Source organism: Pleurodeles waltl, chromosome 10 (genome assembly GCF_031143425.1).
Source record: "Pleurodeles waltl isolate 20211129_DDA chromosome 10, aPleWal1.hap1.20221129, whole genome shotgun sequence".
Taxonomy (NCBI): Eukaryota; Metazoa; Chordata; class Amphibia; order Caudata; family Salamandridae; genus Pleurodeles; species Pleurodeles waltl.
The window spans coordinates 364,181,690-364,253,778 of NC_090449.1; the positions used below are offsets into that span (position 1 = coordinate 364,181,690).

Consider the following 72,089-nt stretch of genomic DNA (forward strand, 5'->3'; position numbering starts at 1 on the left):
GATATACTCCTAGTTATAAAATCTTGTTAGTAAACGGCTACAACTTATGCCATAGGTTAAAGGCAGACTATGATAGGTTGCTCCCTCCTCGAGAGAGGCTGACACGTGTGTACAAACATAACACTCTCTTGGATCCATTGTGTCAACATACTCCTGCAAGAAGTGATAGAAAACATTAGAAGAAAGTTCTCCCGGTGTATTTTTCATCTAACCTAAACTTATCTATTCTTGAAAGCGTAGTAGTTGTTTCTATAGCTGAGGTATGGTTAGCTTCATTCTTGCCAAGAACAGATACACATACAATCAATATCAGGCATATTATCACACAGACAATCGCTAAACCAATACTCATGTTTTTACAGCACCTATTCTTTCCACCCTGCCGGTTAAGGTTGCTCATGATCTGTATAGAATCAGAAAGTAGAAGCAATAAAATGTATAGCTAGGCAGCAACAATCAAAGCAATCTTTAATCTTCTTCAGCAATTATGTATAGCTCTCAGTCTTACTTTCAGGATCCTTTTATCAAAAATCTGTAAAGTTGTCAAAATCAGTTTAGCAGCTTGTCAAATCAGGTTATCAAAGTATTTTCCAGTAAAATTTTCAACATTCTCTTTCTTTGCACTTTCTTAATTTACAGTCCAGTTCAGCAGTTCTCTTCATGTGCCAAAATATTGACCAGGAATGTCTCAATCAAACAAAAATTCAAAAATTCTTCTTGCCATTTGTTGATAGTTACATATGCCCAATCAGCACCTGAGTATCTTCGATTTACAATTCTCTTTCTTTTCAACTTTCGCTCTTCACTTAATTCACCACCACTTAGATCTTCTTTTCTGGTGGTGTCAACCTCTTACTGAAAGGAACCAAGACCTCACTGCCAACAACACATCACCTCCTGTGCAACCATGAGGAACTGATGCCTCACCTCCCCTGCCTAGTAGTAAGGAACCAATGCCTCACCTCTCTGGTAGCACTAAGGAACCAACACCGCACTAGTTCCAGTGACGCCTCACCTTCCCTACTGTGCAATGTCTTTGTTTCCTCGTTGTTTTCTAAGGTACTGTAACCGGGGTCTACGTGACTCCGTGGCCAGACACGCTCCCTTGAGGGTGGTGCTAGATTGTTGGAAGTGACTCCTTCAGGCCGTTTTGATACTCCCAGTTGGAACTATTGTGTTTCTAAGCACTATACTACATTTAATCTTAAAATATGTGTATGTTGGATTTTTGTAGTTTTGGTCTAGTTTTACTCAGATAAATATTAACTATTGTTCTAAAAAGGTGTTGTGTACGTTTGTGGTGTTTTCACTGTGTTAATGTGTCTGCATACAAATACTTTACACGTTGCCTCTGAGATAAGCCTAACTGCTTGAGCCAAGCTACAAAAGAGATGAGCAGAGGTTATCTTAGCTGTGTGACTCTTTTACCCTGACTAGAGTGGGTGCCCCTACTTGGACAGTGTGCAAGCCACTGCCAACTAGACACCCCATTTTTTATTTTTTGTTTACTCGTTCAGGTAGAAAGGTAGACAAAACATCTTACATCCACACGTTTCATAATAATCATTAGAATGATCACCGTAAATGGTAGAAACTCCCCACCTCCCCCTGATTCTTCCTTCCTATAATGTTGACCGTACTACATTTTGTGGGGGTTCATGTTCCCAGCTAGACTGATGTTTCTGTATTGCCCCACACTTCGAGCATAGTTTCTCTCTTAATTTAACCTTCCTTATTTTAAGCAACCAGGATTCAAACAAAAGTGCATCGTCTGATTCCTACTTTTGTAGAAGTAGTGACTTGGCCACTAGGGATGCTATAGAGACAAATTGTTACTGTCTGACTGATAGAGTCTGAGTTATAGAAATTATCAACAGCGCCCCATAGGGGTCTGGGGTTATAGCTACTTGGAGTTTCTTGCTGATTGATTTATTGAAACATTTTTAGCCAGACTTGTCCTATGGCGGGGCAGGTAAAATAGATATGCAGCCTCACCTGAAGCACTCCCAGGTAGTTAGCGGAGACCATTTATGTATACAGGCTGCTGTATAATAAAGCATCCAGTTGGAAAAGAAAGTCATTCTTCTAAAATTAGCTCTTCAAACAGCTATATGTGACAGAAGGTTATGAAAATGCCATGTTTGTGGTTCAAACTTGATAACCATAGCTGCTTCGGTTTTGGATAATGCAGCAGGGACCTGGGCTACCGAAAGTTGCTGCAGTAATATATGATACCAGTTGCAGATACTAGTTAATTTGCTTATAAAGTATGCTTGGGCAATATTGTCAGCCAAAACATTGCTTACTGGCTGCACACTTTTGATAAAATGTTTGATTTGTACTTACGAAAAAATGCATTGATAATGGGATCTCGGCATACACCCCCACCAACTGCTCCCAACTTTTCAGATTCCCTGCCTCTATAAAGTCACAAACTTGGTTGAATCCTGCTGTTTCCCATTTCTTAACAATCTTAGTTCCTAGTGCCTAACAGCCCAACCTCCCGCAATAACATGGAGGGGTGGAACTGAGGAAGGTGCTATTCCTCCTTGAGTTGGGAGTATCAGAAAGTTATCATATGGGGAAGCTTTTACCTTGTATGCTTCAGAAGTCTGGGAATCTTGAGGAAAGTGGAAAGTAGAACATTATCTTCTAGAAGCATTAACTTGAGATAGAAATAATGGGAAGATTCGGGACACGTAGCCTCTTGCATCAAGGTATCAAGAAATGCAGCCTGGTAATATTTTTTAACATAGAATAACGCTAATCCCCCATCTTGGACATTTGATTGTAAAATCGGTAATTTTGTATGTGCTCTCTTTCCTTGCCTTAGTAAACGGCTTAGTATTGATCTATTTCTTTAAAATATTTCTGGAGAGCTTTCTTGACGACAGTAACAAAGACAAAGAGAAATAGTGGGAGTATCATCATTTTAACTAGAACTATTCGCCCAATAATTGTAAGGGGTTGATCTTGCCTCTCATTAAGGAGCCCCTGTGCTTTATACAGAATATTTTCATAGTTAGCCTAATATATATCCAAAAGATTATGTGAAACAAATACAGCCCAGCATCTAATCACCCATGAAATGGAAAAATTAGTCAGCATAGCACTAGGGAGAACGAACACAGAGCTATTAAAGAGGAGCGCTTCTGATTTTGCATGATTAACTCTGTATCCCCCAAGTTTGATAAAGATTTGGATTACATCGAAAGCTCTAACAATGTTTTGCTCTTCTGCTAATAAATACAGTACAATATTGTCCACTAATAACTTGACCTTCAGGGCATTTTGTATAGGGGCTTTGATTTGAGAATCCTGATGCAAGGCGGCAGCCAATGATTCAATAAATAGGGCAAACATGACCGGTGACATAGGGCAGCCTTGAGGCGTGCCTCTGCTGATTGATTAACTTCCTGCCCTGTTCCCATTGACTACCATTTTAGGCACTGCTCTGAAGTATAGGTTCTCCAACAGGTAAACCAATTTCAAGGGGAAGATGAAACAAAGTTGAATTGTGAAATGAACTTCCCATTGGACCAGGTCGAACGCTTTTTCAGCGTCGAAGATAATTATGGCCTGGTTTCATTATTCAAGAAATAATCAATGGCCTGGGGTAAACAATTCATATTGGATGTAATACTGCTCCCCCGAAGGAAGCCAGACTGATCTGGATGGATCACTGTTTGTGCCAGGGGAATTAACCTAGAAGCTAAAATCTTTGTGAAAATGTTGTAATCGCTATTTAGTAGGCTGACAGGACGATAGGAAACTGGTCTGTCGGCTGGCTTATCTCTTTTCAGAAAGTTCACAGTCACTACTTTCCCTTGTAATAGCTTGGTGTAATCGTGCCTTCAAGTGTTAAATTAAAAAGTGTAGCTAAAAGATTTGGGATTGGGGCCATAAATACTTAGTAGATTCTTTCACTCATGCAGGCCTTTCTGTTAGGAGACGATTTAATCACATACTGTGCTTCTTCTAAGGTTATTGGTGCATTTGCTTTTGAATGAAGCGGTTTACTAACTGATGTAATCTTAGAGTTTAAATACTCTTTTACTTGTTCAGGTGGGGTCTGGCATAAGTAGTGTATAATTTGGTATAATGCTCAAGAAATATCCTGCTGATTTCCTTTGGTTGAGTCACCATCCAGATCCCCGCCTCATCATATATTGATTTAATTGATGCCTTGTTTCTACTTTTCTTAACAGACCAGGCTGAAATTCTCCTTATGTGCTCATTTTCCTTACAATACTTTTGGAAGCATGTATTACGATTTATAATTTCTTGAGACTTCTTTTAGCACCTGTCTCACTTGCAGGAGCCTGGCACCCGACTTCTGGGTGTGGAGTAACAACATATGGGCTGCAGCCTCATGGACTGCTTCCTGCTGCAAGGTGCCTATGTGTTCCCTTTCTGCTCTATAAATTTGGGCCTGGTACGCAATGGCTTCCCCCCAATGTAGGCCTTACATACTCCCCATATCCCAAATGTAGAGGTGGATCCACTAATCCTGTCAAAGAAATCCTCAAGAGCAGGGTGCATGATTGTCAACCAGCTGGGATCTACTAATAATGACTTGTTAAGTACTCATCGTACCCTATCCTGCTCTCTTTTTGTGACCATTATATCGAGTACATGGACAGAATGGTCAAAAAAGAAATTAGTCTGTATTAGTGGGTCTTCCCTTGACATTTGTGTAGATATGAGAAAAAAGTCGATCCGGGATGCCAATTTCAATCGGTTGGAGAAGCAAGTGAATTATCGCGCAAGTGGATGTTCTTGACACTATGGATCCATGAGTGCTAAGTCCCTTACAATTTTGGCTACGACGCTAGCTGCTCCGGGTTTACTCTGAGTCTTGGTTCTATGGGAGGAATCACTTTTGACATTGTGTAAACTGTTTTTTTTTAAACTGTCACAATGAAGCCCTGAAGTTTGAACAGAAGTTTATAAACTTCGCCAGGAGATGTTACACTGTCTTTGATTGGCCCATAAAAACTATCAAAATGAAAGAGTTGGTTTTCAATTCCTAGGCTGACTAGAATCCATCTCACTATGTTGTTGCGAATCACCTGTTGCACTTGACCCCCCACCCTATGCAAGATCAGAATGGTCACACCAGATATTGCTGCGTCAGCTGAGGCAAAGTATGCATGGGAAATTAAATTGGGTAGCTTAGGCTTTTTAGCTCGGACCTTGAGCTGTGTTTCCTGCAGCAGGAAAATTTGAGCGCCCAACTCCTTAAGCCACTGGATTGCTGATCTGAGCTTGATTTTATTATTCGCCTCATTAATATTGCAAGAAGCAATCTTTGTCTTTTTAGTACTCATCTTAGCAGAGGATTCCATTTATGTGAGGGCACCATGCCAAGGTCAGTTCTAGCTCTAATCCATGGTTTTAGCCTTGCTGCCAGAGGTTTCATTTTGCATCCAAAGCTTAGCTTTTCTACCTGATTTTTTATTTTTATTTGGCCTTCCTTACCCTCCCATGTCCCTTTACTCCCCCTGCTTGGGTGCCCCTGGAGACCCCCATCATTGGCTCTCTCCCCAACACCACTGCCCCTGTCTAGTGCCCCTGCCCACTCTCCCATACCCCCACACCCTTCCCCCCGAATAAGTGCCCTGACATGGTACTTAAGAACCTGCATTAGAAGAGCAGCATTATGCAAAACTACATCAACATAAACAGTCTGATGTCTGTGGAAGAGAAAAGAAAAAGGACAAAAACACACAAAAAGAGAAAAAACAGAAAGTCCCTCAGTGAACATTCCAGCCAACTTCTCTTAAACCTTTAAGTCAAAGTGTGGTGTTGCGAGATCGTGTTCGCTTTCATACGTCCTCCTTCATATTCTGAAGGAACCCCTTTGCTGTCCACTGAATGGAAGATGTGTGCTCTCCCTTTGTATAAAACCTTTAATTTCGATTGTTGGACTGGGCCGGCGGGTGCCCCCTGGCTTTTGAAGCAGTCGATCAGGCCGATTAAGTCTTTGCGACCGTCGTGCTGTGGCAACTGACATGTTTGAGAATATACAGGATGTGAAATTATCTGAGGTGGTAAACATTTTAGTTCTGATGGTTTGAGTTAAGATCTGTTCTTCGATCCTGTAATCCCCGAAGCTGACCAAGATAGTTTGTGGGTATCTTGCATTTGAAACTTTGGCAGGCGGGACACAATGCGTTCACATGATTGCCAAATCTGAGAGGGCTAAAGCTTGGTCAGGGAGGACATACTTATTTACCAGGTCAGTGATCAGTTTAATTAACATTCCTCCTACTTCCTGATCCTCAGGGATGCCCACAAATTAAATGTTTGTGAGGCAGGAGCTATTCTCTGCATCATTGAGCTTCATCTAAAGATTCTCTAGCTCCACTTAAATTTTAAAGGTTACTGAGCCCCGGTTACTCCTTGAGTCCTCCAGATCACTGACTCTTTGTTTGTCCTGGGAAACATGGGAGGCAAGCTGTTGGATATAAGTATTGATTTGCATCAGGTGGTCATTAGTTTTCCTATGAGCCTCTTCTTGTGATAGTTTCAAATCCTGCAACTCTTTTAGGATCTGATTAAGTATAGTTCTGATTGGTAGACTTGGTGGGGAGGCTTGAGGGATTAGCCCCTCCCAGCTTGCGTTAGGCTCATTCCTGCTTGACTAACTATCGATCGTATCCATACTTCCACTTGCTGTTAGAGTAGTTAAGATACACCCTGGGGAAATGAGGCCATAGGTTTGCTTTGCTGAGGCTTGAGGGCAAAGCTGTGTCTTGCTCTGTTGTGGATGTGAATGTATCCATCCCAGACCCCTTTAGTGGTTCTTTGGAGTTGTCCTTCTTGAACAATGGGTAAGTTGGCCTAGTTTGGGGCAGTCTTTGGAGCTGCATAGATTAGGAAGACATTCTGGCAAGTCCTCTTCTTGGGGTTCCTGTGTTATCATCAAGCTACCTCCCAGGAAGGGGGAGAGGGTACCTTCTCTCTCTTCCTCATTTGACTGTCCCCGGGGCCCAGACTGGTTGCATAATTACTATTATCTCTGGAGGTCTCTGCCCATTATTTGAGGGCACTCCTTGTCCTCCCCCTTCTATCCAGGAGCCCTGTGGTAGCTCCTTAACCACCTGGGCCTTAGACTTTAAGTTGCCAGCAACAGGTTGGCTCCGGCTCTTGCTAGGTCTAGCCATTTTGATTGGGACATGCATCTCTAGAGATCTGGTTCATCTGCTACCTGATGGATTTCTCGCTTCCTACCTTCTACTCTTGAACTCTTCCCTGTACTTAGGGGGATGCTGGAGCTTTCACAGCAGGGCTGCAGGCCACATTTGTGCTACATAAACTGCTTCCGCCACACCTCCTGATCCACCCCCCTGTACAGAGATCTAAAGTCCTCTCCTCAGGTTGCTTCAACCCCTTAAGATTTGCAAAAGGGCTATGGCAGGTTATGCCAATGTACAAGCTTGTTTTACATGGCTCAGTTTATGTGCTACATGAGAAGTCGTGTGATAGAGAATTTGATGTTGAAGATGTTAAAGTACTGAAGGCTTGCTTAACTATTTAATTAAATGATACATTCTGCCATTGTTGTCCAAGCAGGCTCCTCTAATTCAGCCACGCCCCTTATTCTTCTCCAAATGTCTGATGAACGTCTTACAAGTCTGCCAGAGGGCACCAAGAGCGAGGTGAAAAGAGAAGGGGTATGGGGAAATGTCAGTTAATAAAGGAAGCCTGGTAGCATGTAACTTCTGTTTATTTTAAGCTTCTCCAAGTATTGTCTATGTGGTGATATTTGAAGATTCTAAAGCTAGCAAAGCAGCAAATCGATAGATCAGCAATCTTCAGATTGGCAGGGCCAGGACCACTATGGCATGAGCATAGCAGGTGAGGTGTCAGTAGGGGACAGAGAACAGCGAGAAAACAGCATACAAGGTAAGGCAAGGCATTCTGGCTCCTTCCCCGTCAAGCCTTTAATGAGCCATTAATGAGCATGTGTACTGCTTACCATGTACCTAGCACCGCACTACAGTCAAAGGAAGCAGTACTGTTACCTGCCAGTCCATATTTAGTGTCCATGCTTCCTCGCAGCCTCTCTTCCAATGCGACAGGCGGTGTGTATGGGGGGGGGGGAACAAAACCATCAATGACCACCGCTGCACCTCTCTGTCAGGCGATCAGTACCCCGACATTGCCCCATCTTGAAGAGCTCATCCTCAGGCGTCAGGTTTCTAGCAGTTGGTTTTAGTTACTGCACGTAATCATTACAGTGTGGAGACTCAAACACCCAAAGTCGAATTTGTGCAGCTTAGTAAGCAAGTAGGTGTTACCAGTTTAAGTTAAACAAATTTGGTTTTGGCATCTACTTCTATGTTTCGTTTTCATTGTAAAATTGTTGATTGTTATACATTGAAACAATGTAATTTTTTTACCAAAGTAGTAGGAAGGGATACCTTTAATCACCATATTAAAAGTGACAGTTGTCCCGCCCCGGAAATGACGTCATATCCGGTGGCTGGGACTTCCGGTGTCCCAGAAAGCCCTCCCCGGAAGTGACGTGCATGGGGGTGTCACGTGGTTTGTGAACACGTGGTGTCCCGTGTTAGCCCTGTGTCTGGGTCCTAGCCCCTGGGTTTTGGCCTATGAGCTGTGTAAAAAAAAAAAAAGTATGACTTAGTGTTGTGCAAGTGGTTTCAGAGCCTGAGAGGGACAGGTCTGGACATGTCAGACATTCATGCCCAAGTGCCAGTTAGGGGGCCTCTGCACAGGGCTGCAAAGTGGGCGGTCTGGTCAAACCTCCACACTGTTGGCTAATCCAAAAAATAAATAAAGTGGGAATGGTCAAATGCTGCTTATGTTAGAGCCAGCCTATCAATGTAGAGAGGTAAATCTAAAACCGTGGTGGGTCTGCATTCTTTCATGGGTTCCCAGATGGTTTAAATTAGAAACTGACCCTGTAATTAAAAGTTTGAAACACCCCAGAGGTTGTTGTGGCATGGCTAATCTAAAACAGAGATGTGCCTGCATTCTTTCAGGGGGTCACAGATGGTTTAAATTAGAAAACTGACCATGTAATTAAAAGTTTGAAACACCCCAGAGTTTGTTGTGACATGGCTAATCTAAAACAGATATGTGCCTGCATTCTTTCAGGGGGTCCCAGAACTGACCCAGTAATTAAAAGTTTGAAACACAACAGAGGTTGAGGGGCATGGCTGATCTAAAACAGAGATGGGCCTACATTCTTTCCAGGGGTGACAGAGGTGGGGTTAAATTAGAAACTGACCCTGTAATTAAAAGTTTGAAACACAACAGTGGTTGTTGTGGCATGGCTAATCTAAAACAGATATGTGCCTGCATTCTTTCAGGGGTTCCCAGAACTGCCCCAGTAATTAAAAGTTTGAAACACCACAGAGGTTGTTGTGACATGGCTAATCTAAAACAGAGATGGGCCTACATTCTTTCCAGGGGTGACAGAGGTGGGGTTAAATTAGAAACTGACACGGTAATTAAAAGTTTGAAACACAACAGAGGTTGAGGGGCATGGCTGATTTAAAACAGAGATGGGCCTACATTCTTTCATGGGTTCCCAGAACTGACCCTGTAATTAAAAGTTTGAAACACAACAGAGGTTGTTGTGGCATGGCTAATCTAAAACAGAGATGGGCTTACATTCTTTCCAGGGGTGACAGAGGTGGGGTTAAATTAGAAAACAGACCCAGTAATTAAAAGTTGAAACACAACAAAGGCCAACTATTGCTAACGTATAACAGATGCCTATTTCCAGGTCCCACCAATCACAGAGCCCAGGCATAATTACCACTGTGATCCTAGTATAAGAACCCCCCAACTTCACAGGCCTCTTTTTTTTTCTGAACTACATACTGACATTTGTGGCAAGCAGGGACGCATCAGGACATAATGGCTGGAAACATGAAGGGCAGAGCTCAGACTGGTGATGCTGAACATCTTCTACTTAAGGTCTGTAACAGTGTGATGTGTGTATGTGTTTTACTAAAGTTTAACAATGACATTAGCGCCAATCTGTTTAACTATACATAGAGATGTAAAATGCCTCCTTTTAAAAAATAAATAAAAAATAAAAAATGTAAAAGCTGCTATTAGTGTATTTTTGAGATACTGTAATTACTTTGTGGGGTGATTTTGTTTAAATGGTACTAGTAGGGTCTTGTGCTATGTATTTGTCTGTATTTTTATGGGGGCGCAATTATTTTGGGGAGTGTATTGGTACTGCTTAACTTGTACCTGCTGGTTCTGGACCTGTGTATGGACATGTATTTTTGAAAATCTGCACTCATTTTGTGGGATGGTGTTCTTTTAATGTGTACTTGCTGATTCTGGGGCTGTGTATCTGTCGGTATTTTTTAAAGTCTGCACTTGTTTTGTGGGGCTGGGGTTGTTTAATTGGTACTTGTGGGTTAATGTGCAATGTATAGGCATGTATTTCAGGGCGAGTGCACTTACGATGTGGGGTGTATTTGGACTGCTTAATATGTACATATTGGTTCTGGGACTATGTAGGGGCCTGTATTTTTGTGGGGTTGCACTTATTTTGAGGGCAGTATGGTGGGCTTATTGTGTACGTCATGGTTCAGGGGTTGTGTAGCTAATGGTATTAGTGGTGGGGCTGTATTTAATTTGTACAGGAAATGTTATGGGGCTCTTTATGTATTTTTTTTTTATGTGTATTTTATGGTATGGGCCAGTATTATATGGCCGCAATAGTGTGTTTAAGTGGTGAGCTTTTGGGGGTGGCCTAGTTGTTAATTTTAGAGCTCAGCGCAATGAGTTCCGGGGTGCAGAGCTCTAAAATTAATAACTACGCTCCAAGGGGTCAACCATAGCTCTGGGGGGCCCAGGTTATGAACTTTTGGCGCGGCTCTCAAGAGACCGCGAGGCCTCTTGAGAGCCGCGCCAAAATGTTCATAGCAAGGGCCCCCCAGAGCAGGCCTGAGCTCTGGGGCCCTTGTGATTAACTTAGCAAAACTGGTCTCAGAGGCCACTAGGTCTCTGAAAGCTGCTTTGTTAAGTTAATCACTAGGTTCCCAGAGCCATACTGCGCTCTGGGGCTCGAGTAATTAACTCAGCAAAACTGCTCCCAGAGACCTGCAGGTCTCTGCAGGTCTCTGAAAGCAGCTTTGCTAGGTTAATAACTCGTGGTCCCCAGAGCCGGTCTGTGCTCTGGGGACCGGTGTTATTAACCTAGCACAACTGCTTTCAGAGACCTGCTGGTCTCTGAAAGCAGCTGTGCTAGGCTAATAACGCAGGTCCCCAAAGCCGTCCTGGGCTCTGGGGACCCGCGTTATTAACTTAACAAAACGGCTCCCAGAGACCAGTTTTGCTAAGTTAATAACGCCGGTCCCCAGAGCCGTCCTGGGCTCTGGGGACCCGCGTTATTAACTTAACAAAACGGCTCCCAGAGAACTGCAGGGCTCTGAAAGCCTCTTTGTTAAGTTAATAACGCGGGTCCCCAAAGCCGTCCTGGGCTCTGGGGACCCGCGTTATTAACTTAACAAAACGGCTCCCAGAGACCTGCAGGTCTCTGAAAGCCGCTTTGTTAAGTTAATAACGCGGGTCCCCAAAGCCGTCCTGGGCTCTGGGGACCCGCGTTATTAACTTAACAAAACTGTTCCCAGAGACCGGGCTGTCTCTGAAAGCAGCTCGGGTTAAGTTAATAGCGCGTGTCTCCAGAGGCTGTAAAAGCCCGGAGACAGCGTTATCAAGTTAGGAGATCTCTTCTCGGAGGTCGCGATGCCTCCGTGAAGAGATCTCCTAACTTGATAACGAGGTCTCCGAGCGTTTACAGCCTCGGAGACCTCTACCGGCAGTTTTTTTTTTTTTTAAATGGGTTTATTAACAACGCGGCTCTCAGAAGCCGCTGGGGAACACCCCTGCGGCTTCTGAGAGCCGCGTTGAAAGTTTAATTAGAGAGAATGCCGTGCGTGTTTCAGCGCGGTATTCTCTCTAATTAAACCATCCGATCGGATCCCCAAGACCTCGTGGGGTTCCCAAGGTCTCGGGGATCCGATCGCTTGCCGCCAGAGTGCGGCATTTGCTTGTTTAAAAAAAAAAATATATATAGTAATGGCGCGAGGCCCGGGTCTGTGGGGCCCTGACCTCGCGCGCTAGGGCCCTAGGGCCCATACAAATATAAAAAAAAAAGAAATAAAAATGAATAGCGTTTTGGGGGCCTTGGGATTGGGGCCCCCAAGGCCCCATAGGGCAGCATTTAAAAAAAAAAATACAAATACAAATATGAGGTCCCTGAGCACAGGGCTCAGAGACCCCCAGGCCGCCATGTGGCAGCCTTTTAAAAAAAAAATATATATATATATATATATATATTTATTTATTTATATATATATATATATATATATATATCTGTGTGTGTTTGTGTGGCAAGTGTGGACAGGGGTTTAGGGGCCTACAAGGTCGTTTTTTTTTAAAAGCATATAAATAAAAAAAAAAATTGAAATAAATTAAAATAATAATGATTAAAAAATAACTATCCCTGCTAAAAGCTTTTCAGACCCCTCAAGTACCCCACACCACTCACCGTAGTTCAGGATGGCTTTGGATCTGATTTTGTTGCCTTGAAAAAACCCAGGACCTCACACATGTTGCATCCACATCCGGCCATTTTCTTTTTCTTTTAAAACAAAGACTGTGTGGTGTTGGAATTGGCTCAGCTAGGAGTTTAGACTGAGCTCCGCCCCCACACATGGTTCACAGCCTTGTTCAGCTAGGGTGAAAACCAGGCCTGGATCCTAGGATCCACTTTCCAGTCTATGTCTTATAGAGACAGTCCTAGAGGTAGTATTATGCAAGAGCGCCACCATGTGGAATTTGTTTATTAAACCGTGTATAGTTTTTGAGAAAAGTTTTACAGTTGTCAATATGTATTTATACTTACAGAACATAGGGATTCAACAATTTGAATCTTGATAGATACATTTTTTTTTTAAAAAAAAAGTATTTTTTTTATTTATAATTTTTTTTTTTTATTTATTATTATTTTTTTTTATTTTTTTTTAAATTTATTTTTACATTTTTTTTTTTTTCTTTTTGTCCTACCCTTGTTGTGCTTTTATGAAGGGTTCGGACGTAGAAGATGAATTGTGGTATGTTTAAAGGTAAATCTGTCTCTCTTGTACACAGGACTGTCAAGAGTCTGGGGAACCCCCTGTGCAAATGGAGACCGTGCAGCAAGGTGAGTTACAGGACCTTGGTCGTTCTGAACGACGTTGTCAGGAATGTTATTTTTTTATTTTACTTCTAATGGGCACCCATGTGTTTGCATAGGTTATGATGCAGAACTCAGGTGCGCGATTGCCTCTCTCCAACAAATCCTCCATGTTCAAGAGGGGTCAAGCACCTTGTCACAGGATAACGTTTCTGCAGGTATATATTAGGGGTCTTTTTGTACCCCCATTGAAAACCTAACAGGGTCTAACAATCAGACCTATATTTGGTCATCTCAGTGAGTTCGTATAGTCTATGTATTATATTGTATGTGTAACATTATTTTTTTATGTTTTTTATCCCGAGGGGCTCCTATGGATGAAGCGAGCCGGGATATGGATGGAAAGCTTAAAAAACAGCCCCGCAAAAGGAAGTCCCCTGGTTCTAAGGACGGCCCGCCCATTAAGAAGGGACCCTCAAGCCGGAAAAACCATGGTGAGTTTAAGAAAATGTAGAGTTTGGTGTATACAGTGCAGCGTGTGTCTAAACGTCTTTCCGACCCATAGGTATAGCCGCTCTAACTAGCCCTAATCTATATTTTGCTATCTTTACGTCCTAGAATCATCACACCAGAGCTCCGGAGACGCCTGCCCTCAGCCTAAGCCGCGGATGTCATCTTTAAAGGTCTACACTGGGACTGTTCAAAACCCCACAAAGTCATCGGTACTCGTGAGCCAACCAGAGCACCGAGACCCGCCCTGCAACATCTCCACATCCGTCGCTCCTGGACCAGGTACAACTCATAACGACACCACATCATCCATCATAAAGGGAATACCTAGTACAGCGGGCACTTCTGCAACAACTATCCCGGGTTTGGGGTGTGACCATCCGGACATTATCGTTCTTACAACACCAAGCGCCCAACTGATTGCACCTTGTGAAGCCTCTGGAGGGTCCCCAAAACAGTGCAGCAACCCTAAAATAAATCGGCTGTCCTTAAAGAATCGTAGGAAGAAGTTCCAGAACCCTGAGCAACAATCTGGGCCTCTAGACCTGTCTTTTAAAAATGTTGTTAAGGTACAACCGGCTCCCCCTAGGGCCCAGAGTTCTAATACCGGCGTGTCTGGCCTCGACCTAACCTCTCCAGGGTGTACAACTATCCGCGCTGTGTTATGTGACCCCTCCATGGAAAATGATCACCCTGCAGAGGATCCCTACTCCCACTGTATAGAGCTTCTTAAGGCTCTAGCTGGTACTACCCAAAGTTCTGAAGCCCCGGCATCCCCATGTCTGATGTCCCCCGATACACCCCCGGGGGCATACGACCCCACCAGTCCTGCGCCAAGTGCCCGTGCGCAATGGTCTTCACCATCATCATCAATATACCCCGACAGCAGTATAGGGTGTAGCGGAACGCAAAATCAGAGTTTTGGAACACCCTCGAGCGATGATCAGGGCTCTCAAACTCCAGGATGTTCACACTGGAATCCTGTTTTTACGTCCCGCTCTGATCCCTCAGCCGTGATTGGGGGTGATAACAACGGCCGCTGTCCTATAACTGGGGATGCTCAGGGAGTTGGCAATCACCCCTCTAGTGTCACAAGTACTGGCCTTGAAACAAACCTTTCAAGCCGGGCTAGAGTTCTAGACAACTACGTTAAAGAAATCCATCATTCGTTCAGACAGTTAAAATGCCAACTCCGTCTAAAAACTTTAAAACTATGTAAGAACGACGGTAATAGAGGGGCATCCAGAGCTAGCATAAAGGTTTTAAAACAGCTGATGGCTCGGTGTAGAAACACAATGGCCCAAACTTGCGCTTCAACAATTGTGGCCATGGGTAACATCCCGTCATGACTAGGTGAGCGTACATACCCGGGGAATGTTAGAACTACATTTACCAGTACAGGGGGCCATAGGTCTAAATATGAAAAGAAGCCCCAGCACCTGCTTAGTAGAGCTCTAAGAGTTTTACGAGCGCTCAATAGTCAGAGGTCATGTCAACCCCCAAGCCCTGCACCCATAAGACCTCAAAATATAGAGTTAGGAGGTGCTGCGGGTCTTTACAGGCCGTCTGGGGGTGGCGGTCCGAGCCGTCTCAGCCTTAAGCAGTCTGGAGGAGCCCCGTCCGAAGTCGGTGTAGTGTCAGTGTCACCACTTGTAAACAAGCCAGACATTGTTCAGATCGGCGGGGGTCGTTTACCAAAAACCAGATGGGCCCATAAGAAGCCAGAGTGGCTTGGTAGCTCTAGAAAACGCAAGCTGGTAATAAAAAAGTTAAAGAAAGCCAGACTCTGCGTTACCAGAAGGTCTAAAAACACACCTACATCTAACCACACCCCTGGGAGCTCTCCAACAACCAGTAATTCTCAAACTGAGGCTTCAGAACCAGTTTTTATGGAAAGTGTGAGACGGTATAGTCGTGTTGTAGAGCGGTTTAACGCTACAGAACACTATGAGGAGTTTAGGTTCGTTAACCTAGATCGCCTACACTCCTCAGATCATGGCATCATAGCTATACATCAGGCTGTGCAAACGCTGATCGAACGATTGTTACACGATGTGGGTCCTAATGATTTCTTTCAGATGCGTTTTCAGGGACAGGGTCTCAATAGTCCCCTGTTCACCAGACGGTCATCTCGGGATGTGTTTGACGCTGTAACGTTTTTAGAAAACCTATCTAAACTTTTACAGAGCAAGGCTGAATTACTGGCGTCCGGGTCCTTTAGAATCATCTCCCTCGTTGTTAGGGGGCGCGAGGGGGGTGCTTCCAGAGCCTTAAAGAGCGTTATGTACAGTAAAATCATTGACAAGAAATCACGGTGGTTGCTCGATTTTAATACCGGAGCTACCAACATGTGTCTGGCCGCAAGCATTGCAGGCTTATTGATGGACCGCTCTACCCCAGACGCCGTCATTATGGCTATGGCTGTAGCAGCACATGAGGCGCTTCAGATACCGACTGACAAAATGGTCGGTTTTGGGGATCTGGGACTTTTTGAGAATCACTTCGCCGTGACGGTTAAAGTTCTATACCATGCAGGTTCTTGGAAGTACTTCACTACCAATGAAGGTGTGAAAAACAAGACCGTGTATGTGCTACACCATGAAAACCACTTTTACGGTGTCTTGAACCTGAAGGGTTTTCTAGGCGCCAAGTATGTGTGTGAGCATTGCGATCACATATACAACAACCGGACCAAACACCAGTGTGAATTACACTGTAAAATGTGTCAGAGGGACGGTTGTGTCAATGACAATGCTCTGAAAGTGAACTGTCCAACGTGCAAGCTGTTTTGTCGGTCGCAAGACTGCTTAAACACGCACATAGGCCTCGCCCAATGTGTTCTTAAAGCCGACTGTGGGACTTGCGGCCGTTATAAACCTGTCGATCACAAATGTGAAGGTATGCAGTGCCCTAGGTGTACAGCTCCTTTTATAGCCGGAACAACCCATGAGTGTTACATGCTCAGAAGTCACTACCAGAAAAAAACAGAAGACTATATCGTATTTGACATAGAGTGTACGCAAGAGACGGGGGTGCACCAACCAAACTATATTTACGCCCACCATCTAACCGGTGATGGGAGCTGGGAGTTTGAAGGTCGGACTTGCGTGAATGATTTCCTCCTCACATTTATGCAACCCCGATACCAGGATTATACATTTCTGGCTCACAACTCCAAAGCATATGATTCTTTTTTCATTATCAGGGACCTGATACATGAAAAGCTTCCCGTTAGTCTCATAACCCAAGGTTCCAAACTAATGCTGCTTAAGGTTGTGCCTTTTGACATTAGGTTCATAGACACCTTGAATTTTCTGCCCATGAAGTTGAGCAAACTGCCAAAAGCCTTTGGGTTTGAAGGCTGTAAAGGTTATTTCCCACACTTTTTTAACACATGGGCTAATCAGAATTACTTCGGGCCTATGCCTCCGCCCGACAGTTATGGTTGCGATTATATGATGCCCTCTGAAAAAGAGAGTTTTCTACAGTGGTACGATGAAAACCGTGAAAAACGGTTTCATTTCCAAACTGAATTGAGAGCATACTGTCAGGCGGACGTTATGATATTGCGAAAAGCATGCAACCTATTCAGAGATGTTGTGGTGGCTATGACGAAGCGGGTCGTGTTTATTGAAACAGATCCGTGCGAGCGTGAAAAAAAAATAACTGTATACCTGGACCCATTTCAAAACATTACTCTGGCTTCAATGTGCATGTCTATTTATAAACACATGTTTTTAAGGTCTGAAACTATCGCCTTAATACCACCTGACCTCTATAACGGCAAGCAGAAACGTTACTCCACACCTTCTATTCAGTGGCTCATGTACGTCTCTGCGAATGAGAGCATCTTCATTCAGCACGCTTTGCAGGGCGGCGAATACCGTCTAGGCCGCTACTATCTAGACGGGTATGCATTAATTAACGGTGTTCCAACGGCCTTTGAGTTCAACGGGTGTTTTTACCATGGTTGCCCTCAGTGTTACAAACCCCATGAATTTAATAGACTGCAGGGCACCACGTTTGAACATCTGTACCGCCGGACTCTGGCAAAGGCGCAGTATATTGAGAGTTGTGGGTTTGTTCTGAGAACTCTCTGGGAACATGATTGGGTAACTGAGCTATCGAAAGATGGCGCACTGAGCACTTTTATTAAGAGCCAGCAGCTACCTTCACCGCTGGAGCCCCGTGACGCCTTATTCGGCGGCCGTACAAACGCCATTCAATTGTACCGTGTAGCTGGCCCTGGTGAGAAAATACATTACTACGACTTCACTAGTCTGTATCCATTTGTGAACAAGGTGAAGTTGTACCCTGTGGGCCACCCTACAATTGTATACAGGAACTTTAAACCTCTCAAAGAGTACTTTGGAATCATTAAGTGTCAGATTCACCCTCCGCGGAAACTTTACTTTCCGGTGCTCCCTTATAGAGTCGACGGTAAGCTAATGTTCCCCCTATGCCGTACCTGCGCTGAAAGTAAACAGCTTAGCGAATGTCGGCATAGTGATGAGCAGAGGCTGCTGGAAGGGACGTGGTGTACCATTGAGGTGCAGACGGCCCTAGAGAAAGGGTATCGGCTTGGTAAAATCCTGGAAGTCTGGCACTTTCCAAATACAACAACACAGCTCTTTTCTGAGTACATAAACTTGTTTCTTAGAGACAAGCAGGAGGCCTCGGGGTATCCAGAATGGTGTGTCGATGAGCCCTCAAAGAAAAAGTATATCGCTGATTACAAAGCTCGCGAGGGTATTAAACTGAGACCTGCGTTCATTAAGGTTAACCCCGCCCGCCGGCAGTTAGCTAAGCTCTGTCTCAACTCCTTGTGGGGAAAGTTCGCACAGCGGACCAATTTGTCAAACACATCCATCGTCACAGATCCGGATGAGCTTTTTAAGTACATATTCACACCTGTTTATGACGTATCCAGTTGTGAATTTATTGACGACGAGACGGCCGTTCTATGCTGGAAATACGCCAAAGAGTACCCCACAACGTGTAACAATATAAACATCTTTATAGCATGCTTCACAACCGCTCACGCCAGGTTAGAGCTTTACAGGTTGTTGGACCAGCTTCAGGAACGGTGTTTGTACCATGACACAGACTCTGTTATCTTTGTGAGTAAAGAGGGTGATGAAGATCCTCCGCTGGGTGATTATCTAGGGGATTTGACCAGCGAGCTCGAAAAGGGGGAGTATATACAGGAATTTACCTCATCAGGCCCTAAGACGTACAGTTATAAGACCTCAAGCAACAAGGTTTGCATGAAAGTCAAAGGTATCACTTTAAACGTCAACAATACGATTAAAATAAACTTTGACAGTCTGAAGGGCCTGGTGCACGAATACTCTGCATCGAGCGATCACAAAAATAGCAAAGCCATTGTTGTAAACCATCCGAGCATAGTCAGGTCCAAGAAAAAATGGGAAATTACAACACAGCCTATGTTTAAAACCTTAAGAGTAGTGTTTGACAAACGGGTCCTCACAACGGACTACAAAACACTGCCTTACGGTTACTAAAAGCCATTAGAGGTTTGAACATCGCCCAGATATGGACACCAGACTGCAGCACCCATTCTCCTGCGTTTTAGCGGGGCCCTCCAATAGCGGTAAAAGTTTTTTTATAAAGAAACTGTTAGAAAACGCTCCCGGTGTTTTATCTCAGACCCCTAACAACATCGTGTGGCTTTATTCATGCTGGCAGGATCTTTACACTGAGCTCACCCTAAAATTTCCCCACATTCGATTTATAGAGGGTATCCCCGATAATCTCAACGACGATGACTTGCTACCAAAACACCTTGTAAACATGGTCGTGGTGGATGACCTCATGCGTGAAGGAGGGGACCACCCCGAGCTTGAGCGGGCTTTTACGCAATATTCACACCACCGCAATCTGAGCATATGCTATATAGTGCAGAACCTGTTTTACAAGGGCAAGAGCAGCCGGTCCATAACTCTCAACGCCTCATACCTGGTCTTATTTAAAAACCCTAGAGACAAACTTCAAATCTCAATTATAGCTAAACAAATGTACCCCTGCAACACCCAGTTTTTCATGGATGCCTTTAACGATGCTACAGCAAAACCCCACGGCTACTTACTGGTGGATTTGAAACCCAACACTTTTGAAGACTACAGACTACGATCCGGCATAATACCCCCGGACTTCCCAGTCGCCTACACGCCTAAAACAGTGTACAAAAACTATAAAAAGAACAAGTAAAAAGCTGCTTATAACATTTACACTCTAAACCTTGTAATATAAGGTCCCCACAATGTCGGCTCGGTTACGACGTAATTTAGGACTTCTAAAAATGTTGATCACGGCCAGCCCCGCGAGAAGAAAAGCCATCCTCTGCGCTGCCACGGATGATTTAGTGGCCGCCATTTCAGAAATAGCCCTAAACACCCTAAAAGGTAATGTCCCTATATCAACGCGCCAGTTCCGGGTTCTGAAGAAGAAACGCCACATTATTAAGAAGCTCAGCAATAAGAGGGCTTCACTCCTTTCCAAAAGAAAACTGTTCAAACAGTCAGGAGGCTTTATAGGGTCGTTGTTAGGTATAGCTATACCCCTAATCACAGGGCTACTGTCGCGATCCTGATGGAGCACGCCCACAAAATGTACCTCGTGCCCCGGCAACAGGTGGAACATCTGTCCCCTTCTAACACGGACGTCTGGGACATACGCAAAAACGAAACACATCGTCTCGATGTGGAAATCAAAGCCATTTTGAACCGGACTGATTTAAAACCCCACGACAAGGCAGGGCTTTACTCAGGAGCCCTTCAAAACTTTCTACAATACTACAAGCAACTCACCTCTGAAAAAACCAAACTGACGCTGTACACCCCAGATGCTGAACAGCCGCCTGGACCCTCTACGCAGGCTCATGACATAGGTCCCACACCCACAACTGATGCCTTTGTCTTAGACCTTTTAAAAAATATCAGTCAGAAATATAGAGGGGCTGCGCAAATGTTACTCAGTAAAATGAGTACTACTAAAGATTTGACCACTTGGAACGCCCGGGGTGAATTCGTTTACAAAGGGCAGCCGGTTGCTGGTTCCCATATGTATGATCTGGTCCGGGGTCTCACACACGGTAAAACCCTAACAACACGAGAAGCTCCTAGAGGCTGGGAACAGTTCCTAAATGCAGCTGCGGAACTCAACATTCCCTCCACGATCATCGGAAATGCCGAGAATCGCCGTAAGCTTGAAAGTTTAAAAGACCCGGCCCCCGCTATTTTTACAAGGAGCCCCGCTATATCGACATCGCCTTTCTTTCCACAACTAACACCCGCTCGGGACCGTGCTGATCTTCCTATGGGGCCTAAAAAGAGACTATTCAAAATGAACACATGGCTACCGATCTAATTTTGCACACATGTACAGTTTTTTTTGTTAAAAGTTTTTACGGTTCGAAAAAATGTGCTTCATTTTATATGTTTAACCATGTAAATGTTCGTGTTGAAACATGCTTGTAATAAACACTTTTAAATTTTCAGCCGGAGTATGCCATCTTTTTATTTATGAATGGTTTGAAAATGTACACAGTACGGATTAAAAAAAAAATGCCTAGGATGAAAGCTTGTTTAAGATGTTTTTTATTTTAGACACTCACAAGTACAAATAACAGCTTTACAAGACCTTACACTTTTGACAGAGACCCGAGTCTGTTTTAACAACGTGTGACATTGTCCTGTAGTTTTCATTCACATATTTCATAACAACATCATCGTTGTTTACTAAATCATCTGAGTATAGATTTAAAAAATTTCTAAACGTTATACCTTCAGACATTTTACTAATAAAGTATATACAATGTTCCCCACATGTGATGGCCATAGGATCCTGTACCCGCAGTTTATTATACACAACAGTGGGTGATGCTTTTTTTACATATTTGAATATCGGCTTTGTATAAATACTATGCTTAGGGAATTCAGCTAAACTATCAAACACTATAACCTTGTCCACATCCAGAAACAGTGCCGCCCAATGTGCCCCACCCTTGTAATGGGGATCGGTGTTAAAGACGAGGGTACGGGGCCTTTCCGGACCTATCTTTTCAGGTAGTCCATCGCTAGGGTATACCCCTAGAAAGTATTTCTTAGCATATTTATGTCTACTTAAGAAGTCACGTATCTCAGTAGTGTCCATTTTATATATTTTTAAAAAAAAACTTTTTCAATGGTAGTCAAACATAAGCTGACGGGCGTGGTTGATCTGAATAACACTGTCGAATACAGAGAACACAACCATGTTCACATTGGCCGCCAGTGCCTGTGTAAAACGTATTTCCGCTTTTAGATTTCCGTTTTTGATCAGGTTGTAATGGTCGCCATCTTCCATGTCCGGCGTCAGGTCGAACGCAAACAGCGTGTAGCCTGCAGCATACCCTTCCCTTGAAACAACTACTCCTGAGTCCCGCAGCTGTTTCCCCGTTATCGAGACCAGTCCTAGATATTCCCGGACAAAATTTGATGTTCCAAAATTCGGCGTGAAAGGTTTTGCGGGGATCACAGCACCCTCGTGAACCAGAGCGGCATAGTTGATATCATAGTGTTTGAAGTTGAAAGGGTTTGAGTTGTAGGCGCCACTAAAAGCGGTATTGTCCACAAACCCTATGATGATGAGTTTCGGTAACTGCCCCAGAAATAGATTCTGCTGCTGCGTTAATCGGGTTCCGGCGGGGATGCTGAATATCTTCAGAGCAACTCTTTCAATGGCATACTTGGCGTTCGATAATTGTAAAGCTTCAGCATGGGCTAGTCTGACACTTGGGGACACTTTCACTCTCTTTACAAACAGGCTCGCTGACAATATAACCAGTTTATACTGCTCTGCATCACCGCTGATGAGACAGAAAGAGTCCTTGTTACGATTGAGTTTGATCTTAAGATCAATACCGTTGACTAACAGTTTGTCTTGGAAGAAAAGGTCTGAATGTACGCGCCCCAGGAGGTCAAACTGCCTACTGCCGGCGACGAAGCTGGCTCTTTTTTTAAAACCCTCGTTGTCTCCGTCCAAAGCTGTGTTCTCCAAATGCGCTTCGGTATCTCGGTAGAAGAGCCCCGCTGAAAGATGTGTGTCCAGCGCATCACGACTATAATTTAGAATACTCTCTATGTAGGCCCTGTAGGCATACATGTTATCACTCTGTGTGACGAGGCGATCGCCTAGGTTAATGTCCACTTGATTAAACATTGTTGCGATGGGATAGGCTATAGGGGCCACTCTAGCATCATCCTCGATGTTGTCACCGTTCGCTTTGGTTATTTTACAGACGAGGTGCAGGAGAGTATTGTTGAGATCAAGGTACATATCCGTGGATCCCGACACATAAAACTCTATCGGTGCAAGGGGTGTCAGAGCGGCCATCGGCGACACTTCCATGAAAAAACTGTTTTCAATGCTTGTCTGTGTGGGTTTGAGAGAAAACAGATCTAACTCAGATTTGGCGCATTCACCCGATGCACAGTGTACGAAGGCCATGATCGATGTTTTAAAAAATATTCGCACTAGAACGAGTTCTCTTCTTCTTGGTTGATCTCTTCCGTCTTATGACTCTTCTTTTGTGAGGGCCTTTTGAAGTAGTCCGGCGCTTCTTATAGGGCCTTGGCGGCCCCCTACGCAGCGATGCCCTTCGCTTCCTTTTAACAAAACCATGCGCTTTATACAGCAACCCCGCTCCTTCTTGGGGCTGTCTATTCATGCGCTCTGCTACCGCAGACGTTACACTGCCCACAACGTCCTGGGCTATGTTTGTAGCTGCCGCTTTAACATGAGGTTTTGCAATTTCGAACCCTCTTCTCAAAAAGGGCATGGCACGTCTAAACATGCTCCGGAAGAAACCCCCCAATCCCGCCCCATACATAACCGGAGCCCCTTGAAAGTAGGGTTGGGGACCGCCATACCCGGCCTGAACTCTATAATAGTCCCTGTACATCGAGGGATTCTCGTAGGTTTTCATGGTGACCATTGCAGCTGTCTAATAGTCACCTTCGCGCCGTGGCCTTAAATGAAGCTTAACAATAACTTTCCCGTATTTAAAGGCGACCGGCTCCGACTGATCGTTGTACACCATGATGGTTATAGTGTCAAAATGGTTTTTAGAAATTGCAACATAGTCGAGTTTGTGATGTTGTATATTAACCATTGCGTTATTTTCACCCTGCACCGGGACCCACCTCAACAAAGGGGAATAACTATCCCCGACCCTCTGCGGCTCTACAATGTCGCTATAAACGTAGAGTGTATAAAAACCGCCGTTAATATCGGGGCATGTAGGGTCTGGATCCATCTGCCTTTGGTGATGCTGTACGGTCCCTAAAACCCTTTGTAATTTACCACTACATTTAAACACTGTACTGAACTCTGGGGCTTTAAGAACCACCTTTCTTCTAACGTGATCCAATACCAGATATATATTCGCATACGCTTCAGTGCTGGCTATAGACTTGTTGATGGCATCGACCACCGTTGCGACGGTAGGGTAATAGCCGTGCGGGAAAGACAAGTTATAGGTCAGTGCATCCTGAGGTCGCTTTATATGAAATTTAACATCGGCCTTTGTAAAGGTATTCCAAGTTCTAGGGTACTGTATTTCCGTTAGTGCCACCTCCCACGGGCCTTTCAAATCCACTGGCTTTGCAAGTTTCACTGTATAACTCGAAATCTGATTGTCTGGGAACATGTCCTTCGAAGCGTTGGATGGCAGCGTGATATAAAAAGGGGAGTTCTCCATCATAGCGTTTACAGCTATACCTCACACACCGTGCAACGAGCTGGCCAGAACCCAACTGTTAAATTTCTCGGGCCACCCGCGCCATTTGACCAACGCCTGTCGCCGGGCTCCGCTCCCTTTTCTTTTCAGAACCTTTTCAACCCTGTACACCCTGTTCGGGTCGTAGGGCACCTCTTGTAACTCTTCTGTGTAAAAGACACCCGATACCTCTTCCCCAGCGTAGTCCTTTAACCTGTAAATATATACCCCTTCTTTAAGCTGCACACTTTCCACTATGAATATCTCATCGCTGAATGTTTGTTGGTAGCCTTTGGTGAAGACCCCCTTCAACTTTGAAACCCTGACATGAGCCCCTTCTTTTAAATCCGGTTTCTTGACCTTCTGTGTGAGACGCCCACCGTACACCGTTCTCCACACCGTTAACGAATTATCCCTTGTTACCTTAACAGGGGCCATTTTGATTGTCCTGTGGTAGGTGGCGTTATAAACATCTATAAAAGCCTTTAGAACATCCACGTATCTGTAGGTGTTGTTGGCGGTGAAATATCGCCACATCTTTGACTTTAAAGTACGGTTAAAACGCTCTACAACAGCAGCCTTTACCTCTGTGTGCGTTACAAAATGTTGAACAGCGTGCAGGTCTAATAATTTTTGGAAATGTTTGTTTAAAAATTCCTTTCCGGCGTCTGTTTGTAGTTTCTGGGGCACACGCCCACTAGCGAAGATGTCTTTAAAAGCAGCTGTAACGCTGGTACCACTTTTATCGTTTAACGCCTCTGCATATGCGTATTTGGACAAGACGTCTATGACGGTTAATATATACATGGCGCCATCGTTATGTTTTGCTAGATCTTGAAGACTGATTATGTCGGCCTGCCACTGATAATCGAGCTGTGCGTTAACAACGGTGGCCCGCCTCTTAAAGCGCCTCCTGGCAGGTTTGTGCAGCGAATAAGCCTCTTCCCCAGCTAACCAAGTCTTCACACTGGCACGTTTTACAGATTCATTTTCAGCTCGAGCCCTTCTAAATAGAGCTTCGGAGCCTCCGAAACTTCCAACCCCCTGTTTATCGTAATAAAGCTTCCTTAAATCAGCATCCGTCATGCTGTCTCACATCAACACCCCGAAATGAAAGACACCTGTTTTGTGTAAGGTCATTTTATTAAACATAAAAAACATACATGTGCGGCTGGGGTATACAACCAGCGTGTATTTGACATTTTGTGCTACATAGCTTATAAATGTCAAAACCCGGATCCAATGTGGCTTTTTTTTTACAAACGTATACATAGTACAACATCCACTACACATGTTACTCAGAGCATGTTCCTTTACAAACCCTAAGCGACACAAACATTGATATTTTTATAGCTATACTCTCAATAGCTCTAGACATGACTTCCCGTTCCCCACGTCTATAACTCTGAACGCTCAGGATACTGATATAATTCAACAGTTCATACAGTTCTAGATAGGACAATGCAGAACCTTTATTTGTGAGATAATCTACAGTCATGTTCTCCAAAGCCTCATGCACCCCCGTCTCAGGTGAAAGTCTTAACTTGCGCTTGTGGTCTTTGTCCAAGGCCCAGCATTTAACAGATGCGTTTAGCCGGCCATTGATACACCACTTGGCGATACACTCATGGCAGTTACATTGCAACAAGGCAGAAGGTTCCGAAATGTTCAGACATCGCAGAGTCACAGGCTGTATTTCAGCTATTCTTTCTTTAACCAGCACAAAAATCAATCTCCCGATACAGATGTAGCCCGGTTGTAACTCATAGACATCTTGCACCTCGATACCCGGAATCCCCTCCTAAAAGTGAGTAAGTATGGAGCGTTAAGTAACATATTTATGGTCTACTTTTTTTTTTTTTTTTTTTTTAATTTATTTTTTTTATTTATTTCTTTATTTATTTAAAACAGTTTTCGAGGGGCTAAAGACAACATTCTTCTGTTTTTATAATAAATGTCACACATTCGTCTTTCTATAACCCGTTCTACCATACGTTTGTCAAAGGGGGGACACAACCCGTGCATGCGGTCGAGTTTTGAGCATGGCTCTGCAGCGTATCGGATCTCAAGGACAGCCGCAGCCAAGACCTTCATCATGTCACAGTGGACACTTTTCTTCACAGCAGACAGCCCATACACAACCCTTAACAGCTTATATACCCGATAAGTGTCTATCCGGTTACAAACGTGACGAATTGTTCTTGCAGTGTATGCATCGTATAGACATTCGTGAGCCTCCTGTTGAGGGTCATTAATTTTATGCCCGTAGCAAAGGTCATAATAATCCCTTTTAACACACGCGTTCACAACGGCAGCTGCAAAGCCTTTAACCGGCCATATGGTGTCACAGGGGACGCCCGGAGCTTCCTTTTCAAGATCGTGGCTAGTGTAGGTGCAAACACATTTCTTACGAGGCTCTTTGTTCTGGCTTGTAATACTTTCAGACTGTCTGGAACAGCATAAGCAGAAAAAATTTACGGTGTTAACCTTTGGAGCTGACCCTTCTAGAGGCTCTCTTTCTTCTGTTATGTTCTAGGGTTCAAACAGAAAGCACAAGACACATTATTAGTTAAAAGTATGACATTAGAGTATACAGGCATAAAAAAATTAAATAAAAAATGTCTTTACTAACCTCAGCATTCGCTTCACACTCAGCGGCTCCTCTGAAATCTTGGGAGTCGCAGAGGTCCATTGGGACAGAAACAGCGCCTGAACTCACACCTGATGGTTGTAAAATAAAGGCCTCTGCCTCGGGGTCCTCCTGGAAGCCCATGTCTTCATAGACGGGCGAATTCGGGGGTGGTACACATTCTTCAACTTCAATGTCTACGACGTTAGATGCCCCGCTTAATCCATCTTTCGAGACATCGCTGTCACTGCCGGCCCCCTTAATAGGGGATATCAAGGGCGACACATCCTTGAGGTCAAGCTTTTCAAGCCGATGGCAAAGTTCCTCTTGAAAACCTGTAACATCGGTTTTTCTGGCGATCGGATTGTATCTCTTCATAGCGCCTTGGCAAACTGATTCAGCCCTGGTTTGCGGTTTGACAGCCGGTTCTAACCAGCTCCTTATATGCAGCATTTCAAAAAAAAAAAAAAGGGTGGCTCTACCAGCCAACAACACGTGTTCACAAACCACGTGACACCCCCATACACGTCACTTCCGGGGAGGGCTTTCTGGGACACCGGAAGTCCCAGCCACCGGATATGACGTCATTTCCGGGGCGGGACAACTGTCACTTTTAATATGGTGATTAAAGGTATCCCTTCCTACTACTTACCAAATTAGTTTTAGGTCACTAAAGCCCAGAATCTCAATGTTTTTCCAAGGAATAATGACCCCAATGAGATAAAAGGGAAACTACAAAATGTGCACTCATTTTCCATTGCATTTTCCCAGTTCATAATTGTACACTCTGCGCAATTATGTATTTGGGAAATGGGAATATAGGGAATGTGGCACGTGACATTACCGGTAGTAGGTTTGGAAACATGCATCTGGTACAATTTCCTGGCATACTACTGGCAATGATTGTGGGTTGCCAAAAGGAATAATTAGTGACTATTCGTAGGAGTAATGCAGAAGTTACTCAGTGCCCGACAGGAAACGAAAATATGCCTATGGGAAAGTGCAGGATTCTGTAACTAGAGTAGGCCCCAGGTGCATGGTTGGCTCGAGGCAGCCCTTCCTACTCTGAAAGCACCTCTTCCAGTCTGCAGACTATCAGGGAAATGCCGGTGGCTGAATTGGCTATCTGGTCCGGATGTACTACTTTTCTCCGTGAGTCATCAAGAAAAAATCTTGTAGCTTCATTATGATACAAATAAGAGGTGGTATTGTTGTGCAACCAAATAACACTCATTTTAACAGAATTAAAATACAGCATATTAGGTGGATTTAGCTGGGTTTGAAATCTGTGCTTGACAGTTGTGCACAGATGGCATCAGCAGGCGCTCAACTTGCTGGGCAATATCATAGCTCTCGAAGGAAAGCAGACATAAAAGACCTGTTATCATTTGATTTTTGATGGCTCGTCGAACGACTAGGTTTTGTATTTTAACATACTATCCGCCAGAAATAAGTTACGTTTTAGCCCGTACATCTAATTGCCCGTAATACCATTCTCAAATGTAATAAATTCTGGCGCAGTTGCAGTCTGGTCCAGACCTTCCTGGATGTAGCACTTCGTCTCTACTGAATGTTTGTTAGGCTCCCTGTCAGCTCCTTCGTACTTACTGTAACATAAATTGTTCTTTTTTTTCTAAACCGGAAGCCGCGTAGTGAGAAATAGGCCGTCTAAGCTCATTTTGATTAACCATCTTTCTGGAACAATCCTCGCGTTTAATGAACGGCTTTTAGCTAGTGTGAAAGAAAGAAAGCGCATGGGTTTGGAATGGCGCACTGCTCTGGGCTGGTCTGGCAGTGCATTCTAGCGGTTAGACTATCCCTACTGCGCTGCAGGAAACTCGCAAGGGACGGGTTTTCTTTGCTAGGAACAGAGTTATCTTAACGCTTACGGGCACAGCAGGGCTTCAAGCTCTTCGAACAGCTTCAGTTTTCGTCTCGTGCAGTTGAGGGATGCTTCAGTGATTGTGCCACTGTCTGGAGCGTCGCATTTATCCAAAGCCCTGAAATGTCAATGGGGCCATATACGCTTTCAACAGAGCTTATGTCGATCAGTGCTCCCACCTAGAGGCCATTAGGAGATAAGTAAAGCTTCTGCAACTGCAGACTTTCACGCCTGCTTTTTCTTTCCACTGAAATCATATAATAATGGGATAAAGAATGCTCACTTTGCTCGTTTGGTGTCTCAGTAGGTTGAGTGCTTGCTGCCGAGATGTTGGTGGAATGTGTATGTAAACAGGTGGTCTCAGGTTCCAATACCTGGAAGGTAGGACAGCAAGTCGATGCGCTTCAGTACTTTTTGTACTTAGGGCCGTATTTATACTCCGTTTGCGCCGAATTTGCGTCGTTTTTTTCGACGCAAATTCGACGCTAAACTAACGCCAACTAACGCCATATTTATACTATGGCGTTAGAGGCGAATAGCGCCAAAGTTCCCGGAATGTGCGTCATTTTTTAGCGTGAACCCCTTCCTTGCGTTAATGATATGCAAGGGAGGCGTTCCCGTCTAAAAAATGACTCCCAGGCCTTTACGTGGTATTTATACTCCCGGGCAAAAGAGACGCCCGGGAGTGGGCGTTGCTAAAAACGGCGCATTTGCGCCGCTTTTTAACGCCTGGGTCAGGCATGGCGTTAAGGGACAAGTGGGCTCAAAATGAGCCCAGAGTGCCCTCCCCTGCCCCCAGGGACCCCCCCTGCCACCCTTGCCCACCCCAGGAGGACACCCAAGGCTGGAGGGACCCACCCCAGGGACATTCAGGTAAGTATTTTTTTATTTTTTTTTAATGATTTTTTTTGGCATAGGGGGGCCTGATTTGTGCCCCCCTACATGCCACTATGCCCAATGACCATGCCCAGGGGACAGAAGTCCCCTGGGCATGGCCATTGGGCAAGGGGGCATGACTCCTATCTTTACAATGATAGGAGTCATGTTGATGGGGGATGGGCGTCGAAAATAAATGGCGCAAGTCGGGTTACGACGATTTTTTCGACGTAACCTGACTTGCCCCATTTTAAGACGCCCATGCGCCATTTTCCCCCTACGCCGGCGCTGCCTGGTGTACGTGGTTTTTCTCGCGCACACCAGGCAGCGCCGGTCTGCTTGCGCCGGCTAACGCCATTCAATAAATACGGCGCCCGCATGGCGCTTCAGAATGGCGTTAGCCGGCGCAAAACTTTTTGACGCTAAACTGCGTTAGCGCAGTTTAGCGTCAAAAAGTATAAATATGGGCCTTAGTATTTCGCAGATTTCAATACCAGTGGGACTGGTCTAGAGGTGGTTATAGCTGCATTCACCTTGTGTTATTATTAGGCCAAAGACTCCTACTCCACTAAGGTGGCCCTTCGTTTTACAATGCCTGCTTTGGCTTGAGATCGATTAAACAAGCACGAGTGTACCTGATAGTAGCATGCTACTATTACTCCTAGTTGTTATTAGAGAGAACGCAAGATAATGCGGTTGTGTGACACATAAATAGTGTATCTTAGTATTTTATAAATCTTACTTTCCCTTTGCAGCACATTATGAAAGAGTTTACTTACACAAAGCCAAGGCATACACATGCCGGAAATGCACATAGAATGCAAGTTCTGTTTAGAGTTCCTCCTCCTTCTCCTCCTCCCTCCTCCCACGTCCACTTTCCTCCTCCTGTTTCCACCTCCTGTTCCCCCCTGTTTCTCTTTTTCCTCCCTCTTTCTCTTCCTCCTTCAGGCCTATTTTAAAAGTAAGGTGCATTGTTCTTTTTTCACATGTCATACGTTTAACCATGGGCGCAGACAAAGACAGTATGCTCTGTTACAGTAAGGGGCATATTTACCCTCCATTTGCGCTGAATTTGTGATTTTTTCCATGCAAATTTGGCGCAAACGTAACTCCATATTTATATTTTGACGTTAGACACGCCTAACGTCAAAATATTGGAGTTTGCACCATTTTTTAGATGCGTGAACTGACCTTGTGTCAATGAGATGCAAGGTAGGCGTTGCCATCAAAACAAAATGGTGCTAACCCCATAGCCCCATATTTGTCCCCTGTGCTAAAATTAAGCACTGGTGGGAGGAGGGCCTAAATAATGGTGCAAAGCTTGCTTTGCTCCATTATGTAACACCTGGATCAGACCAGGCGTAAGGGGACCTGTGGACTCATTTCCATTGTTTAACACCATGGAAGGGGTCTACAGGTGCCCTACTCAAGCCCCAGGAACACCCCCACCCACACCAGAGGGACACCAGAGGATGGGGTCCCCATCCCAGGTAAGTAGAGTAAGTATAGGTAAGTATTTGTTTTTCCAAATTAAAGTGCCATTGGGGCCCCCTGCATGGCACAGGGTTCAATGGCCATGCCCAGGTGGCACTGGTCCCCTGTGCTGGCCACTGGGGTGGTGAGCATGACTCCTGTCGTTTCTAAGACAGGAGTCATATGGTATGGATGGTTTTGTGTCAGAAAATGACGCTAGGCTGGTTAGAGGCATTTTTTTGCCTCTAACTAGCCTAACGGAATTTTTTGGTGCAAAACCCCCTTCTCCCATACCGCCACCCCCACCTGGCTAACATATTTTTTTTACGCTAGCCCACCCTTTGCACCGGCTTCTGCCTTTCCATAAATATGGTGCCCGGCTGGCGCTCCGGAATGGTGCAAGTTGGTGCAAAACTTTTTGATGCAAATCTGCATTAGTGCAGTTTTGCATCAAAAAGTATAAATATGAACTTGTGTCTGCACTGGGAAAAATGCCTTTGTGAAAGCTGTACCAGTTGTTTCATGCCAGATGTCGGCCTTTCACTGTGCAGGTGGCAACCCAGCCTGAGTTTTTCAAAGGGAACAGAGATCCCCCTGCAGTCAGATGCAGTGAGTGACTCTCCCTGCCTACTGAGAAATATCAGTGGGATTCATGGGAACGTTTTTATCTATCCAAAGGGCAACCTCTGGGTGCACTGATTCTGCCTCTCCTTTATATGGCACACAATCAGTGCACCTCATAATGGTCTCTTTGCCTCTTCAAATTAGGGAATGCCTACCCATCATGCTTCCACACAAAAGGTGCACTTGTGTACAACCTATTAAAGAAGAAACTGATTAGGCATATGCTGCCCTTTTCTATAATACCCATGTGTTCTTGGGGTGCAACAGGTCGTCACAAACTCCATTTTCACATTGGCAGGAGGCAGTGTAATATAACCCATAGCGCCATTGGATTTTGAGCTCTAGAGCTTGGTGCTGTATTTTGCTGGATGCCATGTTATACACTGATTTTATTAATACAAAGTAATCCCTTCAAAATGCAGTGTTAAAAGGATGTGCTTCAACAGAAGCGTTTGTCTCTAATGCATGCAAGAGGAAAATATATCTTTCTAATTAAATGCCACCTGACTTTAGTGCACCCCATTGATGGGGCTCACTGTTACAAATTCGATCATTCGGATCCATTTGTAACATTCTCTAAAAACTATGCAATGCAAGGGTATTTAAAAGGGTTTATATTAACCACAACATCTGGGTAGCTTGAAAACTGTACCTGGCCATTTCATTTCTACATTTTTGGCAAATAGGGCTTCCACAAAGAGAAAAATATTCCTTGTATATTCCCTTTCTTTTGTATTCTACATAATTTCCTTTGTTATTTGTTTTGTAAAACAATTTTATTACAGTTTTTTTGCTTGATACACCAGCGCATATCAGGCAAAAGCACATCTTTACATTAAGCATAGTCCACGAGAGAAACCAAAGCCACAAAATGGTACTATATAACATTAGTTAATCATAGGACAGCATTTCATTTGTTGCAGATTCAGCTACAATGAACTTGGGGCCTGCCTAAAAGCCTGTCTATTCCATCCATGATCCCCATAATTTGCCTTGTTGGTGCTGACAGACCAATTACATAAAACCAGGACCTCAAGGGCCATACATCAATCCTTTTTGTCCATTTCCCAACCTCCAGTGTACCCCATTTCACCAGTGTCTGGCTATCTCTTTCTCGTCCACCACTAATTCTAAATGAATCAGTAACATTTTGCATCTATTGGCATTATTGTCACTTGTTTTATGCAGTAGTGGAAATTTAGGGTCATTATCAACCTTCCATTCAATCGCGGTCTCTAATTCACACTGAATTTTGCTCCAGAACTGCTTAATTAATTTGTGTGCAACTCCATATACTATGGATACGATCTACCTTTACCCCTCCACAGTGTTAGGGGTTGTTCCACATAGCCAAAGTCTATGTTGAGTAAAGTATACGCAGTGGGGATAATGAAGCTGTATTATTTGTAACTTTGTTGCCACTGCAATTTTACATGGTGCCACCTGTGTTCCTGCTACTACAAATCATCCAAACCCCCACTTGTTTTTCCCATGTATCTCTCATATATCTGGAGAATGTATCACTAAGCATTTGTGTAAAGAGTGGATTTTTTTGTTTGCCCATATCACCCATAAATTGTTTCCCTTCTACCAGGCTGAACTCAGGTAAGTCTATTTCTCCGTAATAAGCGGGATAATTGTGTGTTGTAGTTGTAATTATGTGAAAAAAACTGACTCCTGTGTGTTAGAAATTGGCTTTCTAGTTGGCAGAGGTATGCACTCTGTCCAAGCAGGAACCACAATCCTAGTCAGGGTTTGTTAGATTCACACCCTAAATTAACCTATACTCACCCCCTGGTAGCTTGGCACAGAGCAGTCATGCTTAACGTAAGAGACATTGGCCCTCATTCCTAAGAGGGAACCGCCAGAAGACCGTACCGCGGTCAAAAGACCGCGGCGGTCATTCTGACTTTCCCGCTGGGCTGGCGGGCGACCGCCCGCCTGCCCAGCGGGAAAGCACCAGCAACGAGGAAGCCGGCTCCGAATGGAGCCGGCGGAGTTGCTGGTGTGCGACGGGTGCAGTTGCACCCATCGCGATTTTCAGTGTCTGCCAAGCAGACACTGAAAATCAATGTGGGGCCCTGTTAGGGGGCCCCTGCAGTGCCCATGCCAGTGTCATGGGCACTGCAGGGGCCCCCAGGGGCCCCACGACACCCGTTCCCGCCAGCCTGGTTCTGGCGGTGAAAACCGCCAGAACCAGGCTGGTGGGAAGGGGGTCGGAATCCCCATGGCGGCGCTGCTTGCAGCGGGCAGCGGGCAGCGGGAAACCGGTGGGAAACCGCCGGCTTCCCTTTTCTGACCGCGGCTTTACCGCCGCGGTCAGAATAACCCCAGAAGCACCGCCAGCCTGTTGGCGGTGCTTCCTCCGTCCCCTACCCTGGCGGTCTCGGACCGCCAGGGTAGGAAAGACCCCCATTGTGTTAAGTATTTGTGCAACACTTCAAACAGTAAAACAATGAAAACACCACACAAAAAGACACCACACCGGAGTAGAAAAGTAGATCCTAATTTAATAAACAAAACCAGACCAAAACAACAAAATCCATTCAGTCAAACTAAAGAAATTATTTTTTAAAGACCATTTGTAGTGCTTAGAAGCAGATAATGCCACCAAGGGCTGTCTGATCGCACTAGGTCGGGTCAAATTTGAAAAGTCAAGTCGACTACGATGGGGCACGGGTTGGATATGGGGACCAGCCTTGGTCCACTGTAGCAGAACCTTAGTTCGGAGATGCATCAGCATCCAGAGCAAGATGCAAGGAGCAAAGGAGGCTATGCTCTGGCATTGAACCCAAAGATATAGATGATGCATCGTCTCCGAGCAGTGCAAAGTCAGAGAGGCATTGGTAATGAAGGTGATTCCTCGTGCACTCAGAAATGTGGTTTTCCCAGTCCTCGCAGCAGCAGAAAAGTGCCAGCATCGATGGTGATGCAGTGTTTGTGATCCTGACAGAGGCAGCAATGCATCAGCGTCGATGAAGATGTGTTGGTTCTGCAGGGCGCCATGGTGTAGATGCCTGGATTTGGGACTGGAACTACACTTTATACCCACTTCAAAGAGCCCAGGATTGGATTAGCACCTCTTGGCAGGTCTAGACTTGCAGCAAGCAAAGTTCAGGTGTTGGAGTTGATGAGTTGGAAGTCCTTTGTGTCTCTGAGGCTTCAGAATAACAGGATGCAAGCCAGCACACCCTTGGAGTCACTCTGGGTTCAAGTGAGATGGACCCAGTCCTTAGCAGGGCAGAGTGCAGCAGGAAGCAGGGCAGCACAGCACAGCACAGCAGAAAAGCAGTTCTTCCAGAGCAGCAGTTCAGAGTGCCAGTCCTTTTTAGCATTACAGCATTCTTTCTTCCTAACAGGGTTCTATACAGGTCTAGTAGTGTACTGAGTTGCTAGGGTCAGAAATCCAATTCTTATACCCAGTGTTGCCTTTGAAGTGGGAGCGACTTCAAAAAAGCAGGGGTGGGCGGAGCTCACTGAGTTCACTTAAAACTCTGGAATTCGGTGCAGTTCTGTGTGTGGTGGAGTTCCATCTGTCCTATTTGCACCCAGGCCCGAATGCTTCCGATCTCCGAAGCGCTAAGCAGGCCAGGCCTGAGACATGTGAAGGGCTAGTGAAGTGGCACAATTAGTGCTGCTGGCTCACCAGTAGCATTCAATTTACACTTCCTGTAGTGCACTTTATTAGTGACTTATAAGTAAATTAAATATGGCAATTACGGATAAGCCAATGTTACCATATTTTAACCATAGAGTACATGCACTTTAGCACTATTTACCAGTGGTAAAGAGCCCAGAGTCCTAACGCTAGCAAACATGAGGTCAGAATAAAAGAGGAGGAAGAGAAGAGAATAGGACAGCAAAAGGTTTGGGGATTGGGGGTGACCCTGCAGAAAAGCCAATTTTTAACACTATGCATTCTGTAAGTTCCTTGTAGGTCTCCAAACCTACACAGGTTGTTACCAGCCAACTCCAAGATTCAACACACCAATGTTGTCCCATCTGCTACAACCCTGGAGAGAGTGGAGCTGTCCCAAACACATTTCTTACCACAGTGGGGTTTCCTGTTTCAATTTACAATAACATCACATTGCGCTCAGGGTGTCCCTGCACATCTTCTATGCCATATGTGTTGCCAGGGGTTTGCTGAAATTCAGTATTCCATAATAGAGATAGTGCAAGGGATGTGCTTCCCTCATTGCCTACTTTCAGTCATGTATGCTTGGTCCTGTGTTGTGCAGTTTAGCTGTTTGTTAATCACTACTAATTGTGATGCCCTATAATATACCATGAGATCAGCAACTCCAATACCCTCATCATTAGTAGACGTATGGTATTTGCCCTTTAAGATAAGGGGTGCTTAGTTCCCTCACACTGGCACCACAACATCACAGTTATATGAATGAAAATATCACAGTGAAGTTTGTTTCATTAGCTCTGCTATTTATTTAATATGTGAGGCAGTGAAATCATCTTGAAGATGGTTCTTCTCTCCAAGAGGGAAAGGGGCAAGGGAGACCAGCAGTCCATCTGGAATGCATGACTGTGCCCATCTGCCGATTGATAACTAGACCCCTAGGTGTTACAAGCTATTGCACTCCTCTGTCATCCCAGATACGCCAACCCACTGTAGGTCCACCACATTCACCCTCAATATGTGGACAATGGACTTATTTATACTAAATGTAAGGCCTGGCCATTTGCTAAGATGTGAAGAATTTTCAACAGTAGTGGCCCCTACAAGGAAGGGTGTTGTAGGTAAATGAGAAGATCCATTGCATATTACAAGACTGTCTGAAAGTGTGAGTAACCAATCAAATCCTGTCACCAAGATATCTCTTCTCAGCCAGTCCACCAACTCTCACCCGATGATCAGGTTTCTGTAAAGTAGACCAGTGTACCCAATAAATGTAGGTCCAAAATTAATCATCTCCAAAAATGAGACAACTTCTCCTATTCTACTGAACCAAAGGCCTATTCAAAGCCTATCTTCAAGAGGGCAAAGGGATTCTCCAGTCGGTGAGTCAGTACCAGTACATTACACAGCCATCTAGTATTGTGTCTGGTGGCTTAGGCTAGCATTAAGCCACTCAGATCTAGATGTATCAGATTTTATCACTTCAGTCAGATGAGGGGTCAATAATTCAGAAAGCAGTTTGACCTCAATAGTTAATAATGAAATTGGGCAGTAAGAGTTGCATGCCCTCAAGGGCTTACCTGATTTGGATTATTTGAGCTAGTCGCAAGTGTGGCAGGAAGTCTTCCTTCTAAAGAGCCTCCACAAGCATTACAAGGGGCAAGTATACCTGTGACAGCATTGTGAAACAGTCTGTAAGGAACACAGTGTGGCCTAGTGTTTTGTCACCCTGAATACCCTGAAGCTGCTGGACAACTGTTTGTCCTCCTCTAAATCCTGTTCTGAAAAATCCCATTCAAGTGTGGCAATACATTGCTCACAGAGGTCCAAAACAAATTCCTCAAGGGGGCTGAGGGAACATGCACCCATACAACTGGTGATAGTATGTCACAGTTGCTTAGGAAGTAGGCCTGTTGTCCACGACTCAATATCTGTTTCAGTGCCATATCGCATTAATATGCAGGCATATATCTGATATCTGACACAATCTATTCATTAACATGCTTGATTTGTTAACCCATTTATATAAGCCACTCTAAGATATGAGCCAAGCCATCTTGGCCTCCTCCAGCTCTTTTGGAGCAGTTTAGCTTTATGGTAGTCACTATTTTAAAGAATTATTGGGTTCGTCTTCTGCCTTCGAAATCCAGCAAAAGGGTCTCTAGCCGGGTCACCTCCAATCTTTGCCTCCTTTCCTGACCTGCAAAATGGATTATAATTCTACTGTGGGAAAAAGCCTTGAAGACTTCACAGGCCATGCAGCAGTACCTCACTGTTAGAAATGGGGTCTTTGGTTGGCAGTCAGGTTACCCCCTGTCCAAGCAAGGACCCTCACTCTAGTCAGGGTAAGTCACACACAATCCAAATTATCCTGTGCCCACCCTCTGGTAGCTTGGCACTGAGCAGTCAGGCTTAACTTAGAAGGCAATGTGTAAAGTATTTGTGCAATAAATCATACAATAACACAATATAGCACCACAAAAATACACCACACAGTGTTTAGAAAAATATATAATATTTATCTGGATATTTGCAGGTCAAAACAATAAAAGACGCAATATGAAATTGTAGAGATATCACTGAAAAGTGATATAAAGTGTCTTATGTCTTTAAAAAGCAAACAAAGTCTCTTTCAAGCACAAAGTACCTGGTTTGGAGTGGAAAATCCTCGCAAAGGGCCGCAGAGGAGGTGATGCGTGCAAAATGGTGTGTGCGTCGGTTTCGCCCCTTCACACACGAACTTGCGTTGTTATTTTTCACGCGGGGAAGGCGTGCGTCATTTTCCGGCGCGCGGACAGTCTCCTTCTGTGGGTTGCGGGATTACCAGATGTCCCGGGGTCTGTGCGTCGAATCCTGGGCTTGTTATCCGGCTGCGAGTCGTTCCGGTGGGCTGTGCGTGGAATTTTCTCCCTCAGGTGGCGTTGTCCAAGCGGGCCGTGCGTCGAAGTTCCGGTCGCACCGCAGGCGTCGCGTCGATCTTTTCCTTGCGGGGTCGAGCGGCGTCTTTCCAGATCGGCGTGCGGTGAATTTTTCACAACGGAACAAGCTGTTTGTCTAATTTTTCAGCACACAAGGAGTCCAGTTGAAAAAGAGAAGTCCTTTTGGTGCTGAGACCTCAGTGAACAGGAGGCAAGCTCAATCCAAGCCCTTGGAGAGCACTTCTGCAGCAAGGCAAGAGTTCAGCAAGGCAGCAGGGCAACATTAAGGCAGCATTCCTTTGTAGAAAGCAGTCAGGTGAATCCTTTAGGCAGCCAGGCAGTTCTTCTTGGCAGAATGCAGGTTCTGGTTCAGGTTTCTTCTCCAGCAAGTGTCTGAGCTGGTAGGGCAGAGGCCCTGTTTTATACTAAAATGTGCCTTTGAAGTGGGGGAGACTTCAAAGAGGGGCCTAGAAGTGCACCAGGTTCCCTTTCAGTTCAATCCTGTCTGCCAGGGTCCCAGTAGGCGGTGTGGCAGTCCTTTGTGTGAGGGCAGGCCCTCCACCCTCCCAGCCCAGGAAGACCCATTCAAAATGCAGATGTATGCAAGTGAGGCTGAGTACCCTGTGTTTGGGGTGTGTCTGAGTGAATGCACAAGGAGCTGTCAACTAAACCTAGCCAGACGTGGATTGTAAGGCACAGAAAGATTTAAGTGCAGAGAAATGCTCACTTTCTAAAAGTGGCATTTCTAAAATAGTAATATTAAATCCAAATTCACCAGTCAGCAGGATTTTGTATTACTATTCTGGCCATAATAAATATGACCTTCCTACTCCTTTCAGATCAGCAGCTACCACTTCAACAATGTATGAGGGCAGCCCCAATGTTAGCCTATGAAGGAAGCAGGCCTCACAGTATTATAAAAACAAATTTAGGAGTTTTACACTACCAGGACATATAAACTACACAGGTACATGTCCTGCCTTTTACCCACACAGCACCCTCCTCTAGGGGATACCTAGGGCACACCTTAGGGGTGACTTATGTGTAGAAAAAGGTGAGTTTTAGGCTTGGCAAGTACTTTTAAATGCCAAGTCGAAGTGGCAGGGAAACTGCACACACAGGCCTTGCAATGGCAGGCCTGAGACAAGGTAAAGGGGCCACTTAAGTGGGTGGCACAACCAGTGCTGCAGGCCCACTTGTAGCATTTAATCTACAGGCCCTAGGCACATATAGTGCACTCTACTAGGGTCTTACAAGTAAATCAAATAGCCAATCATGGATAAACCAATCAACAGTGCAATTTACAGAGAGCATATGCACATTAGCACTGGTTAGCAGTGGTAAAGTGCCCAGAGTTCAAAAGCCAACAACAACAGGTCAGAAAAATTAGGAGGAAGGAGGCAAAAAGTTTGGGGATGACCCTGTAAAAAGGTCAGGTCCAACATGACCCCCCACCAGCCTAAAGCCAGGGGAGAACAATCACTATCCTGATGTACTTCCCTGTTTGAGGTGATAGAACAAGGACCCAGGCCCACAACAGCAGGGGCATGTTCCAGTTCTTCGCCTTCCTGACTCCAGTTGGATCCCTCTGTCCATACTCTCAGGGTCCAGTAAGCCAACCCATGGGGAACCTTTTTCCTCAGCTGCGGATACCATCTGTGCAGCACCTAACCTTACTTTTCTCACAGATGTGTCCCAGGGGCCGGATAGTACCACCAGGGCCAACACAGTGTGGTGTTGTCCACTCTACCCCCAGGGTGTGACTCTTGTCCCCTCCCGAAGATAACTCTGTCCACCCGGACAGCAAGCCCCAGTGGCTACTGACAGCTGTCAGAGATGAGATCCAGGCCCCAGGCCTCTCAAAGCTTTCCAACCACTGTGGCTGTGGAGAGTGGGGGGCGGTAGCCCCAGGTGCTGGCCACCCTTTGACCACTCTCCCTTCCACCAGGTCAGGGATGACAGCCTGAACCTGGTCCTCCCCTCTGGGGCTCTGTAACCTCCCTCCTGGAGCGGCACCCCCAGAGTCCAACATGGTCAGGGTGCTTATAGAAGCAGCCCTGCACCCTTCTTTCACCAGTACAGGTCTGTTAACCTGCAACTGGTCTTCCAACTTGGGGTCTGTACCCTCAGGTTGGACTAGGGCCCGGGGGGTGGCTTTCCTCCCCCTGCCCTCCCTTCTGGGGTCCAGCACCCCCAACTAGGAGTGGCCTCCCCAGAAGACAACATGGTAGGGGCACTGTTATCAGTAGCCCCTTCCTCCAGGTCAGGAGGGACACCCTGAACCTGGCCTTCCAGGGTCTGTACCCTCAGACTGGATCACTGCCTGGCAAACCAGGACTTTCTGGGAGGCACACCTACCCCCCACCAGGTCAGAGTTTACCCTCTGAACCTGGTCCCTCAACCCAGAGTCATCACCCTGAGGTTGAACCATTACCTGGCACCCCAGGACTTCTTGGGGGGCACACTGACCTCCCACCAGGCCAGAGTTTAACCCCTGAACCTGGTCATCCAACCCAGAGTCACCACCCTGAGGTTGAACAATTGCCTGCCACGCCAGGACTTCCTGGTGGGCACACTCACCCCCCACAAGGGACACACCATCCCCAAGGCCCAAACACAAGTCTGGCTGGCGCATGTCTCCTGACCTCTGCCCATCTGGCAGAGTCTGGATCTCCCCCAAACCAGAAATGGTTTCATCTGGGTCATTCCTGGGGGGCTCTGCTCTCAGAGCTGACCCCTGACTCTCCAGGACCTCCACTGGGGTCCGCAGCCCCCTCTAAACCCTCTGTCTGGACTTCTGCACCCCATCACTAGGAGTGGTACTGCCAGACACCAGAACTGGTGGGATGCTGGCTACTGTCACCCCCCCCCAAGTTCTTTTGACACTGCGGGGTCTCCCTCAACAGGTGGCCCTACGGTACAGGCTAGGCTTCCCTCCTGGCGTTCCCTCATGGAACCCTCTAGGACCTGGGACCTACCTGGGACACTACAATCCTCTCCCACCTCACTTGGTTGGTGAACACCTAGACCACTCCCTTCAGGAGCACCCCCAAATGCCTCTTCAGACTCTCTGGTACTCACCCAGCAGTCTGCCTCCATTGTAAGCTCCCTGGGGTCAGAGAACTCACACTCCACCTGGTGTTGGCGTAGCTCTGGACAATAAGGACCAGACATATGCTCTCCAGCAATTACATCACTCTGGCCTTCACATGTATTAACCAAAGTACCCTTCAACCAACCATCCAGTGACTCAGCCTTGAAAAAGCACTCTACATCACTCTCCTGAGACTGGTGAGACAGTATCTGACTGTCCCTGACACTCAACCCATACTCTTCTGGGATGTCTCCACATTCTATATCCAGGACGTCCACCAGGGGGGAACCCTTTTCCCTGTCACTCTCTTCTAGAGCCAGTAAAGTGTCCCTCCCCCCAGCAGGAATAAGACTCCCTGTGCCAGTCCCCAATCCTCCTCAGGGACCCTGTGCATAACGGGAACTACCTCATACTCCTGAACCGCATAGTGTGTGTCAACTCCCTTTTTCAAGTCAGGCACCACATCTCTGGGCCTGTGCACTTCTTCAGCAGCACTGGTTGCAAGATTTTTGCTGCCACCATCTGAACTGGACTCAGCCCTTCTGGCTTCCAGTTTCAGTTCTTCACAGCTCAGCTCCTGAGCTGCAATCCTTTCTTTTTCCCGGGCTAAGGCTCTTGCTGCTTCAGCTCTCTCAATAAACTCATCTAGATCCTCCATCCCCCGCTCTGCAGCTAGGAGCCATTCATCTCTCACTGGTTCTCTTTCCTCATCTGAGTAGTCCTCCTCCTCATCTGAGCAGTCCTCCTCCTCATAATCATTCTCAGGGCTATGATTCTTTTGGTTCTTTGCTGCCTGTTCCTCTGCCCATTGTGCTTCCCCCCAGGCTGCAAAGATATCTAGCAGTTCCATCTTAGTGGATCCCCTTGACATAGGAAGTCCCTTTTCTCTGCAATGCACCCTCAGCTCGGCCGTGAGGGATTCAACAGGTACAAAGTTTGACTCATCGTATCCTTCTGGGAAGCTGGAACCCGTTCCCAATCTGGCAAGGTATCACAGGCAAAACCAAAAGCCAAAGTCCAAAATATCAACAATATATCCAGGAGGACATCAGAGAACCAAAATCAAAAAAGATGAAAAAATCAAGTTGACTTTCAACTGTGGGTAGTTAGTTAAATACTTAGCTACTGTATGTCACTGCACAAATACAAGTCCTATCCTCACCGCTGATCCCCAATGTTAGAAATGGGGTCTTTGGTTGGCAGTCAGGTTACCCCCTGTCCAAGCAAGGACCCTCACTCTAGTCAGAATAAGTCACACACAATCCAAATTATCCTGTGCCCACCCTCTGGTAGCTTGGCACTGAGCAGTTAGACTTAACTTAGAAGGCAATGTGTAAAGTATTTGTGCAATAAATCATACAATAACACAATATAGCACCACAAAATTACACCACACAGTGTTTAGAAAAATATATAATATTTATCTGGATCTTTGCAGGTCTAAACGATAAAAGATGCAATATGAAATTGTAGAGATATCACTGAAAAGTGACATAAAGGGGGTCATTCCGACCCTGGCGGTCCAAGACCGCCAGGGCCGGGGACCACGGAAGCACCGCCAACAGGCTGGCGGTGCTTCCCAGCCCATTCTGACCGCGGCGGTAAAGCCGCGGTCAGAAAAGGGGATCCGGCGGTTTCCCGCCGGATTTCCCCTGCATGGCTGAATCTCCATGGCGGCGCTGCAAGCAGCGGCGCCATAGAGATTCCGACCCCCTTCCCGCCATCCTGTTTCTGGCGGTTTTTACTGCCAGGAACAGGATGGCGGGAACGGGTGTTGTGGGGCCCCCTAACAGGGCCCCATAAAGATTTTCACTGTCTGCTTAGCAGACAGTGAAAATCGCGACGGGTGCAGTTGCACCCGTCGCACCCCTGCAACTCCGCCGGCACCATTCGGAGCCGGCTTCCTTGTTGCAGGGCCTTTCCCGCTGGGCCGGTGGGCGCTTTTTTGGCAGTCGCCCGCCGGCCCAGCGGGAAAGCCAGAATGGCATCCGCGGTCTTCTGACCGCGGAGCGGCCATTTGGCGGTTCCCGCCAGGCGGGCGGCGGGGTCAGAATGACCCTCAAAGTGTCTTAAGTCTTTAAAAAGCAAACAAGGTCTCTTTCAAGCACAATGTACCTGGTTTGAAGTGGAAAACCTCCGCAAAGGGCCGCAGAGGAGGAGATGCGAGGAAAAATGGTGTGTGCGTCGGTTTCGCCCCTTCACACACGGACTCTACTAGGGTCTTACAGGTAAATCAAATAGCCAATCATGGATAAACCAATCAACAGTACAATTTACACAGAGAGCATATGCACTTTAGCACTGGTTAGCAGTGGTAAAGTGCCCAGAGTTCAAAAGCCAACAACAACAGGTCAGAAAAATTAGGAGGAAGGAGGCAAAAAGTTTGGGGATGACCCTGTAAAAAGGTCAGGTCCAACATGACCCCCCACCAGCCTAAAGCCAGGGGAGAACAATCACTATCCTGATGTACTTCCCTGTTTGAGGTGATAGAACAAGGACCCAGGCCCACAACAGCAGGGGCATGTTCCAGTTCTTCGCCTTCCTGACTCCAGTTGGATCCCTCTGTCCATACTCTCAGGGTCCAGTAAGCCAACCCATGGGGAACCTTTTTCCTCAGCTGCGGATACCATCTGTGCAGCACCTAACCTTACTTTTCTCACAGATGTGTCCCAGGGGGCGGATAGTACCACCAGGGCCAACACAGTGTGGTGTTGTCCACTCTTGTCCCCTCCCGAAGGTAACTCTGTCCACCCGGACAGCAAGCCCCAGAGGCTACTGACAGCTGTCAGAGATGAGATCCAGGCTCCAGGCCTCTCAAAGCTCTCCAAACACTGTGGCTGTGGAGAGTGGGGGGCGGTAGCCCCAGGTGTTGGCCACCCTTTGACCACTCTCCCTTCCACCAGGTCAGGGATGACAGCCTGAACCTGGTCCTCCCCTCTGGGGCTCTGTACCCTCCCTCCTGGAGCGGCACCCCCAGAGTCCAACATGGTCAGGGTGCTTATAGAAGCAGCCCTGCACCATTCTTTCACCAGTGCAGGTCTGTTAACCTGCAACTGGTCTTCCAACTTGGGGTCTGTACCCTCAGGTTGGACTAGGGCCCGGGGGGTGGCTTTCCTCCCCCTGCCCTCCCTTCTGGGGTCCAGCACCCCACAACTAGGAGTGGCCTCCCCAGAAGACAACATGGTAGGGGCACTGTTATCAGTAGCCCCTTCCTCCAGGTCGGGAGGGACACCCTGAACCTGGCCTTCCAGTCCAGGGTCTGTACCCTCAGACTGGATCACTGCCTGGCAAACCAGGACTTTCTGGGAGGCACACCTACCCCCCACCAGGTCAGAGTTTACCCTCTGAACCTGGTCCCTCAACCCAGAGTCACCACCCTGAGGTTGAACCATTACCTGGCACCCCAGGACTTCTTGGGGGGCACACTGACCCCCCACCAGGCCAGAGTTTAACCCCTGAACCTGGTCATCCAACCCAGAGTCACCACCCTGAGGTTGAACAATTGTCTGGCACGCCAGGACTTCCTGGGGGGCACACTCACCCCCCACAAGGGACACACCATCCCCAAGGGCCACTCACGAGTCTGGCTGGCGCATGTCTCCTGACCTCTGCCCATCTGACAAAGTCTGGATCTCCCCCAAACCAGAAATGGTTTCATCTGGGTCATTCCTGGGGGGCTCTGCTCTCAGAGCTGACCCCTGACTCTCCAGGACCTCCACTGGGGTCCGCAGCCCCCTCTCAACCCTCTGTCTGGACTTCTGCACCCCATCACTAGGAGTGGTACTGCCAGACACCAGAACTGGTGGGATGCTGGCTACAGTCACCCCCCCCCCCCAAGATCTTTGGACACTGCGGGGTCTCCCTCAACAGGTGGCCCTACGGTACAGGCTAGGCTTCCCTCCTGGCGTTCCCTCATGGAACCCTCTAGGACCTGGGACCTACCTGGGACACTACAATCCTCTCCCACCTCACTTGGTTGGGAAACACCTAGACCACTCCCTTCAGGAGCACCCCCAAATGCCTCTTCAGACTCTCTGGTACTCACCCAGCAGTCTGCCTCCATTGTAAGCTCCCTGGGGTCAGAGAACTCACACTCCACCTGGTGTTGGCGTAGCTCTGGACAATAAGGACCAGACATATGCTCTCCAGCAATTACATCACTCTGGCCTTCACATGTATTAACCAAAGTACCCTTCAACCAACCATCCAGTGACTCAGCCTTGAAAAAGCACTCTACATCACTCTCCTGAGACTGGTGAGACAGTATCTGACTGTCCCTGACACTCAACCCATACTCTTCTGGGATGTCTCCACATTCTATATCCAGGACGTCCACCAGGGGGGAACCCTTTTCCCTGTCACTCTCTTCTAGAGCCAGTAAAGTGTCCCTCCCCCCAGCAGGAATAAGACTCCCTGTGCCAGTCCCCAATCATCCTCAGGGACCCTGTGCATAACGGGAACTACCTCATACTCCTGAACCGCATGGTGTGTGTCAACTCCCTTTTTCAAGTCAGGCACCACATCTCTGGGCCTGTGCACTTCTTCAGCAGCACTGGTTGCAAGATTTTTGCTGCCACCATCTGAACTGGACTCTTGCTGCTTCAGCTCTCTCAATAAACTCATCTAGATCCTCCATCCCCCGCTCTGCAGCTAGGAGCCATTCATCTCTCACTGGTTCTCTTTCCTCATCTGAGTAGTCGTCCTCCTCATCTGAGCAGTCCTCCTCCTCATCTGAGTAGTCCTCCTCCTCATAATCATTCTCAGGGCTATGATTTTTTTGGTTCTTTGCTGCCTGTTCCTCTGCCCATTGTGCTTCCCCCCGGGCTGCAAAGATATCTAGCAGTTCCATCTTAGTGGATCCCCTTGACATAGGAAGTCCCTTTTCTCTGCAACGCACCCTCAGCTCGGCCGTGAGGGATTCAACAGGTACAAAGTTTGACTCATCGTATCCTTCTGGGAAGCTGGAATCCGTTCCCAATCTGGCAAGGTATCACAGGCAAAACCAAAAACCAAAGTCCAAAATATCAACAATATATCCAGGAGGACATCAGAGAACCAAAAGCAAAAAAGATGAAAAAATCAAGTTGACTTTCAACTGTGGGTAGTTAGTGAAATACTTAGCTACTGTATGTCACTGCACAAATACAAGTCCTATCCTCACCGCTGATCCCCAATGTTAGAAATGGGGTCTTTGGTTGGCAGTCAGGTTACCCCCTGTCCAAGCAAGGACCCTCACTCTAGTCAGGATAAGTCACACACAATCCAAATTATCCTGTGCCCACCCTCTGGTAGTTTGGCACTGAGCAGTTAGGCTTAACTTAGAAGGCAATGTGTAAAGTATGTGTGCAATAAATCATACAATAACACATTATAGCACCACAAAATTACACCACACAGTGTTTAGAAAAATATATAATATTTATCTGGATATTTGCAGGTCAAAACGATAAAAGATGCAATATGAAATTGTAGAGATATCACTGAAAAGTGACATAAAGGGGGTCATTCCGACCCTGGCGGTCCAAGACCGCCAGGGCCGGGGACCACGGAAGCACCGCCAACAGGCTGGCGGTGCTTCCCAGGCCATTCTACCGCCGCGGTCAGAAAAGGGGATCCGGCGGTTTCCCGCCGGATTTCCCCTGCATGGGCTGAATCTCCATGGCGGCGTTGCAAGCAGCGCCGCCATGGAGATTCCGACCCCCTTCCCGCCATCCTGTTTCTGGCGGTTTTTACCGCCAGGAACAGGATGGCAGGAACGGGTGTTGTGGGGCCCCTGGGGGCCCCTGCACTGCCCAAGCCACTGGCATGGGCAGTGCAGGGGCCCCCTAACAGGGCCCCATAAAGATTTTCACTGTCTGCTTAGCAGACAGTGAAAATCGCGACGGGTGCAACTGCACCCGTCGCACCCCTGCAACTCCGCCGGCTCCATTCGGAGCCGGCTTCCTTGTTGCAGGGCCTTTCCCGCTGGGCCGGCGGGCGCTCTTTTGGCGGTCACCCGACGGCCCAGCGGGAAAGCCAGAATGGCATCCGCGATCTTCTGACCGCGGAGCGGCCATTTGGCGGTTCCCGCCAGGCGGGTGGCGGGGTCAGAATGACCCTCAAAGTGTCTTAAGTCTTTAAAAAGCAAACCAGGTCTCTTTCAAGCACAAAGTACCTGGTTTGAAGTGGAAAACCTCCGCAAAGGGCCGCAGAGCAGGAGATGCGAGGAAAAATGGTGTGTGCGTCGGTTTCGCCCCTTCACACACGGACTCTACTAGGGTCTTACAGGTAAGTCAAATAGCCAATCATGAATAAACCAATCAACAGTACAATTTCCAAAGAGAGCATATGCACTTTAGCACTGGTTAGCAGTGGTAAAGTGCCCAGAGTTCAAAAGCCAACAACAACAGGTCAGAAAAATTAGGAGGAAGGAGGCAAAAAGTTTGGGGATGACCCTGTAAAAAGGTCAGGTCCAACTTGACCCCCCACCAGCCTAAAGCCAGGGGAGAACAATCACTATCCTGATGTACTTCCCTGTTTGAGGTGATAGAACAAGGACCCAGGCCCACAACAGCAGGGGCATGTTCCAGTTCTTCGCCTTCCTGACTCCAGTTGGATCCCTCTGTCCATACTCTCAGGGTCCAGTAAGCCAACCCATGAGGCACCTTTATCCTCAGCTGCGGATACCATCTGTGCAGCACCTAACCTTACTTTTCTCACAGATGTGTCCCAGGGGCCGGATAGTACCACCAGGGCCAACACAGTGTGGTGTTGTCCACTCTACCCCCAGGGTGTGACTCTTGTCCCCTCCCGAAGGTAACTCTGTCCACCCGGACAGCAAGCCCCAGTGGCTACTGACAGCTGTCAGAGATGAGATCCAGGCCCCAGGCCTCTCAAAGCTCTCCAACCACTGTGGCTGTGGAGAGTGGGGGCGGTAGCCCCAGGTGCTGGCCACCCTTTGACCACTCTCCCTTCCACCAGGTCAGGGATGACAGCCTGAACCTGGTCCTCCCCTCTGGGGCTCTGTACCCTCCCTCCTGGAGCGGCACCCCCAGAGTCCAACATGGTCAGGGTGCTTATAGAAGCAGCCCTGCACCATTCTTTCACCAGTGCAGGTCTGTTAACCTGCAACTGGTCTTCCAACTTGGGGTCTGTACCCTCAGGTTGGACTAGGGCCCGGGGGGTGGCTTTCCTCCCCCTGCCCTCCCTTCTGGGGTCCAGCACCCCCCAAATAGGAGTGGCCTCCCCAGAAGACAACATGGTAGGGGCACTGTTATCAGTAGCCCCTTCCTCCAGGTCAGGAGGGACACCCTGAACCTGGCCTTCCAGTCCAGGGTCTGTACCCTCAGACTGGATCACTGCCTGGCAAACCAGGACTTTCTGGGAGGCACACCTACCCCCCACCAGGTCAGAGTTTACCCTCTGAACCTGGTCCCTCAACCCAGAGTCACCACCCTGAGGTTGAACCATTACCTGGCACCCCAGGACTTCTTGGGGGGCACACTGACCCCCCACCAGGCCAGAGTTTACCCCCTGAACCTGGTCATCCAACCCAGAGTCACCACCCTGAGGTTGAACAATTGCCTGGCACGACAGGACTTCCTGGGGGGCACACTCACCCCCCACAAGGGACACAACGTCCCCAAGGGCCACACACGAGTCTGGCTGGCGCATGTCTCCTGACCTCTGCCCATCTGGCAGAGTCTGGATCTCCCCCAAACCAGAAATGGTTTCATCTGGGTCATTCCTGGGGGGCTCTGCTCTCAGAGCTGACCTCTGACTCTCCAGGACCTCCACTGGGGTCCGCAGCCCCCTCTCAACCCTCTGTCTGGACTTCTGCACCCCATCACTAGGAGTGGTACTGCCAGACACCAGAACTGGTGGGATGCTGGCTACAGTCACCCCCCCCAAGTTCTTTTGACACTGCAGGGTCTCCCTCAACAGGTGACCCTACGGTACAGGCTAGGCTTCCCTCCTCGGGTTCCCTCATGGAACCCTCTAGGACCTGGGACGTACCTGGGACACTACAATCCTCTCCCACCTCACTTGGTTGGGAAACACCTAGACCACTCCCTTCAGGAGCACCCCCAAATGCCTCTTCAGACTCTCTGGTACTCACCCAGCAGTCTGCCTCCATTGTAAGCTCCCTGGGGTCAGAGAACTCACACTCCACCTGGTGTTGGCGTAGCTCTGGACAATAAGGACCAGACATATGCTCTCCAGCAATTACATCACTCTGGCCTTCACATGTATTAACCAAAGTACCCTTCACCCAACCATCCAGTGACTCAGCCTTGAAAAAGCACTCTACATCACCCTCCTGAGACTGGTGAGACAGTATCTGACTGTCCCTGACACTCAACCCATACTCTTCTGGGATGTCTATACATTCTATATCCAGGACGTCCACCAGGGGGGAACCCTTTTCCCTGTCACTCTCTTCTAGAGCCAGTAAAGTGTCCCTCCCCCAGCAGGAATATGACTCCCTGTGCCAGTCCCTAATCCTCCTCAGGGACCCTGTGCATAACGGGAACTACCTCATACTCCTGAACCGCATGGTGTGTGTCAACTCCCTTTTTCAAGTCAGGCACCACATCTCTGGGCCTGTGCACTTCTTCAGCAGCACTGGATGCAAGATTTTTGCTGCCACCATCTGAACTGGACTCAGCCCTCCGGCTTCCAGTTTCAGCTCTTCACAGCTCAGCTCCTGAGCTGCAATCCTTTCTTTTTCCCGGGCTAAGGCTCTTGCTGCTTCAGCTCTCTCAATAAACTCATCTAGATCCTCCATCCCCCGCTCTGCAGCTGGGAGCCATTCATCTCTCACTGGTTCTCTTTCCTCATCTGAGTAGTCCTCCTCCTCATCTGAGCAGTCCTCCTCCTCATCTGAGTAGTCCTCCTCCTGTCATTCTCAGGGCTATGATTCTTTTGGTTCTTTGCTGCCTGTTCCTCTGCCCATTGTGCTTCCCCCCAGGCTACAAAGATATCTAGCAGTTCCATCTTAGTGGATCTCCTTGACATAGGAAGTCCCTTTTCTCTGCAATGCACCCTCAGCTCGGCCGTGAGGGATTCAACAGGTACAAAGTTTGACTCATCGTATCCTTCTGGGAAGCTGGAATCCGTTCCCAATCTGGCAAGGTATCACAGGCAAAACCAAAAACCAAAGTCCAAAATATCAACAATACAGTATATCCAGGAGGACATCAGAGAACCAAAAGCAAAAAAGATGAAAAAATCAAGTTGACTTTCAACTGTGGGTAGTTAGTGAAATACTTAGCTACTGTATGTCACTGCACAAATACAAGTCGTATCCTCACCGCTGATCCCCAATGTTAGAAATGGGGTCTTTGGTTGGCAGTCAGGTTACCCCCTGTCCAAGCAAGGACCCTCACTCTAGTCAGGGTAAGTCACACACAATCCAAATTATCCTGTGCCCACCCTCTGGTAGCTTGGCACTGAGCAGTTAGGCTTAACTTAGAAGGCAAAGTGTAAAGTATTTGTGCAATAAATCATACAATAACACAATATAGCACCACAAAATTACACCACACAGTGTTTAGAAAAATATATTATATTTATCTGGATATTTGCAGGTTAAAACGATAAAAGATGCAATATGAAATTGTAGCGATATCACTGAAAAGTGACATAAAGGCCCTCATTCGGACCTTGGCGGGCGGCGGAGGCCGCCCGCCAAAGTCCCGCCGTCAGGTTACCGTTCCGCGGTCGAAAGACCGCGGCGGTAATTCTGACTTTCCCGCTGGGCTGGCGGGCGGCCGCCTTCAGGCCGCCCGCCAGCCCAGCGGGAAAGAGGCTTCCACGATGAAGCCGGCTCGGAATCGAGCCGGCGGAGTGGAAGCTGTGCGACGGGTGCAGTTGCACCCGTCGCGTATTTCACTGTCTGCGCAGCACACAGTGAAATACATTTAGGGGCCCTCTTACGGGGGCCCCTGCAGTGCCCATGCCAGTGGCATGGGCACTGCAGGGGCCCCCAGGGGCCCCGCGACCCCCCCTACCGCCATCCGGTTCCCGGGTCGGAATCCCCCTCGCCTTGGAGGATTCCAATGGGCGGCGGTACACTGGCGGGAGCCCGCCAGTGTTGCCGGTCCGACCGCGGCTTTACCGCCGCGGTCGGAATGCCCATTGGAGCACCGCCGGCCTGTCGGCGGTGCTCCCGCGGTCCTCCAACCCTGCGGTCATGGACCGCCAGGGTTGGAATGACCACCAAAGTGTCTTAATTCTTTAAAAAGCAAACAAGGTCTCTTTCAAGCACAAAGTACCTGGTTTGGAGTGGAAACCCTCCGCAAAGGGCCGCAGAGGAGGAGATGCGAGGAAAAATGGTGTGTGCGTCGGTTTCGCCCCTTCACACACGGACTTGCGTCGTTATGTTTCACGTGGGGAAGACGTCCGTCGTTTTCTGGCGCGCTGACAGTCTCCTTCTGTGGGTCGCGGGATTACCAGATGTCCCGGGGTCTGTGCGTGGAATCCTGGGCTTGTTATCCAGCTGCGCATCGTTCCGGTGGGCTGTGCGTGGAATTTTCTCCCTCACGGCAGGCGTCACGTCGATCTTCTCTCTGGAAGTTGAGCGGCGTTGTCCAGGCGGGCCATGCGTCGAAGTTCCGGTTGCACCGCAGGCGTTGCGTCGATCTTTTCCTTGCGGTTGAGCGCCGTCTTTCTGGATCGGCGTACAGTGAATTTTTCACGCGGAACAAGCTGTGCGTCGAATTTTTCGGCGCACAAGGAGTCCAGTCGAAAAAGAGAAGTCTTTTTGGTCCTGAGACTTCAGGGAGCAGGAGGCAAGCTCTCTCCAAGCCCTTGGAGAGCACTTTTGCAGCAAGGCAAGAGTTCATCAAGGCAGCAGGGCAACAGCGAGGCAGCAGTCCTTTGTAGTAAGCAGTCAGGTGAGTCCTTCAGGCAGCCAGACAGTTCTTCTTGGCAGGATGCAGGTTCTGGTCCAGGTTTCTTCTCCAGCAAGTGTCTGAGGTGGTAGGGCAGAGGCCCTGTTTTATACCAAAATGTGCCTTTGAAGTGGGGGAGACCTCAAAGAGGGGCCTAGAAGTGCACCAGGTCCCCTTTCAGTTCAATCCTGTCTGCCACGGTCCCAGTAGGGGGTGTGGCAGTCCTTTGTGTGAGGACAGGCCCTCCACCCTCCCAGCCCAGGAAGACCCATTCAAAATGCAGATGTTTGCAAGTGAGGCTGAGTACCCTGTGTTTGGGGTGTGTCTGAGTGAATGCACAAGGAGCTGTCAACTAAACCTAGCCAGACGTGGATTGTAAGGCACAGAAAGGTTTAAGTGCAGAGAAATGCTCACTTTCTAAAAGTGACATTTCTAAAATAGTAATATTAAATCCAACTTCACCAGTCAGCAGGATTTTGTATTACTATTCTGGCCATACTAAATATGACCTTCCTACTCCTTTCGGATTAGCAGCTACCACTTCAACAATGTATGAGGGCAGCCCCAATGTTAGCCTATGAAGGGAGCAGGCCTCACAGTAGTGTAAAAACGAATTTAGGAGTTTTACACTACCAGGACATATAAACTACACAGGTACATGTCCTGCCTTTTACCCACACAGCACCCTGCTCTAGGGGTTACCTAGGGCACACCTTAGGGATGACGTATATGTAGAAAAGGGGGAGTTTTAGGCTTGGCAAGTACTTTTAAATGCCAAGTCGAAGTGGCAGTGAAACTGCACACACAGGTCTTGCAATGGCAGGCCTGAGACAGGGTAAAGGGGCTACTTAAGTGGGTGGCACAACCAGTGCTGCTGGTCCACTAGTAGCATTTAATCTACAGGCCCTAGGCACATATAGTGCACTCTACTAGGGTCTTACAAGTAAATCAAATAGCCAATCATGGATAAACCAATCAACAGTACAATTTACACAGAGAGCATATTCACTTTAGCACTGGTTAGCAGCGGTAAAGTGCCCAGAGTTCAAAAGCCAACAACAACAGGTCAGAAAAAATAGGAGGAAGGAGGCAAAAATTTTGGGGATGACCCTGTAAAAAGGCCAGGTCCAACACTCACCAAGTCACCTTTTATAGCAAAATAATTGTCTCTGTGAATATGTAACTTTTTTAATTTGCATCTAAAAAATGTCATGCATCTATTTGCCACCCAGTTCTCTTTTTTTTTGCCTTCACCCCAAATCAGCAACACTTTCACTGGAGAATGATTGGAGAGGCCACAGGTCAGGATTTGTGGTTTGCAATATTATATTGAGGGTTGCCTCAAATGTAAGGAAGCTATCTGGCCTGGATAACAATTTGTGTGCTCCTAAGAAAAATGTATATTCCCTGCAGTCCATGTGAAAGTGGTACCATATGTCCACTAAACGTATTGCACCTACAAGTCCTGGCGAAGCAGGATGTGGCACTTGGACCCCATCAAATGAGTCACTTGCATCAACATTACATCCACCCATGACATTCAGTCTCTTTAAGAGCTGTACCCTCTTATTTTTTTGCAGAAGGCTATCAACATTGTAGATGACTATTTTCGTATGACCCATGAGCACTGGCCCCATCCATTGCTCAGGGGTTCATATTACCAGTTCAATGTCGTTCTTAGTGTTTGCTGCAGGCAATTTCTCAAAGTTCATCAGTATCACGGGTTCTGCTGAGCAGTTCATTTAGCCAAATATATAATATGTGCCTTTGTCATATTTCCACCCTGCCAAGCAGTCATACTGTCACCTCATCCATGGTTCAGACCCTCGGTTGGCCAGGGCATCACCCAGTTGTGTTAATTCCATCGCTGAGTAAGATGTGTATTTGATGGAGCAATCGCCTTTGTTGTCTAGAATATTTTTGGTTCAAGTTCTTTTCTTGGTATTTGGTTTGCCTTCTCTGGATCATTGCTTCTCAGTGGCACTAGAGGTCTCCCCTTACCCAGTGCCTCCCGACCATGGAGCGGTCTTCTGACCAAGGCCAGGCCTGTTCTGGTGATGCTCAGCAGTATATTTTGCCATGTAAAATGATCTTGAGCTTTTATGGATATATCAACAAATGTATGGGCTCACTGCCCTCAACTTCTGTTTGACCTGCTTGCGTGACTTCCATCCATTGCTTCTGCAGCAATCCAGGAACACCAGCATCTTTTGTGTACCAAAGAGTAACTCCCCTTTTTTCTAGTTAAGTTTAGCCTTGTGTCCTAGCCTGTGTAGTTCCAGAGCCTTGTAATTAGGGCAAGGCACCTTAAAAATTTTGAGGGCTTAGGGGCAGACATACTTTTCAGGCCCCTGTTTGGAGCAGCTTTAGGTTTATGATCCATTTTCATTTTTTGATGTCCTCTTTGGCCAGGTCATTGACAATGCACAGTCAGACTAGTCCAAATGTGTTTCCATTTATTATTTAGGGCTAGTCATGTGTGTTTCAATTTTGTAATATAGCAGCAGAGCTACTGCCATTTCTTATATATGAGGTCCTCTTTTGATCCAGAAGGATTTTTTTATGGATGTTGCATGGTGTTGAAAAACATAAACACATTATTTCTCTGCAAAATGTCTGCATTAAACTCCCACTTATTACCTGTACTAAAAAATAAGGAAAATTGTATTTAAAAAAAATCTATGTTTCAAAAATCATTCAAGGTCACCAGGGCAGGATTGTGTGGAGGATAGAGTTGGATCTTTAAAGGGACCCCTGAAAGGTTGGTGCCCTGAGCCAGAGCCCACTTTGCCAATGCCTTAAAAAGTCTCTGGATTAGGGGCCCTTTTGGGTTCCCTTGTACCGGTCATGGAGCCTGGGAGTAATGCATCCATTCAACTAGGAAATTGTTGGATAGTGTCTCATTGAGAACAAAGATATTGAGCCACCCCTCCAGGAAAACTTCCATGCTGCATTTCTGATCCTTCAACAGGACCTCACAAACCTGAGGTTATTATGGCAGGAGCACCCTTATACATTCTCCATCCATGTTGCAAGTTCAGCCAAAGTCACTGCCAGCCTTTTCACCTCCTTTTAAAGTTTTTTCACTGTATCCTCTAATTTCCAGATTTGGCCTTTGGTCTCCATCACTTGGTCAACTGCATTATGGAAGTCCTGGCATAGGAGGGCATTACCCATACCCTATTTATCACAATTACCTTCCTAGGGATGGTGTGAGGTATGGCTGGCCTGCAGGATTAGTTCATTGGATGCCGTAGTATCTAAATGTGGTACTGTCTTAACTATGATCTGATCCACCATCCCCACCTCAGAGTCCATAACCTTGTGCACTTGTCCATCTTCCTTTGTTTTCAGATCAATCCAGTATAGTCTTTCGCTATACTATCTGTGTCACTGATTAATCACATTTGTTTCACTCATGGGCACAGATGCATCTCAGCAGACCATCTGCCATCAAAGTGGCTCTTGTCACCCAAGTGGACTCTCCATGCCCCTCAACTGATTCCAGTATCACACAACCATGTGGCTGAAGAACACACAGCGCCAGCCTGCCATCTATGGTGGCATGCTCAAGAGGCCCACTCCAACACCCCCACTAGGTGAGTATGGAGCGGGCTGAGGTTTGACTGTGGGGCAAGTAGGAGAGAGAAAGCCCTCCTCTAGTTCTTGCACTGAACCCACACCACCCCTCTCCTCACTTCCTGCTGAGGCAAACCAGTTCCAACAGTCTGGGTTCAGAAGTCTCATCCAGTAGCCAATGGGCTCACACTGGACAGTTCTCAATGCCACAACAGTGCTTCCCTCTATCCAAGTATGTTGCTGCATCAAGGGAGGGGGAGGCCCACACAACCAGCACAGTCCTTATGCAATATTGCCACAGGTGTTGGGCCAGGGCTTTGCCTTCCTCTTCCCCTGGGGTGCAGCTCAGAATTTGCCGGGCCCGAGGGTGCTGAGTTCCCACCACAACACACTATGAGGCCATTATCAGGGAGCCCTGGAAAGAGGGAGACTGAGAGCAGAAGTCCACAGGGCTACACAGTGAGGCCACACCTTGGCATCCAAGGTTGCCAGAATATAACATAATATATATATATTTCTATATCTGTGTATTACCCATCTGCAGTCGCCATTGGGTAGTTTTAGGCTGGCCAGTGTTTCCATAGGAAATGCCTTTTTTGTTTTGCTCTGTTTGACAAACCTTCACAAAACTTTCCAAAAAAGTGCTCTTTATTGTCGTGTGTGCATGGAAAATTATGGGGTAATCTGTCAAGTGAGGGCCTAGAAAAAAGCAGGGTTCAAAAATGCTAAATCCCCATGCATTTTCCATAGACTTTTGTCAGAAGTGTTTTCCCGAAAACTGCTGAACGGAATTACTACAAGTTTGGCAGGTAGCTCTGTCTTGTTTTATAGGTTGTGATTTGATGTAAATGCGATGTAGATGTAAATGGAGAATGCAGCACACATAGAAAAAAGCAAAAACAAAGAGAAATAAAAGTATTTTTCCTCGTTTCGCCATGCTAACGCCACCACTGGGATGGCGTTAATTTTTGGCACTGCCTCAGATTTATGATTCCTTGTAAATCTGGGGCAGCATCAAAAGCAATAGGTGTTGCAGTGGAATGCCCACAGCAACACCCATTGCACGCATATCTGTTGCAGAAAACTGAATGGAAGGAGCGCATATTTACACGGCGGTATTAAGCCACAAAAAGTGGCTTAGTGCCGCCTTGTAAATATGGTGCAGTGCACTGCGCCTCCGAAGTTCCGCTAACAGTGACACTGTGGTGGCCCTTGGGCAAGTAAATATGCCCCTATATGCAGTCTTTCAACCCAAGTGTACCTGAACTAACCTGAATTCTCAACCTGGGCCAAGGTTATAACTTGTAACTCAGTCGGGCACCAGTTCAGGAACCCACATTCCTTAACATCCCAAGTGCAGAGTGTTCTACATTATCAAGTATTCCACATTCAACTACAAAAATATTGCAACCAGAATATATATATCATCAATCAGCAATTTGTATAGCGTTGCTTATCACCCATGGGACCTCAAGGCGCTGTTGTAGGGGTGCTGATCAGTCGAAGAGCCAGGTCTTGAGGTCCTTCTTGAACTGATACAGCGTGGGAGCGTGCCTGAGGTGGATTGGTAGCATGTTCCAGGTCTGCGCTGCGAGGTAGGAGATTATTCTGCCTCCCACTGTGCTCTTCCTGATTCTAGGGGTGGCAGCGAGGGCAAGTTGAGAAGATCGGAGTTGTCTGGCGGAGGTGTAGAAAGACAGGTGGTCGTTGAGGTAGGCTGATCCCATGGTGTGCAGAGCCTTGTAGGTGTGTGTCAGGAGCTTGAAGGTGATGCGCTTGTTGATGGGTGGCCAGTGCAGATCTCTAAGGTGGGCGGAGATGTGGTTTTCACAGGGAATGTCTAGGATGAGTTTGGCCACTGCGTTCTGGATTCTCTGGAGTCTTGATTGAAGCATCTTCATGATGCTGGCATAGAGAGCATTCCTGTAGTTGAGTTTGCTGCTGACAAGTGCGTGGGTGACCATCCTTCATGCCTCGGTGGGAATCTACTTAAAAATCTTCTGGAGGAGCCAGAGAGTGTGGACGCATGACTATGAGACAGTGTTGACAGCGTGGAGTCCATGATGATGCCCTGGTTGCATGTGTGGTCGGTGGGTAGGAGATGCTTCCAAGGGCAGCTGGCCACCTGGAGTCATACCAGGCAGAAGAAGTGGAGCCCAGGCTGTAGCTTGAGGCAGCTGTTTTTCATCCAGTTGGTGACCGCTGGTTCGTCAGTGAGGGAGAGAATTAGCTGTGTGTTGTTGGTGTAGGAGACTATGTTGAGGCCATGCCGTCTAACGATTTTAAGGCTTAAAGTGTTTTTGATATTCTAGGTTTGTTATTTTTGTATGCTGAAAGAACACAGGTTTATTCCTCTCAATAAACACTGAAATAAATATGAAAAGGAATCACATTTTAAGGTTTGGCTTTGCTGCTTTGAGCAGTGCAAAGACTGGCCTTAGACATGGTGCTTGAAAATTTTTAATCGAGAAAATACTTCTAAAAACAGTTGACAATGTATTATCAGCATCCACTTTTTCAGTTTCCCTTCTAGACGACACAGTGACATCTTATACTTCTGAAACAGACAAGTTTTCATTTCTAACAAGTATGATTTAAGCCATTCCAACACTGTAGAAAGCGAGTTTACGAGGAAAAGATATCTTCATCATAAAATGGTAATTTGGAATTACCTACCTTTCATCTCTGATTGGCAGCTTCATTAACAAAAAATGAGGTACACCATTATGTCTAATTATTGTCCCAAAAGATCCGGTATGCCCGTAATGATGTCCTTGGATTTATATATAGTGATTTTACAGGAAATTCTTATGCCCTGATGCGACATAGTAAAAATCAGGGGGTCGTAACTGAAATAGACACAAACTATACTAGGGCTACTCAGGTCAAAATGTAATGTAAGAGAGTACTGGAAATCCCAGTGCTTAATTTGTATTAGCATTTGCAGTTCTTTTTTTTTCTTAATTTCAGAGATATTTCCTAACAACTTTCAGCTTCCCCAAATCATACTATGAGATCCGATCCCTGTTGTTATATAATGGAAACAGCACACTGACCCGCTCTGCCCTGTGTTGCACGGTTCATTCTGTGTGCCGGGCTAAGAGTATGACAGCATGAAGTATCACAGCTAATGCTAGTGCAGCTAGTGCTGGATCAAACTCAGTCTTGCACTGGGAATAGCACATTAGTGAAAGCCAACTGGTTATTGGAAGTCACCAGTCGAATTTTAATTGAGTATGCAGCAAATTGCCTTAACTTTCAAATGAGGCAGGGATTCACTTTGCTGTCAGGTGTAATGGGTGACACCACATGCATGTAAGGGGATGTGTGATGGTCCCTAGGAACTCCTTGTTTCCCTCACAAGGAACACATTCAAGAAGAGAACAGTAGGTGCACCATTTCTATGTTGTACAAAGTAACCGCGTCTTTTGAAAACTTTTTTGCACGCTGTCCTTGTATTTAGAATAGAGAGTTGGCCTGGGGGACACCACTTTGATGAATGCACTGTTGCAATATTAGGCCCGGTGATGTCCATATTTTAGAAGTGGCTCCACAAACCCCTTTTTGCCCCATTTGTAGGAACATGGTGTTCTAGGGGTGCAAAATTCCTGTTGTGCCCCCAGCGCACTATATATATATTTAATATATGCCCTGGTCACCTCCCATGATTGTAAATTTGAACTATTTATGATTTTGCACCTGTGGTCTAGATGCTTACATTATTTTGGCCCATATTTATGAACAATTATGCTAAACTGCGCTAATGAAGTTTTGCGTAATTTTTCCTAATGCCATTCCTTAGAGCCATCTTTGCGCCATATCTATTATATGAGGCAAAATGGCACTAAAGAATGGCTATCATCTAAAAAAAAAAGATGCTAGCCGGTCAGGGATGGCTTAGGAGATAATGGCGCTAGTGGGTCTGAAGTGACGTTAGGCTGGTTAGTGGTTAAAAATATGCGGCTAACCAGCCTAGCATAATTTTTTGATGCTGAAGCAGCCAAAAAATGACTCCTGTCTAAGTGTAGACAGGAGTGATGCCCACCACCCCAGTGCACACCGCAGGGGACTAGTGTCCTCTGGGCAACCCCAACGTACTCAGTGCCAGGCAGGGGACCCCATATAAGGGGCCCCAATGGCACTTACAAAAAAAAATAATGCTTAAACTTACCTGCAGTATCCCTGTGGTGTGGGTGGTGGTGTTCCTGGGGCTTGGAGTGGGCATCTTTGTGCCCATTCCATGGTGTTTAGCCATAGAAATGGGCCTATCTGCACCCTAATGTCTGGTGTGACCCAGGCGTTAAATAATGGCGCTAAGTGGCTTAGCACCATTATTTAGACCTGCCTTCTCCTTGCGTGTCATTTTTGCGCCTGGAGACAAATGTGATGCTAGGGGCTTAGTGTCATGTTTAGGACGAAACGCCTACCTTGCATCTCATTGACGCAAGGTGGTTTCGCGCATCCTTAACATGGCGCTAACTCCTATATTTTGACGCCAATATAAATATGGAGTTAGGTTAGCGCTGCTTTAGCACCAAAATAAATGATGCTAAAACGACGCTAACCATCCATAAATATGGGCCATTGTTTCCTCAGTGGTATAGTCTATCCTCTGCTTCCTCAGCCTTCTTGGTTAAAAACAAGTAACACATCAAAAGTTACATTACACATAGTTCCACTAAGGCATTTGTATTACAAAAAAGGGCAAAGACGCTTGTACGGGCCCTTCTTTATATATGATTTACACCATGGCACCTCTTGCACTCATGCATCTCAGAATTGTGCTCACTCATTTGCATGGGACCTTGCCCCTGTGCGCTTAGTGTATCATGGAGTGGGAGCTGGGGCATTCAGGCTGTCAGGAGGACATTGATTTCGCCCTACAAATGAAGTGGCACTTAATCAGTGTGCCCCAGAGGACATCCCCTGAGAGAGGGCACTCGGACTCATAGCCCTATCCTGCACCACAATGGAGTTGGGTGCAATCCTATACCTGCCCCCTCTGTAACAGCAGCATGGATCCATTAGAAAGACAGCAAAATGAACAACTTCATACCGCTGCTCCAGTTTTCAAAGCTGCACTTTCCCAGTGCAGGCACTAGTATGCAATCTGGTTGCTCAGGGCCGTGTCAAAATCACAAGTTCAGGCTGACCACGAAGTCCACAGTTGATGCGTTGTGTACTTTGGCATTACTTTTACTAAAAACTTTAAGACTGATATATCTCTGGTTCTACTGATTAGATTTTTGTCATTTTGGTCTTGTTTTATTTATAAAGTTTCACGTTTCAAGTTAACATTTTTATTTATGATGATACGGAACACCAAAGGAGGTCCACATAAAACAATACATTTTTATAAGAACCATTAGAAAAAAATAAAGGGATTAAACTTTCCTCGACAGTTAACTAAATTAATACAATGATAAAAAACACTTAAGATAGTTAATAATTCTGACGCAAACATTTCATTTTGGCAGAATAAAGAGAGCATGTAATAACTCTGAGGCAGTGCATACGGCAAGAGTTAAACAAATAGGTCGCAGCCATCTGCTGCGATGTAGCGTTAAGGCCGGACAAATAAATACAACTTGTTTCAATTCTTGGATGCCATTGTGACAAAGATCACAAATAGCAGAGGAACTGAACCATCTAGCCTGTTATGTATTAAGAGGAATCAGCCCCTGTTGCAGCAGGAGCCAGAATCTACTCACCCAGTGGGGCAAGTTCCAAATGAGGTAGAGCTGTGTAACCCTCTGCATTAAGGTCTCAGATATAATGTGAAACCTCTGACTGTGCACACAAGCCTGGCTGTCCTGGTGGAAACTCGCTGCCCAAGTTGCATTAAGTGTGGATTTGAGCAATGCTGGAGAGAAAGTGAACATTTCAGAAGAATCTAATTGCAGAAGATCTATGGCGTATAGAAAATTCCTGCAGATGGTATATTTTGCTGTGTCTGGCTAATATTTCTTCTTTTAACAGTGACTGCAGGGGGTCATCGCTGCACGTCATCAGGCTAACCAACCAGCGAATTATCGCAGCCAATCCTTGAATGAAGGAGCTGTGCAAGCCCAGCTCAAGTCTTAATGTTGGTGCCAAAAAGGCAGAGTTTACGGATGAGAGATTCCTCAAGACACGTCCCTCGAGTTTATAGAGAAAGACCAATTTGGAGGCCGCAATGAGCTCTATGCCGTAGAGACGGACACGGGTATCTTTGCCCGATAAACCTCTAGGAGATGTTTGAAGTGACTTCTGCCCATTGCCCTAGATAGGGCATTCAGATCATTAGCCTGGGATTGAGCCTTCTTTTGGTTGTGCTCAATATGCTCTCTACCTTTAAGGTTCTCACAGACGATTTTACCCAAAAAGGTGTATAAGTTTACTCTTTCGAGTTGTTGGGCTCCCAAGGTCCAACAAAAACTTCTGTACTTAAATCTTTTTTTCCCATGAAAACACAAGACTTCGCTTTTAGAGCAATTTACGTTTAAAAAATGGGCTTCGTTGTATTGCTCGAGGGCTTGAAGACGGTTATTAAGCCCCTTTAGGGTGTGATCTAATATAATTATGTCATCTGCATAAAGCAGACAACATAATGGTCTACCTCCTAATTTAGGGGCAAAACCCTCACACTGAGTTAAATGAGTAGGTAAGTCTCAGAGGTACAAAGAAAATAGCAATGGGGCCAACAGACACCCCTGTTTTAGGTAGTTTTTAGTCGGAATGACATGGGATAAGCCTTGTTCACCCCCTTGCAATATTCCGCACCAGGTAAAGCAGTGAAGGGCTACCATAAGGTCAAGGAGAATACCAGACATGCCTAGTCTTAAGAACTTCTTCCACAGCAAGACACAGTCTACTTTATCAAATGCTGTGGAGAAGTCTATGAAGGCTCCTTAGATCACTATCCCTCTCAGAGAGACGTATTTCTCATTAATTACTTTCAGGACTGAGATATTATCAATTGTGCCGTGATTTCACCTGAAGCCTGACTGTTCCAAGGGGATAATTGTATTCCTTTCTGCCCAATCGCTAATCTGGCAAAAAAATTCCCGACTGCATTCAAAAGTGCAATCTGACGGTAATTCCCAGGGCAGCTTTGAGCTCTTTTTTTGTACAGGTGAACAATGATGCTATCCTTCCAGGATAGAGGGGCATTCCTGGCTTTGTAGCAGTACTGATACAGCAGGAATAAAATCTTACACCAGGAGGGTATGTCATGTTTTATTAGCTGTATGAGGATTTCATCTGGGCCCATGGTGGCAGTAATACGCATTCCTCTTATGACAGCCTCAATTTCTTTTGGAATGGGATATGAATATAAGGAGTCTATTCTGGTTTGGGGGTAGTTCCACAGTGGGCCCTTTAGAGGCATAGAGGACAGATAGAAAGGCCGACCAGCTAGATTCATTGATGGATGCTGGGAGAGGCCTATTTCTTGTACAGCACCCCTCTGCAATCAATGACCAAAATCGCCTAGTGTGGCCGGTGGAGACTGTTTCTCTTACTGCAAACCAGAATCTATCTGTAGCATCCTTTTTTAGGTGCACTATTAGCCTCCCCCTCCTCCTTTTTAAAATGCCTAGCCAGGATTGCCTTGCTGACATATGTTCCATATACTATTTATGAATAAATTGCTCTGGGACTTCTGGTGGGGGATCAAAATAATCTGTTGCATAAATACAGTACAACTCTCATTACTTTTCCTTCCCAGCTGCTGAGATCATTCAGGGTGCTTTCTAGAATACCTTTGAGCCCCTCTAAACTTCCAGGGGACGAATGTGTTCTTCTCATTTTGACGTTAAACTGGGGGTACTGCCCTTCTAAGCTCCAGGGATCCTCAGATTGCACCTTCAAGTCGAGAGAAACAACCAAAATGTTATGATCGCTGAGGGCAGTCTGTAATACTGCTATATCCTTTATCAAGGAAAATGCCTTGCAGCTCGTTACCACGTAATCCAAAATTGCAGCACCCCCGGGTGACGTGTGCGTAAAATGGGCTGGGTAGTCAGATGGAAGTCTACTGTTAGCAACAACGTAACCATTCACCTTCAGGTGCTTGAGAAAGAGCTTCCCATGGTTATCGGACCTTATTTTAAGGGGGAAAATACAAGAAGGTATCTCAAATACTTCCTCCTTTTTCTCGTCCCGAAAGGATGAAAACCCTAAGTTAGAAATGTTACAGTTTAGATCTCCAACCATAATGATTTGAGTTCCTGACTCCCTATAGCAGAGCTCCTTAATGATGTGAAATACTTTAACTAAAAGATTATTGAAAGGGACGCTGGGGGGACAAAAGAGTTTATCAATCTAGGGAGGTTACCTTGTTTCCATCTCCAATGTCGTGTAAGGTTACGGCTAAAAACAGGTTACTGGGGTCTCTGAAACATTCATATTGCCAGTGCAGCCTATTGGACAGCAAACATGCAACCCCATCCTTAGCGTGACCCCTCTTTGATTGGGTGGCATTGTAGCAGAACAATTAGTAGTTTTCGTATTGCAGCTCCCCAGTGGACCAAGTTTCTTGGAGGCAAATTATATCTGCATTTAAGGAGTCCAGAAAATCATTTTTTTCCCCTTTACACTTTACACCTGCTGCATTCCATATATAAGGGTAAGCTGTTTGCTACATTGATGGAGCTGTTAGCCGGGAAGTTGTGGCAGAACTACAGAACAATGCCGGTAACCAGTTCCAAGAGTGGGGATTAATGCATGGATTGGGAGGTGGACGTACTGGGGAATCCCTGAATAATATCTACCGACCATGATCCCCCAGACAGATTTTTAATTCCTGATAAACATGGGAATTGGTGTCAGGATTAACTAGGGGGATAGATGGGGGGTACGTTTTCACACTCCATCGTGGAGATGCTGGGGAGACCACTCGGTTGACCTATAACCTGTCTCACTCAAGACAGGTACCACATCAATACCTTTACATTGTAGGGACTCTAAGGCGCATATTTATACTTTTTTAGCGCCGCATTTGTGTTATTTTTTTATGCTAAAGTGACGTAAACTTACAAAATACAACTGTATTTTGTAACTTTGCACCTGTTTTGCGTCAAAAAAGGACGCAAATGCGGCGCTAAAAAAGTATAAATATGGGCCTAAGTTGCTTAGGATTTTGTTGACTATCAGTTTGGAGAAAAAGGACACTCTGGACTCAGGACCAAAACCAGAGCCCTCCAGAGAGTCCAGGTGTATGTCACTACTTTGAGTTAGTCTAAGTGATTCAATGTCTGAAAAGCATTTTAACAGTTGGGATCTGTTTAAAAAAAGATCATTATTGAAAAAGAGCATAAAGTCTAAAGTCAAAGAGTCCTCAGGGTGACATCCCTGTTCCTTTTTGGAGGGTTGCGGCCGAACATGTGCGGGCATGAACCCTGGAGGAACTCCAAAAGATTGGCAAAGGGATTTAAAGATGGCCTAACTGGTTGAGGTATAGTCAGATCGTGGGCCAAAGTTGCGTCAACCATTTCAGGCCTGCCAATGGATTGATGAGGTACGGACGTTACTCGAGAGACGGTAGATGTGGAATGGGGTTGTGGAACTGGAACCCCCTGGGTTAAACGTTCTTGTGGGCTAGATTGTTCTTCGGAGAACAGTACCTTTCTCCGACCTTTTTTGGAAAACGTCTGGATTGTTTTTAATCCTTTTGGCTTTTTTTCTATTGCATGTTGGTGTTTGTGCTGAAGGACCTGGTGCCCTGGTCGTGATATTTGCCTTTAGTCTAGCTTTGAAGATTGAAAACATTGTCCAGCCCTGCTTTGGAGGTCAGGATCCGGTCCTTTCCCTGATGAAAAATCACTCAATACAAATCTAATGGAGTTGACAGGGCTCTCGATGGGAGCAGGATTCATAGGTGGTAGCTCAACTTGGGGTGCAACAGCCTGAGAACAAAAGTCAGTACCAAGGGGTATTTTGTTGTTCACAGGAGTATGTAGCTGTGCTAAATGATCATCACTATATAGTGTGAATAGTCCAGGAATAACTCTGCTGCCGGTAGTCATTTCTTTTAGTATGGCCGTTACGGAATCAAAGATGCAGTCAGGTCCCCCAAACCAATTTTTCTAGAAGTTCAAAATAGAAGATAAGAGATGCTCTAAACTTAAAAGTGAAGAAGAGACCAAAACATTTTGGTCAGGGTTGTTACTTAGGGGATTAACGTTTAGGCTCAAGTTGGGCGTCACCGAAACATGAGAACATAATGAAGAGTGGTTAGAGGGTGTACTGCTGAAGAGTTGCATACCTGTGGCTGGAGGCAGGGGGAGAAGCAGGGGAGATTTTGCTTCCTGGCAGGGCCCATATCTTTTAAGAAGTTCTAAGACTAGGCTAGGGAGGGTGAAATACACAAGGGGATTTTCCAGGCCAGCACGAGGAAAGGGAGCATCAATAACAGATTCAAAATGCAAGTTCTCCCTTGCGAGTGCTGGGCTCGTGGAATCGTGGATTGATGAAGTGTTTACACTTGGAGAAGGTGAAGCATCTTTACGAAAAGCCGGAGTCTCGAGAATTAAGGAAAATGTGTGGGGCGTGGTGAGGATCCTGTTTGGATCTACCGAGAGGTGAAGGAGGGCTGGGTCCTTGGGACAAGGACAAGAAGGGAGGGATTCTCCTAATGGGAGAGTGACCCTACAGCTGGGTGATCCAGACTATGATCCAGACTATGAAGGATTAGGGGGAGAGACTTCTCTTTGTCCCATAGAGAGAAGATTTGATTTCTGCATTTTCGACCTGAAGTGACTGCTCTATTGTTACGCAAAGGATTGGATTTTGTTTTGGAACAAGACCTCCCCGGGAGTAAACGGTCAGATCTCAGCTTTTTAGCAGTCATTGTGACCCACGATGTTAAGTTGGATGTTTCACTTATATTGCAATGGGAGATGTTCTAATAGATGGCAGATTCTTCTGAAGGTGATTAGGGCATAGGATATGGCCAGGTGAGGGGATAGTGATTAGAATGCCCTGAGCTAGAACTCCCTGTCAGAGCAGAGAGCAATAAGTCTCCTATAGGCCTGTCCCCATGGGGCTGGCAGACAGGAAGACAGAGAGAGAGTTTAGGCTGCAGATGGACCATTTGAAAATAGAAGAGTAGAAACTGGCCATGGAAGTGGTGCAAACAAAACTGGCAATGAAGGCAGAACAGAATAAACTGGCCATGAAGGGAGAAGGAAGGAAAATGATTTAAGAGAGAAACCTCTCCAGCAATCTTGGAGGTAGCATTCTTGCAGTGCCCTCTGGAGACAGGTAGGTCCATATTCCTAAAGGTCTGGTGCCTGACTTTGTTATGAGGGATGACAATGACAAGTGGTTACAAGCTTATGAGGTTGCTTTAAAGATGCACAAGAAGGGACATCCTACTGACCACACCACAGACCCAAGGCCAGCTCGTTCACCCCCGACCTGCAGGCCTCCAAACGGGAATGTCAAAGAATGGAGAAGACCTGGCACCTTGCACCCACCAAATCCAACCACATCGCCCTCAAGACTGCCATCCACAAACATCACCAGCTGATCCGCATTACCAAAAGAACCTACTACAAAAGCTGCATAGACACCAATGCCCACAACAACAAAGAGCTCTTCGGCATCATCAAAGAACTCTCCAACCCCAGGCCCTGCTCCCACGAACCCCCACCATCGCAGGAGCTCTGCAACTCCCTCGCCACTTACTTCTGTCGAAAGATCGAAGACATCCACAACAGCTTCAAACCCCAGACCCACCAGCCAACCACGAACCCAACGCACCAAGCAACACCAACCCTTTATGCTCCTGGACCCACGTCAACAATGAAGACACCATCAACACCATGGCCTCCAACCACTCCGGCTCCCCCTCCAGCCCCTGCTCACACCAGATCTTCAACAAAGCCAGCGACATCATCGCCCCCCACCTCTGCACCATCATCAACAGCTCCCTCGAGACAGCCACCTACCCGGAGAGATGGAAACACGCCGACGTCAACGCCCTGTTGAAGAAACCCAAAGCGGACCCAGATGACCCCAAAAACTACCGGCCCATCTCCCTCCTCCCCTTCCCAGAGAAGGTCATTGACAAAATCGTGAACAGCCAACTATCTCGCTTCCTGGTATACAGCAAAGCACTCGATACCTCCCAATCCGGATTTCGCAAGAACCACAGCATGGAGACCGCACTCATTGCTGCCACAGATGACATCAGGACCATGCTCGACGAAGGAGAAACCTCAGCGCTCATCCTTCTGGACCTCTCTACAGCCTTCAACACCATCTGTCACCACACCCTTCGAACACGCCTCCACAACGCCAGGATCCGTGGCAAGGCCCTCGACTGAATCTCTTCTTTCCTCTCCGGCAGAACCCAGAGAGTCCGCCTTCCGCCCTACTTGTCTGAATCCTCCAAAACCATCTGTGGTGTCCCCAAGGGATCCTCCCTCAGCCCAACACTTTTCAATGTTTACATGGCTCCTCTCGCCAACATCGCACGATCCCACCACATCAACATAGTATCCTACACAGACGACACCCAGCTGATCATCTCCCTCACGAAAGACCCCACAACCACAAGAAACAACCTCCACAATGGACATCACGTAATCGCCAACTGAATGGAATCAAGCTGCCTCAAGCTAAACACAGACAAAACAGAGATCCTCATCCTCGGCAGCAACCCCTCCACCTGGAACGACTCCTGGTGGCCTACCTCCCTTGAAGCCGCACCCATTCCCACCACCTAAGTACGGAACCTGGGAATCATCCTCGACTTAGCACTCAGCAGGTGAACGCAGTCTCCTCTTCCTGTTACAACACCCTCCACATGCTCTGCAAGATCTTCAAGTGGATTCACGTCGAAACCATAAATACAGTCACCAACGCCCTAGTCAGCAGCCGACTGGACTTCGGCAACGCACTCTATGCAGGAACCACGGGCAAACTGCAAAGGAAAATGCAACGTATCCAAAACGCCTCCGCCCGACTCATCTTCAGCGTCCCACGCCGCAACCACATCTCTGCCCACCTCAGAGACCCAAACTGGCTACTCGTATCGAAGAGGATTACCTTCAAACTACTCACCCACGCACGCAAAGCCCTCCACAACACAGGTCCGGCCTACCTCAACGACAGACTCACCTTCCACACCCCGCCGGCCAGCTCCGCTCCGCCAGCCTCGCCCTTGCCTCCATCCCCCGCATTCGCCGCACCACCGCCAGAGGAGGATACTTCTCTCACCTCACCGCCAAGACCTGGAACTCCCTACCACTCCTCCTACACCAGACCCAGGACCTCCTGTCTTTCAGGAAACGCCTCAATACATGGCTATTCGACCAGTAGCTCCCCCCCCCAGTGCCTTGAGACACTGATGGGTGAGTAGCGCGCTTTATAAATTACATGATTGATTGAATGATTGACTGAACCTAGAGAATGGGGACAGAATTCAATGTCCTCCCATGAAGGAAACTCTTGTTAGGAAGTATAGCCTTAACTCAGAGAAGAATAGGCAGAGTTTCAGAGACAGCCAGAAGCTGCCCCAGCAGATCTAGGTGAAATGTGTGGACTGCTTTTTCAAGGTACTGGATGGCTGGGTGAATGGCAATGAAGTAAAGGATTCCCGGGCTACTCAATTTGATTGCAAAAGAGCACATGTTCCGTCTTTGTTTCGGAGATCCGTGCAAACACCTGGTTGTTACTAAACTCACTGTCCAAGGGGACTTGCTAAGGAGGCAGACACTGGGTCAGCACCAGTGTCCACAAGAAGGTATCTGGGAAGAATCACCATAAGGGTTACCACCACAGGAAGGAAGGAGAGGCAAAAATAAAATTGAGGAGTTCTCTAAAGGCCCCCAAAATTGTTCCATGGGTCAAGAATCCAACCCCCAACTGAGAAGAAGAAGTAGTTCCCCAACAGTAAGTCATCAGGGAAGGCACCCGCCAAGTACTATGAGTGCCAATAGGAAGGGCACTTTAAGGGGGATTCTGAGTGTCCCAAGTGGGTGCAGACCTCCACTCGTGTCCAGTTACAGGGGCTGGTGAGTGTAACGCTTGAGGGAGAGATTGTCCCAGTTTGTGAGGGGACATTTAGAGGTTTCCCTAGTGTCACTGGGTGACTGAGAGATGGTGCAGATAATTCACATCCCTAGTAATACTAGGAAATAGAGGCAGTAGGTTACCATCAATGGGCAGAGGATGAATGCTCCGAGAGACACTGGAGCCAGAAAGCCAACTATCAGATGTGATCTGGTGACCTCAGAGCCTGTAGTCCCTAATGTAGTCCATAAAGTTTTGCAGCCTGAAACTGTGAAACTCGCTACCCAGTAGCTCTAGTTCCCTTTGAGTGAGGGGGGTCTCAGATTATTTGAAGGTACCTGTGAGTCCGTCCATGCCTGTGAGTTGACTACTTGACAATGACCTGGAGCATACCATCTGGAAGGAAGCGGAGCTCAGGCCACTTTTGGAGATATTAGGGTTGCCAAAGTGGGTTTGCCTGACCACATGGGCCATGGTCACCGAAGAAGTAGTCAGGAGGACCTGGAGCCTGGAAGAATGGCCTAGGTGCCTGCAAAAAGAGACAGGGAGAAGGGCATGGGGCATCCCAAACCTGATCCTGAAACTCAAATTGCCTGGAAGGTGGCTCAACCTGAGCGGGATACCCTGGAGCCTACAGGGGAGGATGCTGCTGCTCTGAGGAACCTACATGAGATGGCCAACTGGCAGCAAAAAGGAGGTCCCACCAAGGAGGAGTTCCGAAAGGTGCAGATGGAGTGTCGCAATCTTGAGGACTTACTGTGGTAGACAACGGCCCAGGCAGCTGATGAAACTCCTGGTGATAACTTGATCTACTGGAGAATGGACTCCTGTGCGATGAGACTAAGGTTCCTGAGCCTGGTGCAGCTCAAGTGTTTGTGGTCTCCCAGTGCTACAGGGCGTTCCTTCTGGAGCTTGCTCATGGTGTATCCCTGGAAGGACTTCCAGGGCAGGACAACACCTTTGATATGCTTGTCACCCTCTTTTATTGGGCCGAGATGAGGAGGACCTCAGATGCTTTCTGCAGGTCATGTCCTACATACCAGGCCAGTGGTAAGTTAGGAGGGAAATGCAAGGCTCCCCTGCAACCGATTCCTGTCATTGGCTCCCCATAGAAAGGGTGGGCAGTGGCATTGTTGGGCTGCTGGACACCAAGACAGACATGGGCTACAGGTTCATCCTGTTCTTGGTAGATCATTACACCTGGTACCTAGAGGATATCCCTCTAAGGATGACTGCACTCGCAGTGGCAACGGCACTAATGTGGATATATTTACCCATGTGGGTTTCCCCAAGGAGGTGATGTCGGACTGTGGTACCAACTTCATGTTGGGTATGAAGCCCATGTACAAGGAGAGTGGGGTAACCTACAAGATTTCCACTCCTTACCACCTGCAAATCAATGGGCTTGTTTAGAGGTTTAAAATACCCTTAAATGCATGATCATGGGACTGTCAAAGCCCTTGAGGTGGAAGTGGGACACCTCTTGCTATGACTGTTGTTTGCGTACCTGTAGTGACCCAGAAAGGGGTCAGCTTCAGATCCTTTTAGCTTCTATAAAGGCACCCGGTGCAAGAACATCTCAATCTGGTAAAGGAAAGGTGTGAGCCAGCTCCCAGGAAGCCCCACCTCAGGATGTAGTCAGCTACATGCTAACACGCTGTACGCTGATGAAGCACTTCTAGAAGCAAGCCAGGGTGAATTTAATATCCAACAAGGAAGTCATGAAACTTTGTTATGACCAAAAGGCCACTCTGGTGGAGTTTCAGCCTGGCCAAAAAGTGTGGGTGATGGAGCCTGTGGAGCTCAGGTCTTACAAGACCTTTGGTCTGGGCAATAGGAGGGGAAAGAGCACAAGAGTGAGTCCACCTACCTACTGAATATTGAAACTCCCAGGAACAATTAAGGTTTCTGCACATCAATTGCCTCAAATCCCACTTCGATAAGTCTGAGGTAACCATGCTCCTGGTTACAGATGAAGCAATGGAGTAGAAAGGTTAACCTCTCCTAACCTCCTTTCCTCCAAGGAGCTGGTGGG

The 72,089-nt window shown here is 46.8% G+C and overlaps 1 protein-coding gene across 1 annotated transcript; it reads left to right on the forward strand.

Moving 5' to 3' along the window:
• The first annotated feature begins 12,758 nt into the window (after nt 1-12,758).
• Nucleotides 12,759-34,930, forward strand: LOC138262418 (uncharacterized). The gene is made up of 5 exons (XM_069212318.1): nt 12,759-13,204; nt 13,297-13,395; nt 13,543-13,671; nt 13,796-14,431; nt 34,827-34,930. Exons 1-5 carry the CDS (start codon nt 13,186-13,188, stop codon nt 34,928-34,930), a joined length of 987 nt encoding a protein of 328 aa, XP_069068419.1. The 5' UTR covers nt 12,759-13,185.
• Nucleotides 34,931-72,089: the final 37,159 nt, after the last annotated feature.

Excerpts from the sequence above, each read along its gene's own strand:
- LOC138262418 (XM_069212318.1), top strand. Across the intron at positions 13,672-13,795 it reads CTCAAGCCGGAAAAACCATG|AATCATCACACCAGAGCTCC; the intron begins GTGAGTTTAAGA and ends TTTACGTCCTAG. Across the intron at positions 14,432-34,826 it reads GCTTCTTAAGGCTCTAGCTG|AAATGTGGTTTTCCCAGTCC; the intron begins GTACTACCCAAA and ends TCGTGCACTCAG.